Here is a 70,485-nt window from a genome sequence, read left to right on the forward strand (position 1 = left end):
GAAGGAGTGAGCATTTCCTCCTGCTCAGTTTCCTGGTGGGCCTCCAGAACGGTGAGGAGCAGGGAGGGAATGTGGGTTTTCAGGATAACAGGCATATGTGTGATTGCAAAACACTGACTGAACTTCTGAAACAGAAATAGGCTTCTCTGCAAGCATTTAGACAAAGCTCTGCATTTTAGTTTTCAAATGTAAAATCACAAGTTTCTTTTTACTAAATTTACAGGACGGAAATCTTAATTTAGCAAAAGGAGAAATCCCCACATGACTAGCCAGAGCACTGGAAGATGTGTAATGCTTCCTTTTTTACTTCTTTTTTTTTTAGCATTAAAACTAGTTCTTTTATCCGAGAGGTAAAGGTTAGGGTTCAGATGGTGACAGAAAGAGAATCAAAGATTAGAGAGAAGGCAAAAGATTAGACTAAACAAGCTTGAATGCATAGGTTTAAATGCAGGTTCCCAAAAATCCTGACTCTGTCTGCACAATTCCAAGTGCACAAAAAAGCCCTCTCTTCACACTTTCAAATGGCTTTGACTTTGATTTTAGGTCTAAGACACGAACACTCATGTTAAACAAAATTGAAAACCTCAGAAAATTTAATATTTCACTCAAAGCACCCAATATGCAGTTCCATATACTGTGATGTATTCAATAAATCATTGTGCTTCTTTCCTTGCTTCCTTGTTCTCTCGGCAGTCCTTAGCAGAGTCGATTTAGCAGCATTTTCCATATATCATGTGGCTGTGCAACTTGAAAAATTACAGTATACTTTGCAAGGCCTGCTGTTTAAAGACAGCAGCTTCTGTCTCCACATCAAATCAGAGTCACGTCTATTTTCTCTCCTAATTATGAGTATTGGGATCGTGCTGTAAGAACATTTTTCTCCACTTGGATTTGTTTTTACAAAGTTTTTACGACGCAGGTGGTTTACTGACTGTGTGACACCAAAGATAAAGAGCATGACAATGCAGAGAAGAAAACTCATTAAAAAGTAAAGCTGTGATACCCCATTCGAGGTCGCATCTCTGAGCTTTGCTGAGAAATGAGCTGCTTGTGCAGCTGTATGCTAATATGAAGCACCTGAAAGCAATGTAAGAAAACTAAGTGAGCAGAGCATTTTTCCTTCAAAACACATAGGCATTCTGAAGAAAAATGTTCATGAGTTTGGTAGATCTATTGAGACAAATACTCATATTGGGAACAGTAGGGAAATTATTTGCCAGGAAGCACTGAGAGTGGCTTGGGAGCTGAAGACTTGTTTTGTAACAACGTGGCATGGGTACAATGCTTATACACTGCTTTTAATGGTCATCATATCGAACTGAAAAGGCTAATTATAGACTCAAGACTTTTTATCATTGTGAACAGTATAACATCAAGAATACAGAACTGGCTGTGCTAATAAAACCTTATGGCAACAACAGACAGCAAATAATTACTGATCTAGTGGTGGCTATCAAAAAAAAATTCCCCTTTTGTCTTTTTCAGTGTGATACAAACCCTAAAGGTTTGCCTATGAGCGTTGTATGACTTCAGGAAGGACAGGCAACTGCTGGGGAGGGGACAGCAGAGGGCTACAAAGATGATGAGGGGCCTGGAGCATCTCTCTGATGAGGAGAGGCTGAGGGACTTGGGTCTTTTTAGTCTGGAGAAGAGAAGGCTGAGGGGGGATCTGATCAACGCCTATAAATACTTAAAGGGAGGGTGTCAAGAGGACGGGGCCGGTCTTTTTTCAGTGGTGCCCAGGGACAGGACAAGAGGAAATGGGCACAAACTTGAACATAAGAAGTTTCACCTAACCATGAGGAGGAACTTCTTCACTTTGAGGGTGGCAGAGCCCTGGAAGAGGCTGCCCAGGGAGGTGGTGGAGTCTCCTTCTCTGTAGACATTCAAACCCCCCTGGACACGTTCTTGTGGGACCTGCTCTGGGTGGACCTGCTCTGGCAGGGGGTTGGACTAGATGATCTCTGAAGGTCCCTTCCAACCCCATGTGATTCTGTGATTCTGTGAAATGACTCAGTTCATTCAATTAAAATGTGACTCCATGCTGCCTTTTGAACTTTGTCAGTTTTACAGGCTTTCTGCAGCCAAATTACAGCAGAGATCACATCACTCTTAAGACAAATTAACATTGAAGTTGCAGTAATTTCGAAGGACCAGGCTTCACAGGTAGCTGTGCAAAAATGTAATGGTTAGCACGACTTGCAAAGCTAAGTGGTAAAACTGTTTCTCTAACTCGTGGCTTACTGAGAACACTCCCTTTATTCAGCACACAGAGCAGATTCAAGTGAACCAACTAGTTTAATGGACCCTTGGCAATCTGAGAAAAGTTTCTGAAGAGGACATTTCAAAGGGAGTTAAGAAGAATTGCAGGAAGAATGCACAGAGGCCCACACATGGACACACATGGTCCAATGTGTGTAGGCAGCGATGGGAAGGGGGAAAGTGCAGAAGATATGTGCATGAAGTTGTTTTTAAAGTTCTGAATTGCTTTAAAGTTCTGAACATTTTAAACTCATATAACAAAAAATGACATCTGTTAAAATCATCATTGTACTGTGACTTAGTGATCATCTTATGCATAAGGGTAAATGTTTCTCCCCTGGTTTAAGCCAAAATTCAAGAACTGACTTATGCTACACACCAAAGGAATTCAGGGTTTGGTATTAAACAAACAGAGCAACAGGTTGAACACTGCACACCTCAGGGCAATTACTGGATGCCGTCCTCTTCTATTCTGTGCAACTTGGCTCATCATGTAGCGGTTCAATTTATGAGTCTCTAAGGCACGAAGATGTGGTATAAAATTAAAAAATCCAGACAGCAATAAGGACCAGGAACTTACCCCTTGTTTTGTATGTTCCTGAGCTCGTGAATGTTCAGCAGCCAGGCGCAATGCTTCATGCCCCAGATGGGGACAAGACAGGTTAATGGATTTTCCTCCCAAACACAATACAGAAGAGCAGAGTTTCATTCATCGTTTCCTTCCTTCACTTTCTGCAGCATTTCACTCCCAGCAATAGTCCATAATACCGGTGCTTTCCCCATGTAACACTTTTCCCTCAGCCAGGCCCCTACAATCAAGCAATGCTCCCCTCACTGGTCCGCTGAGCCCATGCCCATCCCACCAGTTCCCTTCACATCAACTTCACCCACAGCTTCAGCTCTTCACTAGCTCCTCCTCATGCCATGCCCCTCAGCAAGGGCTCTCCTGCTTCCTCGTGGTGTGATCTTTAAGACCCTCTTGCATTATTAAGGGTTGTAAGATGGGGCCTCCCACCATGTGGGGCTGCATGTGTTAGAACAACAGCCGTGTGTGGGTTACCCCTCCCACCATTCATATTGTACCTATATCTCCTGCAGAACAGTCAGTGCTGGGATCCCAGGTAGTATCTCCACAGCTGCTAAGACCCTGGGCTTACACTTAGAATAGGCAGCATTTCCAGACTATAAGATAGCTGTGTGGTAAGACACTCTGTTGTCCCTGCTCCTCTAAATTACTTCTTCATATCCATAATTAAGATAATTGCCATATTGCTAAACACTCATTTAGTGATGGATGCAGCACACTTGGCTGTTGCTACTGCAGAGTTCCTATGCACAGCTTTATGTCTGGAATAAACATCATTTGAAGTTTGGCTAAATGCCTCCACACCTTCCCCGACTTATGGTTCAATTTTCATTGAATGCCTCAAATCAGTACAAAATACACACAGGAACAGAAGTCCCAACCACAAACTTGACTGGTTTTGAAGAGATTTCAAGGATCTCTATTGTTTGCTAGTGCCATAGGAGAGAGATGCTCTCTCTGACGCAGTCTTCTTTTTGAACAGCCTCCTAAACAGCAGCGAAGCAGCAAGAGGCTTGGCGTTGTCAAGGGCCCTCTATTTGATGGTTGTTGAGGCTATTGTGCACAGTGACTTACTAAAAAGACACACTACAGAAAAGGTCAGTAGCCACAATATTTATTCCACTTGTGAAATTGTGCAACAGAAGGGAAAATGGATTTGAGAAATCAAAGAACTGGATCCAGTGTGTCATGGATAATTATCAAGACAGATGTCTTGGAGGAATGCCTTCCCCACTAATGCCCATTGCAGCAGAACAATCCACTAGCAGCTATACTGGCACTCCTGGGCTTTAAATATTGCTGACTTTCCTCAATAAAGATGTGTTGTGTATTTACCTGCTGTTTTTTGAGCCCATAGGCATCCAATCCCATTTGAAAGCTTTTCTCTCTAACCAGGAGAACTAGACATATTTTTATTTTTCTTTTAGTTCAGACTCTGATTCTGTTGCATTGTCTAGTTATTGGCAGATGGGGAGTGAAATTAAACCAAATACCTAGAAATTTATTGTAAATTGGCAGCTCTCATCCTCTGAGTACCCAATTTTGAAAACATGATGTGTTGCTCTTACAAACTGTCATTGATTTCTGTTTCTGGGAGATAGGCATGAAGTTTTAAAACAGAGTTCTGGAATCATAAACCTAATTTTTTTTCATTTAGACAGGAATTGATGAGAAATGGATAGAAACGATCACACAAGAATGCAAGGGCTGAAAGAACGAAGAGGGAATGTACTTGTTGAAGAAAAAGCTAAAGAAGGAATCTTGCTGATGTGCATCACCAGAGGGCCAGTTAAGCTTAGATGTTACATTACCCTGAGCTCAGACACGTTTTCCCTATCACAAACCCCTATCACAAATCTCCCTGGGGCAGAACTTGCCCTGACAACTGCGCATCCCAGGATAGGGCCCTGCACACTAGTGCCTGTCCAAGTAGCTCACTTGCTCCACCACCGCAGGATCCACCACTTTCTCACAAATGCAAAATTTGTACTCGCCACAGCGTGCAGCGTCTATGTTTGCACCTTGAAGCCACACACAGTCTAGGAAGGGACTTGAGCTGGCTCGTTGGAGCTGAAACCTGTGAAAAAATAGCAGAGATGTTCATCATCCCACGGAAAAGTCACAGGCTGACAGAATAACTCCCAACCGCTGCTGCCCATTTGACCCCCACAGCATTCAAGCTCTCTGATGGGGGCTTGCCTAGGCTGATAAGCAAGTGAGTGATGGGTAACCCATCTGCTGACAAACAGGCAGGGGGACAGGAAGATTACTGAGTGGTGGTTAAAGGTTGCGGCTTCTGGCTCATAACAAATACACGTGGACATGGTCGGCTCCTACCTGTGCAGCGACTTACAGATCAGGGGAGAAAGCTGATCCATCCTCCCACAGCCAGAGCCCCTCAGTTCCATTGCGAGACAGCCCAATCCAGAAAGAGTAAGAGCTGTAAGACTGTGCTGATCGCAGTATGAAGTCCTGTACGGAAATAAGTGCACAGCCTGTGAATCACATCCTTGCTTCACTCACAACAGCCTATGATTTAGAAAAGAAGTCTGTGCATAAGAGACTTTATTTCACAAATGAGTTTGGGCAGTGCCTCCTACTCCTGGCAGTCAGTGCCGTTTGGAGATATGGAAAAGGAACCTGCTGAGAGCATTCAGTAGTTCTCAGTAGTATTGAGATAACCACAGAATCACAGAATCTTCATGGTTGGAAGGGGCCTTTGAGATCATCGAGTCCAACCATACACAAAAAATCACAACAAAAACCCAACCCAACAATCTCGGGTGCTAGAGCATGCCCTGAAGTGCCACATCTAACCAAAGTTATCTAGGTAATGGGTATAGGACAATGACTTCTTTCCAACACCCTGGTTGCGTAGGTCAGGTAGGAAAAGGCCTTTGCATCATTTGCTATCATTGTACACAAGAAATTCAAAACACAGACAATAAACCCACAGAGTGCAAGACATAATCCCCTTGCCATTAAGGGTCTGAGTAGAAATACCTTCACAGTGAAGAGCTCTTGTGGCTGTGCTTTATCTGCTGCTTCATCTACAACATAGGAGTCAGAAAAAGATATGGATCTTCTTCTCGTCGTGTGGGAGAAGAGGCCGGGGGCAGGCCAGGCTGGCAAGCTTTCTAGTTGTGGACAGCAAGAAGCTGACCGCCAGGCTTCTGATGATTGCTAAATAGTTTGCTCCAGCAAGACAACAAAAGAGTTGCCAACTAGTACTAGCACAGTTACATTTTCCCTGATGTGGGACGAGGGTCTAGATGTAGACCCAAGCTGGTGTGTCTCAGATAACTCCCCTGAAGTCAGCAGAAATGCAGCAGGGAAGGTGCAGCAGAGAGGTACCAGCAGAGAGGCTCCGAAGGGGCATGGACAGTTTTTGCCACTTGGTCCAGCCCACGCATGCCATAGCATGCCACAGCACCAGTGGAAGAGTGGCTGCTCAGGCCACAGCAAAATGCAGAGAGAGAGAGAGAGAAAAAAAAATAATCTTTACCAGCTCTTCCTTACTCTCTATCTTGAGAAATCTGGACTCCAGAGCAGAGCATTGAGCCTTGCTTTCTTTCCAAGTTTTCCATTCCTTCGAAAAGTAATAGCAGTCCTCCCCATACTGCAGCCAGTTCTCAGGACAAGGAATACATTTATGTCCTAGAACACAAAAGAGCACCTGATCAGGTCTGTCAGTGATGGCAGTCTCTAGTGGTCCATCGAAACCCTTCAGAATCACTAGAGCAGTGCACATGCTCTCCATCACAGAGGAGCAACAATTCTTCCTTCGTTCTGCACCTGAATTCATGTCCTCATTGGAGACTTAATAAACCCAGTTGTCAGAAGACCAGAAAAACACTTCTAAATGAGAATGAGAAAACCAAATAATAAAGATCTTTTGAATCTGACCAGCAAACCTGGAGGGTGCTAGTAAAACACAAACTGAGAAAATTTTGGAAGGTTGAGCTATGTTCAGAGAGCCACAGATCTAGGTGGACGTAAAAGGAAGCCTAGACTTTCAGTCATATGGGTACGTGTCTATTCATGTGAACTTATTTCTCGCTTCTTGTTCGCTTTAGGGCCAGCTCTTCCCTGCTATATGCTTTAAGACACAATTTATACTTCTCTGATAGCGTTTCATACTTGCAGTGCGCAGACATCAGTCAGTGGTGGCCAGCCACAGTGAAAAATAATGAGCCCATTGCTGTTAAAGAAAAACACCTTTCTGAGAGCTGCACTTTGTCTCTTTTCCGCCACGTTATTCTGTTAGCTACCTGTTGGGACCCTGAGTAATATTGAATCAAAGAAGAACTCAAAATGTTGGATTTTTCTTTCACTCTTGCACTATTGGGGAACTCAAGTTCAAGTTGGAAACGGAAATAATTGCAAGCAGATAAAATATTTTGAAATTTCTGGGAACCGGGTCCCAACTATAGGGTAAACCATGTTTGTTGCTCTACAGTTTGCAGGACCATTATATACTGAAACAAACCAGTGCCAGCTGGGAATGCTAGGACTTGATCCTGGGTGGCAATAGATAGCACAGCACAGTGCACTTGACTCTTACAAGAAGCTTCTGGTTTGTGCTAAATTCAAATGCAGAAAATTTACATAGATAATAACCTTGCCACTCTCTCACAAGATGTTAATTTATTATAATTCTCTTTGCTATATGATAATCTAACGTACTCAGCTCACCCATCATTAAAGTTTCACAACATAATTTTGCATAAGAAAAAGAAAATACCCTCAGCATATAGTCTATAAACTGTTGAAACCAGTGATTACAATCCCATTTGGTAGAGTGCAGTATTTACACTGCTGCATCCACTACTGCATAACAGAATGAAGCTGTATTGAGGAGTCAAAGCATTCCAGACAATTAAAGCCATTAGGAATTTTCCATCAAAATTTTTTTACAATTCACTGAAATTGACTGTGAAAGATGGAATGGTAGCATCAGTGAATTTACCTATTAGAAACATATATTTTTTTTAAAAAAGTGTCATCATCATGGTATTTTCTGAATTAAATTGTTTAGTTTAGGGTACAAACCAGCTCCATTACAAAAATCCAATAAACATACTTCAGAAAGACTATTACTTAAAAAATGATCAAAATGGAAATGCAGCCTTTTGATTGACTTGGTTTAAATTTGTTTTTAAATGAAATAATTCAGGGCAATTTTAGAGATTTTGATTTTTCCTTCCAATATTCTTGACAGAAAAAAAATCAATCTGTGATTGATCCATCTACCATAACGTGATGGAACCACCATCTTCCCACCACTATGTACCTCTGGAGGTGGCAAGTTGCTTTACGGTCTCTGTCAAGTTCAAATTCTGAGCCTGGAGGAGTTCCAGCTGCTGGTTGAGGCTTTCCATAATTTCCTTTTGCAGGGTGAAGTTTTCGTCCCTTTCACGCACAAGATGGCAGACCAGGACGACTTGAATCACAGGGAAAGAAGAATGAAATTTTTCCATTAATATTAAAGCTAAACTGCTCGATGCAACCTGAATAAACTTGCCAAAGACACACATACCTCCCCATGACTGAATGTGCTTGACCCACATACAGTTTGTGCACACCTGTGAGCAAGATGTAATACATCCCAATTTCAAAGACTGGAGATCTCTTGAGTAGATAAACTCTTCCAGAAAGGGACACTGTTTTGCATCATTAATCCCCTAGGCTAATCCTTTCCTTTAACTAATTTCCTAGACTTTTAGTTGTTCATACTGAACTCTGAGCACCCCTTCTGTGACCATACTTACACCTGGCAGCCAAGACTCCTGCAGCTACCACTGAACTTAGGCAGAAGACCCCAAGTGCCACCGTTGCCAGTCGCCACCAGGAAGACGGACTAGGGGAATCTGAGACAGACAAAAAGAAGGAAAAGCAGCAAGAAGAGGAACCTCTCATCTTTGTATCTGCAGCTCCTGCCTTGCATAAGACAACACGACTAATAGTCTGCTCAGTGAATTGCTGAGTTTCAGACCAGTGTGTGGTATTAGATGATGAAAATTGTCCCATCAGTTGGCTGTGGCCAGTCGTCCTTAGGAGTTGGGGGCTGGGAAGTGAGCAAGCTGTGAAGACTAGCTTAGGCAGGAGCTTTTAAGAGAAAACGGATTGGACAAATAAAGCTAAACAGCACAGAATTTCACAAGTGGGGAAAGAATATCAAAGAAGTATTTGTGCTTACAACATTGCTGAAATTTTCCTGTGAAGCCAGGTATTTTTACTTTGGGGTATTTTTACTTTTGAGCACCTAACCTGCCAAATTGGGAATAAAGTCACCTTTTCAGAAAATAACCTCAGGAACAGTCACCAATGAAAGCCAGGTCCCTGTAAAATAATCTGAAAATTAGGGCATACAGATGTGAGCAAGACCACCTACCTGCAGTTGCAGGCAGAAAGAGAGTCTCACACCTGGAAATGCACACACCCGTTCCTGCAATGTGGGCAGACGCAAAGACCCGCGTGAACTCACGCAGAGCCCCAAAACACAGAGGAAAGGATTGATTTCAACTTAAGACTTTTGTGTTCTTTTATTAGATCCCAGTATGAAATTTCCATGGGAATACTTAAGTTGAAGTCACCAACAGAAGTAACTGGCAAACCAACCTGTGGTATTTCTGCCTTTTACCCTCTGTGGTCCCTAACTCTAACCAAACAGTTGAGAAGAACTCTACGACATTACTGGTAAGTTCAGCTTCAGGCTCCAAGTATAAAACTCAAGGACCCCTCAAAAAGTGAGAATGAGGTAATCACTGGCTAGCCAATAAGGGAAAAATTCCTTCAGAAATAGCTCTTTAATCTATTAGGTTATTATCAAATTTACCAAATTAACCTCCAGCATTTAGTCAGGCTGGAAAAAAAACAACCTCTTTTTGCTTTGCTACAACCTTTCATAGAGAGCAATTCTAAAGCACTAATGCATAGCATAAAGAATATAGATTTGGGATCAGCCACATTCTTCCCTTCCTCTGTGAAGCTATGTAGCATAATTATTATGATTTTAAGTACAAAAAGGTATTTGTCCATCTATTCCTTCCCTTAAGAGAAAACATACTTTTCCCCTAGCTTCCCTTTACTTCATTCTGTTAGTCAGATTTAAATGAGTAAAGCTGAAAGACTTTTGCAAGGTCCCTTAGGCAGATTGCTTCACTAACTTCCAGGAGCTGACACTTAATGTCTAACTGGAATGTGTTTATTTTTACTTAGCTGCATCCCACAACCTTAATTATCTCTCTCCTCTCAAATCTAAACAGTTTTTCCGCATTCACTACCCTTCCATTCTTCTTAATCTCCTGCCTTTTTTCTTTTCTCCCTCCAATTTCTTAAAAGATTTGAGTCCAAAGGGCTCCCAGAAGCCAAGAAGCTTCTTGGTAGGTGAAATCCTCCTCGGAGTGTGACATAAAAAATGTTCCCCAAGGAGAGAGTTTGCCTTGGAGAAAACTGTCCCCCAACACCAGCACTACCTTTCGCTCTGGCAGTTTGGAGTTCCTGGTCCCGGGATTTTTCCAGTGTCGTGAACCTCAGGTCTGCGTATGTCACTTCTTCACCTGTCATTTCTGGCAAGGTTACAGGAGAATTCAACAATTTGGTTGCTCCCACAGGAGAAACAGGGATAAGGTTCTGGCTGGGATCAGATGGTCAGTGTCACTGGGAGCTAGCAGAGTGATTCATGCGAAAATCAAAAGGGATTTTTGGCTCATACTAAAGGATTTCATGACACAGCGATGCTTGGGTTTGTTTACATGCAGCAAAGTCCCAGAACAGTATTTAAATCTCCCGTGTATGCAAAAATGCAATGGGACATGGATATCTCACAGTTCTCAGTTCCTGGAACAGATGCATAGAGTTACCCAACCTGGTGGTACATCATTTCTGTATAAAGAAAAAGAAGGAAGGGGAGAGGCGAAGAGGAAATTACATTTCTTTTGGATTAAGTCTAAACAATTCCTTGAAGTTTTGCAGCAGCAGGGGAGGTTTTTTCCTGGCTTTATTATATAGTGGTTAACATTCAATAAATTCAGCCAGAAGGGCTCCTTGATCTCTCAAGGAGCACAGGAGGATTGGAGGTAAAATAAAGTGAGAAACATACTGTTCCCCTTTGCTTATTGCTTGTAAGCCCATCACACTTGTTCTGACAGGGTAGCACAGGGACTTGTCACAGGCATTGCCCATTCCTAGGACACAAAGTTCCCCGTTGACATTCCAGGTATGTTTGCACTGTAAAAGGGAATTAGGTGAAGAAATCTGCTGAACTAGTGGGGAGTCTGGGTAGAAAATTCATGTACCCAAATATGACAAGCAGCTGAATATGAGCCGGCAGTGTGCCCAGGTGGCCAAGAAAGCCAACGGCATCCTGGCTTGCATTAGAAATAGCGTGACCAGCAGAAGTAGGGAGGTGATAGTGCCCCTGTACTCAGCACTGGTGAGGCCACACCTGGAGTATTGTGTCCAGTTTCGGGCACCTCAATACAAGAGAGATATCGAGGTGCTGGAGCGAGTGCAGAGGAGGGCAACGAAGCTGATGAAGGGCCTGGAAAACAAATCATATGAAGAGCGGTTGAAGGAGCTGGGACTGTTTAGTATGAGGAAGAGGAGGCTGAGGGGAGACCTCGTCACTCTCTACAACTACTTGAAAGGACATTGTAGAGAGGTTGGTGCTGGGCTCTTCTCACAAGCAAATAGCGATAGAACAAGAGGGAATGGATTCAAGCTGCAACAGGGTAGGTTTAGACGGGACATTAGGAAGAAATTCTTCACAGAAAGAGTGGTCAGACACTGGAAAAGGCTGCCCAGGGAGGTGGTTGGGTCACCATCCTTGGATGAGTTTAAGAGTCGCTTAGACGTGGTGTTGGGGGATATGGTGTAGGGGAGAACTTTGTAGAGTAGGGTAGATGGTTGGACTCGATGATCCCAAGGGTCTTTTCCAACCTGAATGATTCTATGATTCTATGATGCTGTGCTCCCAGACTAGCTCTGGCCTGGAAGCAGTCTAGGCAAAGTCACACGTGATAATCCCTGCCTTTTATTAAGAGTGATTAACAGAGCACAGCAGCACGCCATCGCACTAGGGCTGCATCCAAGGAGGGGTCACCTGTCAGCTGGAACACCTGCACCACGCTCTCTTGAACTTTGAGCACTAGGAATAAGATGGAGAAACTTAACTGGTCCTACATTTCCTGATATTTCTAGGCAGATGGTATTTGCATACTTTTATCTTAACAGTGAAAAAATGGAGCGCAATGACAGACTCCAGTATCTGGGTAGACTCGTATAGACCAATACATCTTAATTTACATGAGTGTTTTACCCTGTCTCCTATGAGCTGCTGCTTTTGACCCTCTGTCACATTTCTGTCAAGGGGAAGTAGCAACTCTTCTGTCCTCAGCGGAAAGAGGATGAAATGTGGGAGAGAAGTGTTCTGCTTCTTTATGCACAGTTTATTTAATAATGATCTGGTTTTGTTTTACAAGCAGTGGAGCCCTTTTGGATAACCATCATGCAGTAAAAAATACATGAAAGCTTTGATAATGTTATACTACACCTGCAAAAGTATCAGGGATCCTTGTGAGCCCCAAGCGTGTTCCCATAGTTTACACTTCTAGGTGCCAATGGGGAAGCATTAGGTATGATATAATCAAGTTGGCTCTAGTGGAATACTCCTTTGAAGAGTCTGATCACCTTTTGAAAGGTGGCAAGGGGGAAATATGAAAGAGAAAAGTCACTTCAGTATATCATAAAACAAAGAAAAATAAAATACTGAGATAATTGAGGCAAAATACCAGGGGAATGTGGAAAAATTTAAACCGTTGTTGGGTGATAGGCTAGCAGAGCCATTACTGGATTACTGGAAGCACAGTATTAATGGCAGTGCCATAGAAATAGAAAAAGAATGATCAATACGTTTCAGCAAAAATTGCTTATGATATGCTTTTGGAGGGGTCACAGCTTTGTGTCACGCTGCTGCTTTTTCTTTAAAGAAATTTTTGATTATTTTATCTGATATTTCTCAGCTTTGATCTTTCCAGAATTTGAAATTATCATGAGATTGAATTTAGTTAAAAATCAAGTGATAATCTATTGAATTATCACACTGATAATAAAAAGGCCCTGAAAAACATCGGTAATTTGTACTTCTTTTCTACATTGAATCCCACTGGTTTTAAAAGTCATACATATGAGAAAGGCTATTTTACAGTTCTGCTGGGTCTTTTCTTCTAAAACTCCTATAATACACAAAAGAATTTAAGGAGAAAGAGACAGAAAGAATATTGGGCAATTCCCATGTAAATACAAAACCCATAGCTCATGTTTCTATGTTTCTTATTTGTCCACCAGGACTCAGAAAGCTTCTTCCAGTAGCAGACTAGGTTAGACAGGTCGGCAAATGGGTAGATAGATAGATAGATAGATAGATAAAAAAGTGCATGCTTATACTCCATGTTTATACTGCACCACTACTTTTATAATTAGAGAATGGAAAACGGTTTTCAGCCTGCCTTGGGAGAATACATTATGTTCATGAATCCATTGGTTCTGCTCTGCAACTCTAATATGCATCACCAAAGCTAATGATTCACCAGTTTAATGTGAATGCGTTGCGATTGCAACATGGGGCAGCAAGTTCCTCTCGTTGCTATCTTGCCCTTAACATATATTTATGCACCAGTCCCAGGTGGTTCCCAAACACAAATAGTAACACGTTGCTGCATAGCATTTTTTTCTCTCTCAGCTATTCAAAAGAGAAAGAGAAGGTGAACACAGTCATATGCGTGTAATAACACTCTGAATAGCCACAAGCAGTAGCAGAAATCTAAAGTAGTTCTACAACAGAGAGAAAATTAATGGGTCGTTGAATGGAACCTACTGGTATAACCAGCTACAGGACAAAGAGTATCCAGGATGGAGAATCAACTCGTATCCCCTGTGATGCAAAGTATTTAGGGGGACTCGACTGGCCATGCAGGAAGCTCTGGGGTAGGACCTGTGAGTGGGCAGACTGTCAGATGCAGGACTGGCAGAGCAGGAGACTACCAGGTAAGAGGAATGGTAGTAGAGCCTTAAAATGGGAGATACAAGAGGTGTTGCATAAGTATATGCACACATATATGCATATGCATACATATTTACGCGTATATGTGTATATATGTGTTGCATTCATAAATATACACATATACATATAACTATATATATATAAATGCTGTATGTAATTATTCTGTTGCAACCTCTTTCACTTCAGCAGGAACATCTCACTTGTAACATACACTCTGGATGTCGATCATATGGCTAAAGTAAATAGATTGGATCCACAGAGGTAGGACAATGTGAGTGCAGGGACGGAAAAGGTGCTGTAGGAGGGACAGAACATCTGAACTCCATTTAAACAGGTCAGTAACATGACCTTCAATGCATCCCCCTCAGGGTAGGGGCGGGGAGAGGAATAACTTGGAATCAAGAGACCCTTTCTGCTCACAGAAGGGAACAGTTAGGTCTACAGAGATCTCATGATGCCCTTCACTGAACTAGTTCAACATCTAAAGTAAGAACTCGTAGCCACCGCTTTTCTCCTGATCTGACTGGAAGACTTTAGAGAACCCTTCAAAAGAGGGAGAGAAGCAAGCCAAGAGAATAACAAAAGGAGACAGGCAGAAACAAACAGGAATTCCCAGTGACAAAGAGGGAATGAGAGAAAGCAAGAATCTAACAGGCAGAGAAGAAAGATAGACCCAGAGGAGGACAGAAAGAGGCAGAGCAGGAAGAAGAGATTGGATTCAACACACAACAAGGAATCTGCTCCTTTTCCTGGTCAGTGGACTTAGTGAGGATGAACCGAAACTAGAAAGGACAAGAAGACATTGAGCTGCTTGAGACACCAAGAGGTCACAGAACCACCCTGCAGGGATGCATAGCCCAGTCACGATCTGCTTTGCTTTAGGGTGTTTCTTATGGGTAAGTCACATCTCAGGTTCCTTTTTATGGGGTCTCCCCTCACTCATGGAGTTACCTTGGAAAGATGGAGGGGCATTAGCAGTTGACAGTCACAATAATTTCCCTGATATTAGAAAGAACTGGATATATAGAAGGCAGACGTGCAGAAGAGAATAATAGTTGCTGCTATTCCACAGATGGTAACACAGAGGTCAGGGTACCCAAGGAAAAGGAGTGAGAAGGGTAGGAGTGCTGGAAGAACTGAGCAGAATTCAAATCAGTTTGGGTATAATACGAAGCAGGACATTTAAAGGTTCTTAATATTTTAGCATGGAGAAGGGTCTACATCTGTAGCATGACACAGCTTGCGGTGGGGAAAGGGAAACCTGTGGTGAGGGTGAAGGTAAGTCAGGGTCTGTGCTGGGAAAGCTGCTAAGTAGGATTTTAATGACTACAAGAATTTAAGATATGAAACAATTACAGTAACTTCAAATCTACAGCAGAATATATGATGGAAACAATGGAAAATAGGTAACAGTAAGTGCTTACCGTAGGAGATTGAGACTGGTAGTAGTCCAGGTAACCAGAGATAAAAGTTGCAGATGACAAAGACTTAATTCACGCTAGCTGTGTCTTGTTTGGTTTTCTCCTTCTAGTTCTCCCAAGTGAGAGGTGAGGAAGGCTGTCTCAACACTGAACTGTAAGTATTTGTCGGTCTTGCACTTTTTTAAGACGACAATGAAGGACAAAGGCAGTAGTAGACATCAGTGTTCTGACATGGTGGCTGACGTCTTCCAGAAAAGCTTACTTTAATTGCGACTATTGAAAACTCACATAAAATTTCTGTTGCTTTGAATGTGAAGTGTATTATTTACTAGCTATTCAATATACTGATCATGTGGTACTGTTCCTGCTACCTATTTGGATAACTGTAAGGGTTACGAGCTTCCTGGTGTAATTTTGAGTGACTGAGATTATAAATTTGGAATTGACTTTCCTTGAAAAATTACTTGAAATATAGTGTTTTGGTAAATATTCCTCTTTTTGATGTCATTTGTAAGAATAACAGAAATCAAGACAAAGCAAATATGAAAAATTGCCTAGGAGGATTCTTTTTTTGACTAAAAAAAGCACCTTTAAAAATGCACAGACATTTTTAAGACAAATCCAGCACAGACAGGTCTACTAAGTAAAACTAAAGGAACAAACAACACAGCATCCAAAATGTATCCACAGTGCCAGAAAGGGATCAAAGAGAAAGTCAGAAAAAACAAAGCAAAAGATAACAGGATTGGGCAGACTAAATTGTGAAAAAAATATATCAAAGAAGGGAAATTCAGAAATTATAACATGATGCAGATCCCTGAGGTTTGCAAACAGAATTGGGCAGGTACAAATATCAGGGGAGCAATAAAGAGATAAAGCCAAAGACAAGGCAAACTCACCTAACAGGGAGATTGGTGAGGTTGGACAAGTGTCTCTTCCATAAAGCACAGCGAGTTTCTCATCATTGTGCCGTTTAGAAGCTGGTGTGTAATTGAGGAGCATGAGGGGAGCTGGAAGAGGATACAGTAGGGATCTTCCCATTTAATTGGCATTCTGTGGCTAACTGTATGTTGTTCCCTCTTCCCCTCAGCTGTTCGGGTACGGAGTGGAACCGTTTGTGGTATATATGGTAAGATGGTATATGTTTACTTTAAATATCTGCATCACTGGACAAATCCAGTAGCAAAAAGGGGGATTAAATGTGACCTGCTCAGGTGTGATGCCACCCCCCATTTTTCCTTGGGACACTAATGCTCTACAGTAGCAAGGCAACCACTTAGCTATCGCATCGTCTTTAACAAATGTTGACTTGCCAGCCTCCTTTTTTGTTCCACATACTAATTTAGTCAGGTGAACAATATTAATAAAGCATTCATGGCACAATATGCCTTTTAAAAGGCCCATTTTTTAAGTAATTTCAGTCTGATTCCTTAGTAATTCTCAACAGGATGAGATTAAAAAGGATGGTAGTTGTTTGACATCTACAAGGCTGCATTAGTAAGAGTATAGCCAGTGGATTGAGAGAGATGATTTTTCCTCTCTGCTTGTCACTCCTGAGGACACATCTGGAATATGTAGTCCAGTTGTGGTCCCTCAGTACAAGAGAGATGTTGACAAACTGGAGCAAGTCCACTGGAGAGCCAATAAAATGATCAGGGGTCCAGAGGACTTGATGTATAAGGAGGGGCTGAAAGGACCAGGTTTGTTCAGCCTGAAGAGGGCAATCTGATTGCAGTTTTCCACTACCTAAAGTGGATCTACGGAGAAGATAGAGCCAGAGTCTTCTCAGAGGTGCCCAGCAGAAGGACCTGAGGCAACTGCCTAAGCTGCATCCAGGGAATCCCGATTAGACAGAAGGAAAAAATGCTTCCCCCAAGGGCGGTGCAGCGTTGGAATGGGTGCCTGGAGGGGACACGGGATCTCCATCCCTGGAGACTGTCCAAACTCTGCTGGACAAAGCTCCAAATGACCATGTCTGGCTTTGAGGTTAGGCCTGCTTCAAGCAAGGAGAGAACTTAAAAGGTCCCCTGCAAATAAAAGTCTCTCTGTCCTAATTCTGTGTCCTCTCCCTTTCCAGGCTGGTGGTGGTGATTGGTGGGCTGTTGCTCCTGTGTGGCCTAGTTTCTGTCTGTGTGAGATGCTGTTTTCATTGCCGTCAGACAGGGGAGGAATCAGGTCCTCAGCCCTACGAGGTCACCGTCATTGCTTTTGATCATGACAGCACCCTCCAGAGCACCATCACCTGTGAGTAATTGGCTTCGGCAGAGGCTGGGGACCTCAGCACAGCCCGACGTGAGGGGCTGTGCCGTAAAACACCCAGATTGTGGCACCCCGGGGCATGGCAGAGGGATGTTCACGGCAGGATGCGAGGAAACCGGGATCTGTACATAGCACAAATTAAGGCGCTCACCAGGTTTCATGTAGCAGATGCAGCCAGATGGTAAATCAGCTTTGAGACGTGTTTGGGTGGAATTGGGGCAGCTACAGGCCTCGGTGGCATTTGAGGAAGGAGTAATTGCGGGATGTCGCTGATGGGCTTTAACATACCTCCCTTTTAGGGAAGGATGAAGGGGCAGGAAAAGAAAAACATTCAGGCTGTGGGTAGAGAAAAACCTGGGCGCTGCGGGTATACTTGTCTTCCTCTAATCGCAGGGTGCTTTCCAGGATGAGGCAAATGGCTTTTGTCTTCTCCCTTTCAGCTCTCCATTCTGTGTTTGGACCCGCTGCCAGGAGGATATTAGCGGTGGCACACTCCCATAACGCTGCGCAGGGAACGCCACCCCTCTCGGCATCAGACACCCCTCCAGTCTACGAAGAAGCCCTGCACATGAGTAGATTCACAGTTGCCAAGACAGGACAGAAAGTGCCAGACCTGGATCCAGTGCCGGAGGAAAAACTGCAGGCATCTGCTGAGGGCAAGGATGCCCAGCCAACCCTCCCAGGACACTAGTGGCTGTTTTCACTGGAAGGCAAATAATACAGAATAGTTACGTGCAGAGACTAATGCTTCTGAACAGGGTTAGGAGTATCAGATTAACCTCCTCAGTCTAATGAGAAAGGGAAGAAAAAGAGACTGAAATAGTTTTTAGATCCAGCATATTTTCATGGCTTCTTTCGACACCTCCTTGAGATAATCAACAATTGGCCTTCCCCATGTCCTTTTATTACACGCATCACCCTTTGCACAAACAAGCAGGCAGCAGCATCAGGGTGCTGAGTCACTTCGCAGGCTAGTGACCTGCAGGGAGATTGCAGATGCTATCTCATGCTGCTTGCTTCCAGCCTAAGTTCCCTGAGCATGGCAGAGAGATTTTCACAACAGGAAAAAGAATGACATGGGAGAAGGTCTTAATACCTAATAAGAACAACAAACTTCTGGAAAGTGCCAACCATTTGTAGTAAATTGAAAAGAAAAAACAAAAGGAGCTGTGTAGGAACACAAGCTGCATGTAAACAAAAGATAGCATCCATTTGGTAGTATGTGCAGTATAGTGCCCTACGGGACATATAGAATGAATACAGACTGGTTATGAATATGATATATAGCAATTCTGAAATAGTAGTCACAAGCTCTTATATTTGAATTTAAAAAATATATGCGCGATAACAGATCAAACAAGGGGAGGAGCAGGAACAGTACTCCCGAAGCAAAGTTCAATCGTGTCTTAGTTGCATTCATATTGTGTAATTTATTAATTATTATTCCTAATGTTGCTGTGAAAAGCAGATCAGATTAAATAAGACCACTTAAAATATTTAAGCCATTTCTCAAATAGAAATAATTTGTGGGTCTTACCTGATCGATACAAATATGTTGAATCATGCGGAAATATTAATCAAGCTGTTTGGATGAATACATCTATGGACCACCTGTTAAATGTTTTCTTGGACTGGGTACTGATGAGATGGTAGCTGTTGAATAACATCCATATTGTCTCTACCCCAGGTTCAGCAACTGAAAACATTAAAGCAGAAGGACATCCAGTATCAGATCATAAGCAGCCATGAATGAATTGCACGCATATGTTAATGTTGATATGAATGCACAGGTCACAGATATCACATCTTTCTGAAATGGCTGCGTGGCCCTTCCTGTTAAGCACCCAAATCCTCACTGTCCTGAATACATCAATCTTCACAACACTCCTGTGAAAATACAGAAAATGTTGTTATTTTGTGGATAAGGAGAACAAGGACCAGGTCCCTGAATATACTGAGGAACGTAACTGCTGTTGACATTATAGCCACGGAGAATTTTAGAGAAGGTTGATGAGACAGCTTTAGGGATAGCGTAAAGCAGAACTGAACGACCAAAATATCTTTGATAGTGTCAAAGGTATTTTGGCAGATCTTGTCCAGTCACAGGAATTTTGTATCCAAGGGAATGTAATGAGAGTCTTGATTTCCTAGGTCACAAACTTCTTCCTGAATTGCCTAGTCATTACCTAACTGCACTATTAATGAGTGATAAATTGGAATGGAATAAATAAGTAAATGATGTATAAGATTATGTCTCTTCTGCTATACAGCATGCTTGAAATAATAATAACAACTGTTTGTGGAACATCTACTGGAGACCTATTTCATCAGCTGCTCTCTGAAGTCCATTTCAAGCCCGACTTCACCAAGCTGCAGAACATTTCCTGGAAGGCTCTTGTTTACTCCACAGTAAAAGCCTGAAGCAAGCAGAGACATTTGGATCTGCTGAACATGCGTCAAGCGCTATCAAGCCCAGAAACTTCCTGGAAGCCTTCCCAATCGTTTCCAGGGGGAACATACCATTCCTCCGCTGCCTCCACCCCTTTCCTTCTGCCTACGAGCCCCGAGCTGTGCGGGCATTTAACAGGAGATGGCAGCCCTGCTCCACAGGGCAGCAATCCTGCCTAGCAAAGCAGGAATGCGCAAATTTTAATAATTTGCAATAATAATTTCACTGTAAATTCTTGATAAGATGCGCCATAAAAAGGGAAGTTTTAAAATTCTGAATTTTCCCCTCCTCTGCATGAAATCACCTCTACTATCTCCTTTCTTGGTTTCAAGGGGAAAAGTTACAGGTCACTTGTACCCAAACCTGGGTATTACCTGCTGATTTCAGTGTGATTTCCCTTGACCAGGGCCAATATTGTCTAACTGTCCTCTTCCTTCCCCTCTGCTCGCATCCTTCTTTGCTTGTCTGACTCTTATTTTTTAGGTGCTAGAGCAGGTACCCTCAAGTTGTTTTTACTGGCAAGACATCCAAAACATTTCAAGTGACGATAACGATAGATCTAACTTCACTTGCTCAGGGATTGTTTCCTACTAAACTGACTTTGGATGAGCAATTTCAGAGAAAATATTTATAACTCTTGCAAAGGATCAGCCACTCGGAGCCCATAAGACATCATGAAACACCAGATTAAAACAGACAAAAAGCAGAAGCAGATGGACAGAGGCTCTGTCTAACCATACAAGGTTGTGTAGGAAAGCAAAGACCAGGTGCCAGTGGCTGGAGGCACTTCACTCTCACCCCCAGATCTATTATGATTCAGACGTTCTCTCCTCACAAACAACCCAAAAATGAGGCCAGTCAATAAAGACCACATGTACTTAGTGAAAAAGCAGGACCACACCCCATAAAATATTGCAAGTTTACTTATTTACAGAGGTACGCTGCTACTCGGTACTGCAATTTGCTGTTAATCAGCTGTTTTTTTAACTCCATTAGTGGTGGTTCCATCTCACTGTTGAGTCTGGACTTGGAATATACTTTGTGTGTTGTATTATATCGACCAATAAGCACTTTGAAATCTTTTATGCTTTCAGATTGAAAATTAAGTAAAAATATTAACTATTATTAAACATAAAGAACTAATACTTCCATGCAACTTCTAAACAAATATCCAAGTAGCAACTGTTTTCCCAACACTTAAGAGCAATAGGGACATGAACTACTCACAAATACAGCACAACATACATTGGAAAATAAATAAAACGTTTCTGTTAATCATTAAATATTTTTAGAGTTTGTTCAGCTGCAGTGTACAGCCCCCAGTGTCAAGTTGGCTTCACTGGAGTACCCATTTTCTGCAGAGCACTCCAATACCTGCACAACATAGGAAAGAACACCATCAAAAGCAATTCTCTTTAGTTATGAATAATTAAGTATCTGCAGTCAAAGATCCTCGTGCACTTTACAGACTTTAACCACATTGTCAAGCTGCCTACGCATCAGACAAGCCCCAGTATTCCATTTGTAGATGGGGAAAATGATGCACAAAGTACTGAAGATAACTATATCATAACCAAGTCACTGACCCTTGGCTCGGCTTTGGCTCGCTTGTTCACTCAACCCTTGACCAAACACCGGGAAAAGGGTGGGACCTGACCAAGCATAGGACAAGTGATATCAAAGGAGAAAGAGCAACCATTCTGCACTGACTACCTTTAGCCTGCACATGGGGTAATTTGGGCTGGAACCAGGAGAGGAAAACGACACCAGGTGCTGCAAAGGAATTGTCTACACCATCCTTAGGTTCCCCTACAACATGGGGTACTTGAGAAAGCCCAGTCTTCAGAAATACCCCACTGGCCCCACTGTTGTGTTGCTCCTTTGTTTTCAGAGGACCGTAAGTAACAATGATACCCGTCCCCAACAGGCCACTTCAAATCATTGGTTGGAACAAAGGGATCTCACACTTGGCATTATTCAGGTCTGGGGTTTTGTCCTTTACTGCTGCTTTTCACCACGCAACAAGGTATGTTCGTTCCTTAATCTCCTCGTGACATCATTTGTATGCATTTGAGCAACTCGAGCTGAGGCTGGGCCATACAATTGGTTTGGGAGGAATGAGCAGCTTTTTTGTAAAAAATAAGAAGCTGTAGAAAATAATAGCAGTGAGAGGGCAGTTCAACATAGACAATACAGAGGCATTTCCTAGAGGAAAGGAAAACATCTACACAATTAGCCATTGTTTGTTGGGAGTGACTAACCCTGTGCCCTCACCCAGGGCCAATGTGCCCATACTGGCTCCGAGGCTGCTATAGATCCAGTGTCGAGTGAAACTGGTGACCAGTCTCCAGTGGTGCAGGAGAGACACCAGGCAAGGACTGACCCACGGATGGACATCAAACAGAGCGGAATTGCAAGGGACTTCAGGTACGCCCTCTGTGGTTCAATCACCATTTAGACTACAAAGTAGTTTTCTGGCAAGAGAGGCTTTGACATGCTGAATCCACACTAAAGATTAAAAAAAAAAAAAAAATAATCAGCCTACGGAGGCACAAATGGAATAATTACTCAAGAGGAGGTACTAATGCAAAATATATCCAAGGGACTCCAGAGTTATAGGCAGCTGAACAGTAGCTCCAGGGGGTTGCCAAGACATCCACCTAGATGACATCTCCAAGAAACACGGGGTAAATAATGGATATTCTTATCCTTAATTCACAGAATTTTAGTCAGTTAGCTCCCTAAGCTAGCTTCACTTCTCAGCAGCGCACTGCAGAGCTCCTAGCAGCGACCCTGGAGTGCCGTGTGGTACGGCACGGGCTGCGCACCCCGTCCCCAGATTCTGTGCAAGTATTTTCTTCATCTCCTGCTTCTACGGCGACAGCATCGGCGATGCCTGGGGGATCCCTTTTAGAGTGAACCTCTGCCTGCGTGAGCTGCAGACACAGCAATACACGACGCGCTCACAGCCGTTCCGACGCACTGGCTTAAGAAAGGGTATATTGTTTTGACACTCTGTAGAGGACCACTTTGTGCTGGCAGCAGGAAAGGTAGGAAAAATAGCCGACCCCATTTCCAGTTCCTCCCTCTAGCACACGGACCCAGAACGTGGGGTTTGTCACATGCCCATGGGTTGACATTTTAATAAGAACTCTTAAGTCAGATGATTAGCTGTTTGTCACCGCTTCTGCATGTATCATCTTCCTGCCTGCTGTTGTGCCAGTGACATTATTGTTATTACCGAGCTGGAGGAGAGGGCTGGGACTTCTGTGCCTGATGGGGAGGAAGCAGGGATGTGGGAGGAGCGAGGGTTGTGGCTGCAGGCCCAGGGCTGCATCATCAGGGCAGGAAGAGTTCAGTGAGGAGATTTGTGATCCTCACGTGGGATTTGTTGGGGGAGGAGAAAGAAGTCGCCTAGCAATGCACTCCTCGCAGGCCGTGTCTTTGCATCAGAGCAGGGAAGAACCCTGAAACCCCTCTCTCATTTGTCCACAGAAATTCAAGCTAGATGCTAGCTCAGCTGCCTTGTGTATGGTCCTGGAGATGGAAACAGCGACTTACAGGGAAAACAGGAGATCAGTCTGTTAAAATTGCCAGAATGTGTCCGTGGCCTGGGTGAAACAAGCTAGAACGTTTCCTCTCTTTTGTCCTTGAGGAAGAGGCATCTACATCACTCCAGACCTTCAATGCGCTTTAGCAACTGCTGTGCTGCAGGCAGTTAGGAAGCAAGGAGGCCAAACGCAGGTATTATAGAAAGGCACAATCCCATGAAACCAGAATTTTCCCCAGGTCTAAGCCCTCAGATTCCTTCAGTCTGGGCTGTTCGCTATGGCACTCCACAAAAATAATGCCTTCCTTCTGACTCACCCTTCTGAGATCCTCTGACACTACCTGCAGCCATAGGGAAATGTTCACGTGTCCTAGAACAGACAGAAACAAGTTGACGATGCTTCCTGCACATCCATTATGCACGTGAAGTAGTGAAGGCTGGAACGCACCAGTCTACGCCGTTCTCAGTGTGGGCTGCTCCATCCTTGAGAGATTCAGGCTGTGCAGGAGGCCACACTGCACCATACTGAGTAATATGGCGCTGCTGCTGAGGCACTAAAGCACCTGCCAGAGTTCTTGGGGGCACACTTTGGCCATCCAAAAGTAGATGTCCTGGTTCAGGAGAGAAAAATCCCAGTGCCTATTTGTTGCCACTGTCCACAAAGGCAGTTTAAAGTGACAGGCTCAGTTGTATATGCCTACATTATAATGTACACGCCTACATTATATGTGTAGCGAGATTTCTATCCTGTGCCCATCTCTAGTCCTGTGCCAGGCAAGATCATCTGGGAGCTGCCACCACCTGAGCACATCTCCAACTACATAAAAGTATTTCCTCCATATCTCTCCTGCTTGTGTTCAAGATGAGAGATGACAGTGGACCAGGGCGTGGAGAAGGAGCATTACCCAAAGACCCCTGAGTTCAAAAAGCAGTGTGCCATTGAGTGCAAAGGCGGGTGGTGGGCAGTACGTGAAAGAAAGGGCACAAGCTAACACCCTGGACCTGCTGTGAGGGTTTGTAACAGGCCCTTCCTACCCTCAGTGTCGGCGTGAGTCCCACCCTGCCGGCAACTCAAGTGTGCATATCATTATACAGGGATAAAGCCACCAGTCCTATGAGTTTCTTGGGGCAGCCTAAAGGATTTATAGGAGTACTTCTAGAAAAAGACCAGGGCTTTATTTTCCCCTGATTCCGTTTTTATCATTATGGATCATCCGGCTTGCTCTTCAGTTTCTGCAGGATTCAAGTTGACTCTGCTATAGCCTGGATTTTTTTTCCCGTTCTAACCACACTGTAGAAGCAGAGTGCCAGCAAAACAGCCACTACGGCTTTTCCTACCCTCGTGCAGTCGGAGTCAACACGCTGGCACAGGGCTGGGTCACAGAATCACAGAATCACCTAGGTTGGAAGGGACCTTTTAAGATCATCTAGTCCAACCGATAAAAAAAAAAAAAAAAAAAAACCAAAAAAAAAACCACCACAAAAAACCAAAAAACACACAACACCCACAAACAAACCACACACACCACCACACCACCCAACACTAATCCATATTCCCAAGCACCATGTCAACTCCTCTCTTGAATACCTCCAGGGATGGTGCCTCAACCACCTCCCTGGGCAGCCCATTCCAATGCCTGATAACCCTTTCAGTAAAGAAATATTTCCTAATATCTAACCTGAACTTCCCCTGGCGTAACTTGAGGCCATTGCCCCTTGTCCTATCATCTGTAACTTGGGAGAAGAGACCGACCCCCGCCTCTCTACAGCCTCCTTTCAGGTACTTGTAGAGAGCGAGAAGGTCTCCCCTCAGTCTCCTCTTCCCCAGACTGAACAACCCCAGCTCCCTCAGCCTCTCCTCGTAAGACTTGTGCTCCAGACCCCTCACCAGCTTCGTTGCCCTTCTCTGGACCTGCTCCAGCACCTCAATGTCTTTCCTGTGGTAGGGGGCCCAAAGCTGGACGCAGTACTCGAGGTGGGGTCTCACCAGTGCCGAGTACAGGGGGACGATCACCTCTTGGGTCCTATTCACCACACTGTTCTTGATACAGGCCAGGATGCTGTTGGCCTTTTTGGCCACCTGGGCACACTGCTGGCTCATGTTCAGCCCACAGTCGACCAACACCCCCAGGTCCTTTTCTGCCAGGCAGCTCCAGCTGCTCTGCCCCCAGCCTGTAGCGCTGCCTGGGGTTGGTGTGACCCAAGTGCAGGACCCGGCACTTGGCCTTATTGAACCTCATTCCGGTGGGGCCTTGGAGAGTCACCTCAGGCACCCGAGGCAGCCTGCGGTCCCACTTGGCCCCTACTAGTACAACTAAAACCACTACACAAAGAAAAGATCATCCTTGGAAAAGTTCTGCTTCCTCGGGATGAGGCGTGCAAAAGAAAGAATTATTTGATACACTCCCATTCACCGTCCCCAGGGTAGCAGCAATTAATTTCTGTGCTGATTTGAGCACGCCGATACAGTCATTAACATCTTCCCTTCTGCTGGTCAGTAACTAATTGGGAGCCCAACTGCCAGAAAAACCCAGAGATTTTTCCAAGTCTGTATCAGCTGGGTAACCGGGCTAAAACTGGCCCAAAACTGGCCCATTTGACTATTTTGGCTCGTTTGCAGATGGTTGCCTTTAAATGTCTGCTGTTGGTAGTGTGCCTCTGGTCTGTCGTGTGGTGTGACACGCTTTCTGCCCCTTGTTATTTAACTGAGATGTTCCAAACGGGAAAATCCAGATGGGACGGCGAGAGGGATGGGTCACGGAAATTAACATTTTTTTGGGGGCCACTTTTAAGAATAGGTCAGGCTCGTTACTCCCGTTTTAGACACGCAGAGGCAGTCAGGTCTCACACCGGGGGGGACACCAACCCGCCGACCCCCGCTCCCGAGCGCGGAGCATCCGCCCCCCCCAGCGCGGGGAGCGAGGGGGGAGCGGGGCGGCCATCCCCGCACGCCCCCCCCCCCGAGTGGATGATGAGACTCCTCGTGCTGTATTTATTATAACCCCTGAATCACCCCGGGGGGAGGGTGGGGGGGGTAATTGCTCAATCGTTTGTTTATTTTGCTGCCTCTAAATAAATAAATAAATGCACGTTATTTTTAATTTATTCTTCATTGCCGCGCAATGGATCAACGTACAAGCAAAAACACGCCACCCTGTGCGGCGGACGGGGGGGGGGGGGGGGGCGACAAGCGTAGCCCCCCTCGCTTGTCGCCACCCCCCGTGAGTGGGGGGCTTCACCCCTCCTTGCCCCCTCCCCGACAGGTGAAGGGTCTGCGCCTTCCACCCCCCACGGGCGGCGTGGACCGCGGCTCCGCCTCGACGGCACCCTGACGGCGGGGGGGGGGGGGCGGTGGGGGGGGGGGGTGGGGATGGGGGTGGGATGGGTGCCTCCCCGTGACGTCACAGAGCCCGATTTGCCGTCGGCGAGGGGGGTGCGCTCCCGCCGCGCGTCTCGGGGTTGCGCTGCGCTGCGCTGCGCTGCTGCGCTCCTTTGCGGGGGCGTGCGGGGGGGGGAGCGTGGCAGAGCAGCCGGCGGGTAGGGGAAGGACGGTGACAGCCCCGGCAGCATGAAGTTCCAGTACAAGGAAGACCACCCGTTCGAGTACAGGAAAAAAGAAGGGGAGAAAATCCGGAAGAAATACCCCGACAGAGTCCCTGTGAGTGGGGGGGTAGAGGGGGGTGAGGGCAACGGCGGTGGCTACTGGCCCGGCTGGCCTGGTAGCCCTCCGCGCTCGGCCGCCTTTGTTTGCCGTGTCGGCTGCCGTCTGCTTCTTTCCGTCTTTTTTTTTTTTTTTTTTTTTAAGGCAAAAGAAAGGCGAATTTGTAAAGATCTGGGTGGTCTGATTCCCATTCCGGGCTGCTTTTCTCTCTCGGTGGCTGTGTATTTCATGTCCGCAGGGCTGTAGGGCTGTGTTCGGGGGGTGGGTGCGGGGTGCAATGCTTTTTTTTTTTTTTATTTTTTTTTTCCTGGGATCCGCAGTAACTCGGCAGCGGGAACGCTGCTAATCTTTTTTTTTTTTTTTCCTTTTCTTTTTTTTTTTTTCCTTTTCTTTTTTTTTTTTCCTTTTCTTTTTTTTTCCTTTTCTTTTTTTTGTTTCCTTTTCTTTTTTTTTTTTTTTCCTTTTCTTTTTTATTTTTTCCTTTTTTTTTTTTTTCCTGGCAGCCTGCGTGCGTGGGGGTGGGGGGTGGGGAAGGAGCTTACCATCGGCTCTGCAGAAATGGAGGAGAACAATGAGTGAGTTAACCGGGTACTCTTCGGAGAAAACAGCATCGCTACCCATGTCACCTTTTATTTTTATTTTACTTTGGGGTTTGGGTTTTTTTTGTTGTTGGTTTTTTTTTTTTTTTTTGGCCTGCCTTTTCGGTACAGTCTTGCTATGTGCTTTTTGCTTTGCCCGAGACAAAAATGATACTCCTCAGTGTTTCTGCCCTCCTGTTTAATCATCCCGTGGAAAAAAAAACACAAAAAAACAAACCATCGCTTGGAAAACAAGGTCATCTAGCTCAACTTTGCTTCCTCCTCCTTAGGTCCCTTTGGAGTGCCTATAGAAAGCTTCTGGCTTTAGAATTCCTAATAATAAATGGGAAAAAGAAATGACAAATCGAATTCATTGTGATAATTTTTTTTTTTTTTTTTGGTTCCTTTTAATAAACCGTTTTGCAAATGTTCTTTCTTTCCGTCCCCACTGGAGAGATCTGTCCTAGATTCGCTGCCCAGAGGTACTGCGTGCAAGATAACTTAAGACTCCTCCACGAACCTAAGGGCGAGGGGGGGAACAGTTTTCCCTGCAGGCTAACACCGTTCTTCCTCTTGGGAGTGGCCCTCGATTGGATTTACGAAAAGTTCTCGGAATTGAGTACGTGGGTACGTTTGTCCCGGCTGGTTTTGGGAGCCCCTGGCGTAGCACGCAGCGAGTCAGCGGTGAGGTGTATGCGGGTCTGTGTTTTAAGATGAGGACCCCGGAGGGCTCTGTAGGTCGGGGGCGAGACAAGCTGTGAAGTGAGGGTTAGCACGGCAGATTGTACGGCGAGTCGTGATAGATGCGTCTGGAAGAGCCGTTCTTGGGAGACCGGGACCAGACCTGGGGCAAGAAGTAAAAGAGGTCAAGTAGATGGACATCATCAGATCTTTATGGAGAAAGCCGGGACCAAAATAACAAGGTGTGCTGTAATTAAGGATAAGTGACAACGACACATGGCAAGGCCCAGATGTGAATTGTTGGGGGTAGCCTGTTGTCGGAGATGCATACGGAGCAAATGAGTGCAGCAGACAACTGTTCTTTACATCACTTGTGTCTCTGCCCTTCCTGACGGCAGGATCCTTGAAGATGACGTCCGTTTGGCTGCCTGCGCTGCAGTGCCCTGATACATCTCAGCGTTTCACTGAGATTATACTGTTGGCACGGTCCCACGTTACTACAGTCACCACCCAGCAACAACAGGCATACAGATATGCTGCGTCTGCCCTTTGGGTTTTCTTTGTAGGTCGGTTGGTTTGTGTGTGTAAAGGGTTTGGTGCCTCAGAAGAGATACCTGTGTTATCAGGCGAACAGACTACAGTGGGTAGTCAGATTAGCAGAGCACCTCCATTCCTTCCTGGCCTCTTTGCAGTCAGATCTCTCTTAAGCTCAGTGGTGATCTGATTTTAATCCTTCCTAGGGGTTTAGAAGCTCAAACACTCTCACCTCTTCATCATAGGCCTGAATTCTTTTTCTTTATTATCTAATGACCGAGCTACAAGCCACCCTTTTGAGTCAGGGTGGCTGCATCAGCACTGCTAGGTAGCAGTTCTGCTTGTCAGTAGGTTTTCTTAATTGGAGGCGAGAACTAAAGATTTCTCTCCGCTGCAGTTTATTGTGTTAGATGTTGCCTTGTTGGATGTGTGGGTAAGAAAACGTGCAAAGTGCTGTTGCCGTTCAGCCTGCGCCTGTTCGGTGAGATTGTGGAACTGACCTTCCTTCACAGCACGTACCAACCGCATCTCGTATAGAAATGCACGTCCTACCGCTGACTGTCTTAAAGAGCTTGAGTGCCTTGTACTAACTGAGGTGCTTGAAGTTCTCGAAGTAGCAGAGGTGACCAGGTTTCTATTTCGAAGACAAACTTAGAATTTTCAGCGGTTTTGGCTGTGTTGCCAGCATCCAGATGGAGCACAGTGCAGAGTTGTCCACGCTAGCATCTCTGTGGCGTGACATGCTTTGCAGATACTCACTTGTTCTAGAAGGAGCTGAGTTAGCATAGCACTTTGTCCAGGCTAAATACACCAGGCTTATCATTGTAATCTTTTTTCTCTGGCATATTGTCTCACTGATGTGACAATATCATTTTGCTTCCGAAGAAGGCTTAGTCCACAGCAGTTCAGCCTTTTCTGTTGCACAACAGAGAGAGCTGCTGGTTTGGGTTGCCAAAGAGCTATGAGCCAAAGAGCATGGAGCCCTCAGAAATTAGTCCCACAATGTTTCAGATGGAGTATTTACAATTAGAGGGTGTGATGGAATTAAAAAGTTGAGAAGGTTCAGAAAATCCAGCTTCTTGTTTAGGTGATCAAAATGGCGTCTGCAGAACAACAGGCCACGTGAATTGAATCACGTAATATATCTCTTAACCAGTTAAAAAACACGTGTGTCCCCCAAAAAAAACCCTCCAAAACTGCCTGCATTTTTTTTCTGCCCAAACTCAATAGTTCCATGGAAACATACCTCCAACCTTTGGAAAGGTTTCCACGGCTTTTCGTGGGAGGAGCTCAGGTCACTTTGAAGTGCTTTCTGCTTCTGAGGTAAACATTTTGCCTAGCTCTAGTAACCAAAATTTTCCTGTAGCAGAAGATGTTTTTGTCTGTTTGAACTTTGAGCTGCTGAGCTTCATGTTTTTCTATGTCGTAATGACATTAGAATATAAGGAGGATTAGTATGTTGTGTCAAAGGTCTGTGTGGGTCCATTTGCCCAGATGGTAGCCTGGTTTTTAATTATTAGATACTTATATGAATAAGGAAATGTCAATAACTTTATGGAGTAGGGAAAATAACGTTAAGGGTTATGAATTTCAGAGTAGATGATAACAGCCGAAGAACAGGGGATTAAAAATACTTACCCCAACGAGCTGCAGTTTCTTTTTAATTCTTTGCTTCATTCTGGAGCACTTGGTGTCAGTGAATGTAGAAATTAGGATGTGGGACTACTGGGACTAGGGCTGATTTTGTCCCAGGCAGTTTGGAACTGTAACCTGGAAACAGTTCAACCTGTGATACTTGTGTTCATGCATTAGCCTCCTGGCAGCTCCTTCGTATAAAATTAACCTGCATTGGGACTATCAAGGTGACCTGATTTTATTTTTTTTTACTCGGCTATTAGGGTTTATTTTTATGTCTGTTGCAGTCTCCATTTTTCCACTCACTGTGCTTACTGCTGTGGTCTTGGGCTCCAGCACAGCTATTGCCACTGATTGCAAGTCATCTTCTCACCTATCTGTTCTTTAATGTTGTGGGTTTGCTATATAGATTAAATAGATTTCTAAAGGCTTGTAGCACCATCTCTCTCAAAAGGAGATACCCTGATGCTTTTTGGTCCATTTCATTTTATGATACTCATGGGTTGTTTCTTGCTTTCTCTCACTCTCTCTCTCCAGGTAATTGTGGAAAAAGCACCAAAAGCCAGAGTACCCGACCTAGACAAAAGGAAGTATCTCGTGCCTTCTGACCTCACAGGTAACAAAGTCTAATTCCTTTCTTCCCGATTTTCAATGAGAAGATCTCAGAAGTGCTTTTTACTCTATGATCAGCACCAACAAAATATTGAGGCAGGCTCATTATCATTATCATTACCCCAGTTTACGTGACTGTCCTTGTTATGTTTATGTACCTTACAGCCTGGATTACAAAATACAGAATTCTCTGAGATCTTCTGAGACATCTCACTGAGTTAGCCAACGTGCGTGTGTCACTGCTGACTGCTAACCATGATGAAAATGACTGAATTGTGTATCATAGGCAGTAGCATCATCATCAGTCAATGATGACCTAGCTGCAGAGCTGCCAGAGGCTTTATCCTTGTTGCAGGAAGAGACAAGTTCTTGAAATAGTCCCATTGTTTTCCACCCCTGTGGTTGGAGTCATGGCTGCAAAGTTCCTTTTCTGAATGGTCATGGCCATTTTGTGTGTGATTACATTTGTTTTCATTTGAGAGCATGAATGAGTTAAAGAAATGGCATTTCTTTCTCTTGCTGTGTATAATGGATTGTGGGATACTTGCTTGTGCAATGTAGCTCAAGCAAATAGTAAGGACTTTATTTTCAGGAGTTTGTTTTCAGGAATGGTATGACCATTTACACTGAGGCTAAACTCTCTAAGGTGGCTTTAATCTATAGGACTTAAAGGTTAAGATAGAGGTCTTCTCACCAATCCCAGCAGTAGAGCATTTCATACCATAGTAGGTAGAGTGTGGATTTAGAGGATACACAGCCTGAGAAACTGCCATCTCCAAGTGGATTGGCTGGTTATATGGTAACAGTCTTGATGTTACTGCTTTCTTTCCCACGTTGTTCATTTTTCCCTACTTTTTACGTACAGCATGTGACGTCCACCACCAAAAGAAAACAACCATGGTTAGGGTTAAAAAAAAAAAAAAAACAAAAAACAAAATCAGTTCTTTCTACATCTAAGGCATTCTCCTCTGTTCCTCTTCAGTTGGCCAATTCTACTTCTTAATCCGAAAGCGGATCCACCTGAGGCCAGAGGATGCCCTGTTCTTCTTTGTCAATAATACCATCCCTCCCACCAGTGCTACCATGGGGCAGCTGTATGAGGTAAGGATGGCCCATCTCTTTCTCCTTTTGTTGGAGTGTCCAGAAGAATGCATGTCCTCACTGAAGGAGAGCTGAGAGCTGAGCGCTACTCAGGTGGCAGTGGGTGCAGCTTCGTCACAGATGCCTGAACACAGACCCCCTTGACCTGGGCTGTATCTTATCGTCTATTTAGAGAAGCTCCATCCTGCAGTTATAAAGAGGAACCCAGGGAGCCTCATCATTTTAATTGATTGTGGGCTAGTTGAAAGGGTTGTCATACCCCATGGTGAATTGTTGCCCCAGCAGTGATATGTTGATCCTGCTACTTTAGCAAAGTATTGAAATAAACCACTTTCTCGTTTATATTTCAGAGGAAAGATTGTGTCTGGGGTGGGGTAGGGAGGTGGAACATACACACTAGCTTTCCTGTTTATACAAAAGAGATTTCCTTCTAGCCCGTAAAAGAACACAGTATCACTGGGCGACCAACTGTCTATAAATACATTGTCAAGGAAGATGTATTCTTTGTTCAGAATTACTTTTTCATAGCTTGTGCTGTATATGTGAGGACCTTGTAGGACACTGTGAACATTGCCAGCCCACATTTCTGCTGAGCAGTGTTAATTGATCGACCTTAAAGGCATATTCTGCGCCCATCAGAGGAATGCTCCTCAATTATGTAGCCATTATATCACGGCTGGTTTGCAGTGCAGCCTGGATTGATTTCTCCTTGATTTCTCCTTCTGCTGTGTAAGTGTGTTTTAATAGGAGAGCTCCAGTATGGTGCTGTGAGCCTTATTTGACTTTTTGACAATAACTGGACAATATGTAGGTGGACTGATGAAAATAATAAGAGATTAACTCACACAGGGAGTTTTCCAAATCTGGACATGTAGGAGGAAGCTATGTCTAACTGTCCAAAGCTGAGATCAGGACTCTCTTCCTGCAGACTTTTTGTGTCAGTGTAATCACTTAACGTCTCCGCTTTACTGCCCATGCGTAAAACGGGACTAGAAATACAACTACTTGTCAAAGTGTTCTGAAAAATGACAAATATAACCACTTTTATCAAATACTGAAGTACCTAGAGGTGATTTTTGACTTGTTAAAGCCTTCCAAGTCTCCTCTCCATGTTAAGGCCATACCACCACTGAGATTCTGCTGCACAGCCTGCAAGAGTCAGAGCTGTTTCTGTTGCACGTCTGCAGCACACTCTGGCTGTGGCTCTTTAAGTAAGTTCACTGTGTCCCAAAATGTGACAAGCCTGAATTTGGAGGTGGAGCTGTGGCCAGAGAGAAGGAGTTGCCATATGCTCTCTTTGGTATGAGGAAGTGGAGCCTTCAGTGCAAAGGGGTTGTTACCCTCTGGTCGTTACAGTGGTCTCTTGGTTGGGCTTTTTCACATGGAGTGAGTTATGGGGCTTTGGTTTGTTACTTTCTGCCTTTCTCCCCTTGCAGGATAACCACGAGGAGGACTATTTTCTCTATGTGGCCTACAGCGATGAAAGCGTCTATGGCAAGTGAGCACCAACCCCCCAGGCATGCAGGCGAGATGGACTGATGGAATGGATTTTGGGGGGGTGGGGGGGATGTTGGAGAGGAGGAAGGAGGATGCCTGAGAAGAGGGGAAGAGAACTGGAAGTGAACCACATGCACAATGCCATCACCTTCCATGCATTAATTATAACCGTTATTTTTTAAATTAAGGGGAGGGAGGGTAAGGGGACGGTGTATGAAAAGGTGAACTGGAGGCTAATGAGGAGTTCTGTGCTGAGGGATGGGGGGACTTCACTGTTTGTAGTTCTTCTCTTGCCACAGCTGGAAGTAGTTAGCCAGTACTGGAGGCTGCTGGACAAGCCAGTGTGGTTGAGCTCCGGGAGAGCGACTGGGCAGGACGGCCATTTTTGTGTAACCCTTCCATTGGATGAAGAAGGCATGCCATGTATTGTACACTGACCTTGTCACGCCTTGCCCGTGGCACGGGCTGCACTCCTGTGAGCATTCAGTGAGCTGTGAAATACATCACCCTGCCCACACGAGGCTGTCCTGCACTGACAGCCCTCACTCCGGCTGCTACTTGTGAAGTGTTCCAAGAGTATTGCGTTTCCCGTCACTTCCATCGGTATTAGAAGGGCTAACTCTGAGGGCTGGGAACTCCTCAGCTGTGAGACGTGAAGGTTGGGGGAAGAGAAGGAAGGAATTTTTTTTTTTTCCTTGGATGCTTTAGTTGCAAGTGCTGGACAGAAAAATTTGAGACGACCCTTTTGTTCTTTTCAGTGAAGCCAACTGATAAACTCATAAGCATAGGGCTAGAAAGGACCTCAAGAGAATGATTAGCCCACTCCAGCTCAGAGACAGGACTGAGTATACCAAACATGTCCACCATGGCTGCTCGTGTAAATTGTCCGTAGTGAACTTAACTGAGGTTGATCCTGGAGACTGCTAAAATAGTCTATTCCAGTTCCTAGCTAGCCTACAAGTGAGAGAGCTTTTCTTTCTACCTAACTTGTCTCCCTTGCTGTGCATTAAAGCAACTAATTACTAAAGCAACAATGCTGTGCATTAAAGCAACTAATTACTGGCTAACTCCAGTACTGGCTAACAATGGTCTTGTTATTGGTGAACACAGAAAATTATCTATCGGTGTTGTCCTTGTACCAGTCTTCTGCAGATTCGAAGATGGCAGAAGACCTGTGGGTTTAGCCTTCCCTTCCATGTCTCATCCCTGTACAGCTCTTGCACCACATGCACAAGCGGAAGAAATGGGTTGCTCTTGTGTGTTTTGCTGGCTTTTTGTGATTGGACAACAGTGCCACTCTTTGCCGCAAGAGAGGTGCTTTTAGACTTCAAGGGGAAGGGGAATAGATTCTCTGTAGATTTTTTTTTTAAATTATTTTATTTTAAGCCAGTGTTGTTCTTAGAAAGGTGCCAGATAGATGCTGTCCCGTGCAAGCCTTATGCTGTCATGCCAAAGCAGTTTCTTCCCAGTGGCACAAACAGCAGATTTTCCCATAGCTGCCATAACTCTGATGAAGGGACGGGGTTTGGGGAGTGAGCTGACTTACAGGAAAATTCTGGGGTTTTATCTTAAAATCAGAGAGCTGGACCTGAATTACTATAAACATTCCTACATTTAAGGGAGGGGCCAAGAGGGAGAAAGAGACAAAAAGGATGAAGAAGACGGGCAGATTCCAAAATAAGTTGAAGGTGTTTGCGCTATTTACATGAAGTTAGATCCCAGTTCTCAGCGTTCCTCAGGAATGAGCAATCAAGATGAGTGCTCCTCTGATTGTGGGAGACAGGAAATCAGCTTTCAGCCTTCTCTCACTGTTGTTCCGCAGAGGTACATGAGGCAGAAGTGCAGGCTGGGAGTGTTAAGTGGAGTCACTGGCAGAACTGTGTGAAGATCAAGGAGGCAGTGTAGTGGGGCAGGAGGTCACTGCCCGTGTGGTATGGGAAGTAGCAGATGAATGGGAGAGAAGTGAAGCTATGCAAGAGATGTAGACAGAGGAGTCATAACGGGCAGACAGAAAGCAGGGGAACAAAGGATGAAATGAGTGGGTTAGTATTCCCGTTTTTCATCCTGAACTTCAGGTTTGCTGTTCCATCATGTGCTCATCTGGAATAAATGCGTTTGGATCATTTGTACCTACGGCCAACTTAGATAACTGCATTTTCTGCCTGCAGTGCTCAGCCCTCTCTTTTTGGCCCACTCCTCCAACTACCAGGCTCTTCTCACATCCTTTGGGTGCAAATCCGCATCAGTCTCTTGTTTTAGGAAGCTCTGGATGTTCTGAAGTAGAGAACAGACCCAGGAGGCTTTCTAGGGTAAAAGACGAGATGGGGGAAGATGGTGTGCATCTCTCTGCTGCTGCCCCACTTGCTCATGCGCGTGCTGCCAAGCACCTGGTTGTGTGTCTCCAGTGAGCCCACGCTTGGGCACACTCAGGGGAGAAGGTGGTGGCATCTGGGGTGCTTGGTTTTGCGTTCAGACCTCCCCTCCCCTCCCGCTGCTGGGTTTATAAGTGACATGTGTGGGACTAATCTCAGCCGTTTGTTACATGTAGAGTTTACAGTTTAATTTAGTTATTTTATGGTTCTTTTAACTGGATTTGTGGCATTTACTTCTGTTTTTGCGCTAGTCCGGTATTGTACGAGGTAACGATGGTAATTCTTCTTTGTGTTGGTTAGCTGCAGGTTCTTGTAAAATAAAGTTCATACTTGAGCTAAATCAACCGATCAATAAAGATGCATTTGAAAATCACAGGCTTGGTCCAAAATGGGTGACTAGCATTTCTTCCCAGTGTGGGTTTGTAAATAAAGGGACAGCTTTGCCAGAGCTCCTCTCTGCTACTTTTTCCCAGAACCCCACATTTCCTCTGTCCTGTCTACCAGGACAAGTCCGTTTTCTTCTTTTTTTGGTTATGTTGTCACACTCACACACCTGACTGTGCCTTGCCATACCACCAATGTGAACTTTAGTTAGACTTGGGGGACATGAGAATGTCTTAAGAAGCGTATTGGGTGCACTGAGATATTCTCTGCCATTTTAAGGCCCTGAACAGCCCTAGCCAGCTGACGGAGCCCTGAGGCCACCACCAGCCCTGACTGTCCCTGCCACCCTGCCTGTGGCCCAGGACCCCACATCAGTCCCCCCTGGGCTGTCAGCCCCTGCCACAATGATGCTGCACCAGGGCTGATCTCCACCTGCCCCAGCCATGAGCCCCACGGAGCCAGGCCCATCCACACAACCCTGCCGTCACTGGGCCTGGCCTGCAGATGGGATTCCCATCTTGACCTGCCTCATCACCATGGTGAGCTTTATGGTCAGGGCTCGTGCCTGGGCCTGGCCATTATTCATAGATTGGTCCAGGCCGGAAGGGACCTCCAAAGGTCATCTAGTCTGACCTCCCCGCAGTCAGCAGGGACACCCCCAACTAGACCAGGTTGCCCAGGGCCTCGTCGAGCTTCACCTTGAATATCTCAAGGGAAGGGGCCTCAACCACCTCCCTGGGCAACCTGTTCCAGTGTTCCACCACCCTCAGAGTAAAGAACTTTTTCCTAATATCCAATCTAAATCTCCCCTTCTCCAACTTAAAACCATTGCCCCTCGTCCTGTCACTGCAGGCCTTTGTAAACAGACCCTCCCCAGCCTTCCTGTAGGCCCCCCTCAGGTACTGGAAGGCCGCTATGAGGTCTCCCCGGAGCCTCCTTTTCTCCAAGCTAAACAACCCCAGCTCCCTCAGTCTGTCCTCATAGGAGAGGTGCTCCAGCCCCCTGATCAATTTAGTGGCCCTCCTCTGGACCCGCTCCATCAGGTCCATGTCCTTTCTATACTGAGGGCTCCAGACCTGCACACAGTACTCCAGGTGAGGTCTCACCAGAGCAGAGTAAAGTGGCAGAATCCCCTCTCTGGATCTGCTGGCAACACTTCTTTTGATGCAGCCCAGGATGGGATTGGCCTTCTGGGCTGCGAGAGCACATTGCCTGCTCACGTCCAGCTTCTCATCCATCAGCACCCCCAAGTCCCTTTCCTCAGGGCTGCTTTCTAATACCTCATCCCCCAGTCTGTATTTATACTGAGGATTGTTTCTTCCCAGGTGCAGAATCCTGCACTTGCTTTTGTTGAACCTCATGAGGTTCACCTGGGCCCACCTCTCCAGCCTGTCCAGGTCCCTCTGAATGACATCCCGTCCCTCTGGTGTATCGACAACACCACACAGCTTGGTGTCATCTGCAAACTTGCTGATGGTGCTCTCAATCCCTCTGTCTATGTCTTTGATAAAAATGTTAAACAGTACTGGTCCCAGCACGGACCCTTGAGGGACACCGCTTGTCACTGCTCTCCATCTGGACTTCAAGCCATTGAGTACCACTCCCTGGGCCTACCCCACTCCCCCTGTTGGGTGCAGTGAGGTGGGACCCATGGTGGCTTCCCGGCCGTATCTCTCAGGCTGCCACTAGCCCTCACTGTCTCAGGCTGAGGTGGGACCCCCTGCCGTGGGCAGAAGATGTGGGGGTGGCCCTGGGGGGGGCCCCTCTGTGCCTCAGGGCCCTCTAAAGATAGGAAAAGCAGATATAAGGAAATCTGGGACTCCTTCAAAAGTAAGCCTGCAGTAGTGGCAGATCTAGGCTGCGTTTCCTGGCGGGTATTTGTGCGCTGAGAGGGAAGGAGTCCTGCAGGGAGCTGGCGAGATCAGCGTGCGCCATTTGCTCAGCGCCATAACTCCCCGTCAGGCACCAGCAGCGCATGAGGAGGAAAGGGATGCCTGCTGTCATCTGGGGAAGCAGTAAGAGACATGCCGCTTCTTCCACCTCCTCCCTACTCCTCCTCACCTGCAGTTTGTGCAGGTGCCGCTGGCCGGAGCGGCAGAAATGGGCCATGCCAGTGCTGCGGAGAGGCGACCATCAGCTCTCACCCCGCTGTGCACTGAGGGAGGGAGTTGCTTGGAGCACTGAAGTCAAGAATTACGACACTGAAACTCGCAGGAATCAAACTTGCTAGGCCTAGTAGGGTCTTCTCCTCCCTGCTGCATGCAGGGTGCAGCCACAGCGTGAGCTTTTGTTGCTGGTGCTGGGGGGGAGACAGTAATTCATCCTGCACCATGTAAACTCGGAGCCTGCCCATAGCAGCAGATTCTGTGCTCCTGTCTACCATCGTGACTAACACAAGCTCCCCCTGTATGGCAGAAGGGTGCTGTGACTCCAGGCAGACGGGCAGAGGCCAGCTGAAAGCTTACACTGTCATCTGAAATAATTTGAATTTCAGCTTCGAACTTGTTTTGCTGGCTAGGTTGTGGTATTGCCTGCTGGCTCGAGTAGAAAACCACTCCGGCATATGCCTGGAGCAGGCCTCTCCTGCTCCACCTTCCACCCTTTTCCTAGGAAAACGGCGCACCGGTGATGCTTGTGCCCGCCATGCTGCGTTGCGTGTTTGTGTCAGTGCCATCGCTGAGGGGAACAGCAGGCGGGTGCATTTGCTGAATGTGATTTGCCGAATGTGATTTGCCTGGTCCCCGTGTGACACGTTAGCCTCTGCCCGAAGGCTGTCACCTTTATTCTGAGGGTTATGGGAACGGGATTGGAGCAAGGCCTGGGGCAAATTAGGAGCTCAGCTGGTTAAGAGAGGTTAAGTAATTAATACTCTGCCTTGGTCACTATCACTGCACCTGGGATCCTCTCTTCAGTCATCCTGATGTTTGCTTTGGAAGAAAGTATCCTCTTGGAGCAGAGAAAAAAGATGGCCTGGGGTATTAGGGCCTCCCAACATCACTGTGAAGGATATCTGGGCTAACATAACAGGTCCCAAGTTATGCTAAAAGCTGATGTTTTCACTTCCATAAAACAATCACGTCCGAGATGAAAGAAACACTAATTAAAACAGAAATAAGGCTACCGCAGGGAGAAACTCCAGCTCATTCCTGTCACTCAGTCTCAGATAAATGCTCCCCCAGGATGAGCCACAGAGCGTGACTAGAGAGCTCATGGCTGGCAGGGCACTCGCAGGACTAGCCCAGGCAGAGCACGGCTGACCAGGAGGAACAGCAGCTGGCCCAGCTTGCACTGCCAATCCTCAGGAGGATGCTTCAAGTCCCATGGTACTTCTGTTCCTGGAAGCTCGTATGACTCCCAAAGCACAGCTCATACCTGGATATACATACGTTACAGGAATTAGTTAATATTTTCCTGAAATAGCTGTATCTTGCAGAACCTTTCTGTATGGTAAGGGTCTGATTCTCCCTTGTTTCTCTGGCCAATATCATGTGGATGTTGCATTGTTCTTTGGCAATTAAAAGATCGTTAATAAATGCTGTAAATAGTGATACGTGGAAGCAGCAGAAGAACAAAACGATCCTCATTTTCAAGTGAGGGCATTGCTAGAGCTGCATTAAGGTTGAATGTACTAGATTATTAGCTGAGGAAAAAACTGATCTGATCCATCTCTTCTCTACTTCCCCTTCTACCCTCCCCCCCAGCTTAGAGGAATCTTTGTCAGGACCCTGTGTTGTTTTGCCACAATCCTCTGTCATCTGAGCAGTCTCCTGCAGTATCCCCACATAACTCGGAACCTAGGGAGCTTTCAGGAGGTAGCAGTCCTTTAGTGGGACATTCTCCCGGCCTTCAGTGTACCATACCACCCTTGAGCCACTTCATATAAGCTTTTCAGTCAGCATTCCTCCTCGTCTTTGCTAGCTTGCTACTTGACCCCTTTAGAATAGTCTTCCATGTAGCAGTATGCCTTTAGGTGAGTGACTGTAAATCCCTAGTGTTTGCAGAGGCTGTAACTTTTTGCTGTGTATTCAGCGAAAAGCACCCCCGTTCAGTGCACGTGCAACCTGTCCATGGCCACTCTCACAACTTTCACCAGATCTGCAGCCTGTTTCCTTCCTGCTGGAAATAGGGTTTTGCTCTCCCAGATACATCTTCTGCCAGCGTTCAGCACTATGGATGCTGTTCCCAAAGGACTGATGGAGCTGTCTAGAAGGACAGGGGGTCTGCAAGAGGATGGCAACTGCTTGGAGAAGCCCAGCACTGGAATAACACAGTGGCTCCAAGGCAGGAGTGAAAAGATACATACAACTTAAACTAATGCCAAAGGTATTGCAGAAAAAGCTCCTCCTACACTAGGTGGATGGCGGCTGCAACAGGTACCTGTGCATTCAGACTGGTGTCACTACCATTAGAACTGCAGCTGCAAAACTGTTTCTGGTGAAGCCATGGTTATTTATCCACCCATCTCTCTATCTAGTCCTTTTGTGCATAGTCATTACAGTAGCCATCCAAGCTCCCTGTGACCATTGTGCTACCTCAGTGCTAACAGTTAGCCCCTTTGACCCTGGGTGGACAGTGGTACGGGACATCCTAAATGCCTTTGCCTGACATCACACAGGAAATTTGGGGCAGGGCGAGGGAGTGAACAGTTATCATCCTTCTTAAGAGGTATTCTGAGCCCAAGAGCAAAGTAAGCGTATAATTAAAGGAGTGGTGTCACCATGCAGATACGAAGGGCAATAGAGGCAAATATTTAGGAGAGAACAGCTGGAAGACAACGGGCAAAACAAGCCTTTTAGAGTGAGACCCAAGAAAGGCAGGAGTCAAGCTGCAGTGCACTACGTAAGAATGAATGTAAAAATGATGGAGAGGATGCTAATACAGATTAGAATCTGAAATAAGTATTTTTCCATTTTACTGTGGTTGTTCAGATGTAACGTCAGAGTATTTCAGGTCTCACTCACAGTTCGTTTGTCCCAAGGGGCGTACGACAGAAAACGAGCAGTGACAGGTCTGATCGTATTTCATTAGCTTGCATTTTATTACTTCACGCTTACATAACAAGTTCTATATTACAGTTTCAATCCTCTCAAAAATACTGATCTATTTGGCCTCACAGTAGCCTAGTGGGGTAGCTCTTATTGTCTCCATCCCGCTGTTGGGGAAGTTGAGGTGCAGAGATGTGGAGTGGCTTGCCTCAAGGCCATACAACAAATTAGAAGCAGAGTCAGAAAAAAAAAAACCTTGTCCCTCTGATCTCTAGGACTTCTAATAACAGGATTATACTCATTACACAGTAAAATTTGAAATGTGGATTCTGTATATTCGCATTATCTTTCATTAATGAAAGAAACGGCTCATCCTCTTTGGGAACATAGCATTGTAACATTTTGATGTTCTGCCATTCGTGGACTGGAAAAGCTCTGATTTCTTTGCCAGAACCAGCAACAAGAAGGTAGCTCCTATTTTTGACATACGGCCAAGAAAACACTGCCGAATTGTCTTTGAGCAGCAGCTCTCTTCAAAGCTCATTGATACATTTATCAGTGCCTTCTTTCTCTGGAACAAAAAAAACATATCACAGTGCAAGCCTGGAAAAAAATGTGCATTCTTCTTGTGATTTGCATTTTGTTGGATTTTCTGGCAATTTACAAGCATTTAGTATCTACTCTTCTATTTTACTATGAACATGTTTCATAAAATTTGCGAAAGGATTTAAATGATTTAGAAGCCTAAGTGTAATTTTGAAAGAATTTAGACATTTATCTCTAGATCTCCAGGGCTGAAGTCCCGCTCCTCTTGAAAATGCAGAAACAATTGCAACACTGTAGCCACAGACTGTCAATAATATTTTGTTTTGTATTATTTTTAAAGACATAGTCGCACGACAAAGCAGAAAGAAATCATGATGGTTTTGAGACTATATAGCTATATGCATCTGTGGTTGCCTGAATAAAAATCAGACATAAGATACTTTTGGAAATGTTATCCCTTTGGGACAGCATTTCCTGGGTGCAAAAAAAAAGAAAGCATTTTGCAATCTATAAATTTGCTGCAGATGTCATGGAGATGAGTGTTTCACTGTTAAGAGAAAAATGTCATCTACTGTCTTAGCCTCAGAAGTTGAGAAAGTGCTTACCCAGTGGTAGAGACTAAAGACCCTACAGCTGCCTAATAAAACGGAGAAGCGACATTAAGTTTACATCACTGCAATGACTGAGATACTTTGCTTCTTATGAAAGGTTTCAGCTTATTTTGCCTCAAGGATGTCCTGTAAGAAAACTGCATTTCCCCAACTCAGCCATAGGGGAAAACACCTTTTATTAAAACTTTGACTATTCCAGAAGGCAGAATCAAGTGCATATTTGGACAAACTTCTGCACTCCGGAAAAATCACAAAGCTGCTAAAGCAGATTGATATTTTAGCATATTCTTATAGCCTATTTTAACATATTCTTTTACTGTAATATTCTCATGGTTTTGCAGAAAGCAGAAAACACCTCGAAGTAGTACACCCCAGGTAGCATGAGACGCAGTTTGCTGTGGCGCACTGACACTTCCACTGGACTTATGCAAAGCGTTTGACACTGTCCCGCATGACATCCTGGTCTCAAAATTGGAAAGTCATGGATTCAATGGATGGACCACTCGGTGGATAAGGAACTGGCTGAATGGCCGCACTCAAAGGGTTGTGGTCAATAGTTCAATGTCCACTTGGCGGCCAGTGACGAGTGGAGTTCCTCAGGGGTCGGTACTGGGACCAGTGCTGTTCAACATCTTTGTCGGAGACATGGACAGTGGGATAGAGTGCACCCTCAGCAAGTTTGCCGACGACACCAAGCTCGGTGGTGCGGTCGACACACTGGAGGGAAGGGATGCCATCCAGAGGGACCTGGACAGGCTTGAGAGGTGGGCCCGTGTGAACCTCATGAAGTTCAACCAGGCCAAGTGCAGGGTCCTGCACCTGGGAGGTGGCAATCCCAGGCACAAATACAGGTTGGGCGGAGAATGGCTGGAGAGCAGCCCTGAGGAGAAGGACTTGGGGGTGTTGGTGGATGAGAACCTCAACATGAGCCGGCAGTGCGCACTGGCAGCCCAGAAAGCCAACCCCATCCTGGGCTGCATCAAGAGAAGTGTGGCCAGCAGGGCAAGGGAGGTGATTCTACCCCTCTACTCTGCTCTGGTGAGACCCCACCTGGAGCACTGTGTCCAGCTCTGGAGTCCTCAACACAGGAAGGACATGGACCTGTTGGAATGGGTCCAGTGGAGGGCCACAAAGATGATCCGAGGGCTGGAGCACCTCCCCTATGAAGACAGGCTGAGAGAGCTGGGGTTGTTCAGCCTGGAGAAGAGAAGGCTCCGGGGAGACCTCATAGCAGCCTTCCAATATCTGAAGGGAGCCTCCAGGAGAGCCGGAGAGGGACTCTTTGTCAGGAAGTGTAGTGACAGGACAAGGGGTAATGGTTTTAAACTGAAAGAGGGGAGATTTAGATTAGATATTAGGAGGAAATTCTTTCCTGTGAGGGTGGTGAGGCACTGGAACAGGTTGCCCAGGGAAGCTGTGGATGCTCCATCCCTGGAGGTGTCCAAGGCCAGGCTGGATGGGGCTTTGAGCAACCTGCTCTAGTGGAGGTGTCCCTGCCCATGGCAGGGGGGGTTGGAACTCGATGATCTTTAAGGTCCCTTCCAACTCTAACCATTCTATGATTCTATGTATTCTATGACTCGGGCACTGGAAGTTTGTCGCTCCAACAGCATGGACATTTTCTCCTCTTCCTGCAGTTGGTTTTGGGTTGTCCAGACTACAAAAATCTCCTTGGAGATACCTCCCTGCAAAAGGTTCCTGGTCAGAGCCTGGATTCAGAAAGGGTCTGAACATGCTGCCTGGTCTAGCTACATATTATTAAACAAGACAATAAAGAAACAATTTTAAATGGAAAGTAAGCTATGCTGGGCAATTTAGGGTGAGGTAGCCACAGCAAAAGACCACCACTCAGTTACTTAAGATCTATTTACTAAGGGAGATTAGCGGGTGGCTGGCAATTTGTAGCTATGAAACATACACCCACACGCTCTCTGCAGAACACACACACCTCCAGCTGAAAACTCCAGTGTGAGTGTGTGTGGCACCATGGACTCAGGGCAACAACACTGTACTCAGCACAACTGGCAGGGTTTCTGTAGCAGGGGGCTGCAGGGCTGCTGTGTGTGGGAGGAATAAGTGAGCTGGCCCATGCCAGTCACAGCTACTTCCAGCTAACTCTGAAATGGATGTGAACAGCCATTTGGTGCTCCAGAAACCTCAGTCTGTCAGAAACAGTCAGAAGATCCATGGCAAAGCAGGTGGCATGCCTGCTCAGAGTTAAGAAAGAGCAGCACCCACAAAGGGGAGAAGATACGTGAGGAGACACATGGAAGAAGGCATTGCTGGGTACATGGCTGGAGATGCACCCTTGGAAGGAGAAGCTCTATGCTAAAGCAGGGACATGCCTGAGGGACTGTGACTTGTGGAGAACCCATACCACAGCAGGGACACCCCCAGGACTGAAATCTGTGTGTGACCCACGCCAGAGCAAAGGAAAATGAGTAAAATGCATAACCTGTCAGATAGAAACCATTATGGTCCAACCTCAGCTTCCTGCACTGCCCATCACACCCCTGAAAGAACTGAGACTGAGTGTAAGGAGAGGCAAAAACAAGGGAAGCTGGGACCTGGACGGGGTGGGAGCAGCATTTGACTAAAGATGAGCTGGGGAAGCAGCAGGAAAGGTGTTTTCCTAAATGTTTGTTTAATTGTTTGCTTTTTCCTTTTTTCTCAATATCCAAATTAGCAATCAAAAGTTTGTGCTGGCTGGCAACAAATTAAAATAAATAAAGTTTCCCAAATCGGGGGATTTGATTGGCCATGACAAGTACGCTTACTCCAGCTGGTAAAAGTGTCCAAGATCTGCTTGGTGGCCCAGCTTGTACACATAGCAGTTCCAGCTCAAGCTCAGCCTTCTGGATGATACTGTACATCTGGGGATGTGGTTCCTTCCCTCTGCAACAACTGTTTTCACTATTTATTGCTGCCTGACTGAGATGGCCGGGAAGTCACCAATTACCTCATTTTCAGGTCAGCCCAGGCTGCTTTAGTTTTCTCCATGTTAAGCGAACTAACGGTCTTTTCTGGGGTCACTAATATGTTACAATGATGTAAAGTTGTTAAGAGTTCCTCTGTGCTTCTTGTTTCTTTCTGTTGCACACCTGAATCCTTTGGAACAGGGCAGATGTAATTCAGAGTTTTGAGCGACCTTTCCCCCGAACACCTATTTGTGCTTTCCTTGTTTTTCCCAGTACATACCAGAATCATCTGAAGCGTTACAACTGGCAAAGCAGTTCAGGTCTCATTTTTTTCTGAGTGATAGTTTTGGGCAAGTTTCACCACATGACAAGTCTAGCCTCCATTTCCAAAGGATCTCAAAGCAATCCACAGGGATTGATACTAAAATGGCCATTCTACTTATGGCAAGACAGCCGTTCTTTGAGCTGCCGAAAACAATCATAGATCAGCTAGGTACCGGGTAGAAAAAGCAGAATAACACCAGGTCTCTGAAGCAGGAGGTGGGCGGATTCTGTCTGCTAGAACTGGGTCAACGCTTTCATGAACTCCTCCAACTTTCAGAAATCCTGGAGATAATTTACTATTATTCATAAGCTTAGTTTGAAAATTTTTTTCTGTCTCCAAATAGCAGGCTTTCGGATTGGCGATGTGAAAGATATAAGCCGTGTGTCGTGTGGGAGTTTTAAAAGGAGAAAAATGGAAGGCTAAATTATATAATGAAATAGCAGAGTAAAATTATATATGCTGGCTACAAACTGGGGAGAGTGCATTTTCTGGGGAGTTTTGTACTGCCTCTGAAAAATAGTACAGAAAAAGAGGCAGGGTGAACTAGTCTAACCCAGTGTAGGTGAGACAGAAACCTCCCAGCTATTCCAGTTTTCCACTTTCAGACAATTGTTACCATAAGCATTTTCTATTAAAAAATCATGTTTCAGTCAAAGAACTCAAATATCCACTGTTTATGTAAGATATTTATTTGTCTGCCTGATGGGGCGTAGGAGTTGCAAACCTCCGAAGTGTAGAACAAAGATTAGAAAGGCATCAAATAGGACAGATTCAGTAATGTTAGTGCAGGACCCAAGGCCACATAATTAAGTAGGATTCACTGCTATGAAGTTTAGAGGCTGTAACCAAAACTTGACCCTTCTGGGAGCACAGTGTGAAGGAGAATAGACTTATCCTCCCAGCTAGGTGATAGTAACAGTAACCAAACTCCTCTGGACCAAGAAGTGGCAATGAATCTCTAAAGGATAGGAATGAGCGTCAAAGGAGACATAAAGGATTTACACTGGAAGAAAAGTATTAGATGCTTGATCCTGCTTTCACTGGCACTACTGAAGAGCTGTGGTTTGGTTTCTGTGAGAGTAGACTCTGCATCCAGAAGCAGAGACAAGATTCTGCTCTAGGCTACATCCATGGCACTGAGATTGGTAGAGTTGCGTAGAGGCAACTGACTGTAACATCTTGCCTTGTCTGTAAGCACCAGCATAAAATCTCTCTCCTTCTCCAGCATAAGAACAAGTAATTTGACAAAAATCAGGTTTCCTTTTTGTTAAAGGTTGTTCTAAGTAACTCTTTTTTTTTTTTTTTTTTTTTTTCCTGGAGTCTGTAACACTTTTAACATAAAATACACTTGCATCAAAATACTTGGGAATCTCTTCTCCCAAACCTGTGCAATATTTTGCAATTTACTTTTTGTCCAAGGAGATATTAATAGATTTAGTAATGATCTCGTTTTATTATAATTTGCAAACAAAATCAGAACAGCAGAATTAATTAGCAGATCCGGTTCACCTATATACGTTATTTGAAGACAACTGACAAGGCTCCGGTCAAGAAGTAATAAAAGAAAATTAAAAGGGAATTATTTTAGCCTTCTGCTGAACCAGATGAAGAAAAATGAAAAGAAATTAATTAAAAATACCAAAATACAAGTCTGCAGAAATATAATGTTTAATTGGAACTTCAATTTGAATAAATTACTTAGTTTTAGTTAATTACTGTTGCCAAGCATATTTTATAGGTTCAAAGTGCTGAGAACTGCCGGGTCTGGCAGAATGGCGCTCATTCACATCTGCTCCTGTAGGAGGTTGATAAGCCAGGGCTATTTTACGCACATGATATTTTCTTCATCTTTCCAAAATAGCCTGATAAAATAACACCTACTCCCTGAAGTTCTCAGCTGAAAAATCAAGTTGAAAGTTCCACCCCAAACCAGAACCATGAGCAGTGGAATAAATAGATATTTCACCCTTCCGATATCCAAAAGGCTGGCAAAACTGAAGTTCTTTGTTTCCAAGCAGAAAATCTGTTCCTCTTCAAAGTTCGGTGAAAGCATTCCTTCTTTCCTTGGTGGGAGACAAATGAACCCAAGAAAGCATTGTGGTGGTTGTCTGCAGGTCTCGATTCCAAATGCTTCAGCCTATTGATGGTGCCCCACTCCTTCAGTTCCCATTTCCGTCATCATCATATATGCCAGGCTAGAACACCCTGTTGAGAGGTGATTAATGCTGGATTTTAGATTGCGCTGACAGCCGTCTCGAAGGAATATAAAGCAAGGTTGCTACTTCTTTGCTTTCATGGTCTTGGTGGACCCAGCTGGGAAATGATGCAAGATAGAGAGAGGAAGCTGGGAACTAGAGGGAAAAAACACGTTCTGATTGAACTGATACTTCCTGAGAGGTCTTATCGGCCAGCGGATATGAGGCACCTGGCTGGGTCTGACATATGTCACCATGCCAGGGTGTTCGCAGCCCTCAAAACCTCGTCCATGGAAAACCACTGAAAAATATAGCAGATTATTAACATGTGGCTGGTAACAGCTCCTGAGACCATCCTCCCCTACATTTCCATGTGACTGCCTCTTCAGTGGACAGTGGACGGCATTAACTACCACAGGTGGTCCAAAGAAGTCAGATCACAGTGAAAAAATCTGTTTTGCCTTTGTGATTAATATTATTAAACAAAATAGGCTACAGATTTAAAGTCTTTAAAAAGAACTGGATTATCTAAACTTCCCCCCCTCCCAGGGTTTTTTTTCCTGACACTACGTGCACAGCAGGGCTGCTTCAGATTGTATCAAATACCGCAAGAAAAATTCAGCCCCTTTTAGGCATTTAACACAACGCCGGCAGCACAGAACAGAAAGCTAACAAGGTTTCCACCCAGTCAGCCATTAGGAGAGACTGTCAGATGCCATAATGCTTGAATGGGTGTTGTCAAAAAATATCAGGGTTTACATGTCAGTCTTACAAAACTAGAAATAACAAGCAAGTAGGTGATAGACCAATTTCCCATCTCCTAGATGTCCACGGCAGCACAACTCTTGTATCAATAACACCCAGGTAACTGCTTTAGAACAGAGATGAACTAAACTTAAGTAAATCCTCTTTTTTGGCCTATCCTCCCCTGGATTAGGAGCTCCTTTTCTCAATATAGCACCATCTTTCCCGCACCACTACTTTCTTAAAATGCGTTCTGATCTCTATGCTCCCTTGAAGCACAGGGGACTGAGGGTCATATACTATTTCTCAGCGTGGCCAGGCTTTTTCCCTGTTTCCATCCCTCTGACAACCAGTGGAACATTTCAGCAATGCACAGTGCCTTTGAGAGAAGGCTGTGCTGAAATATTTATTTTTGTCTTAGGATGTGTAAACACTGGTTTTCATTCCAGAGCCCAAATAATTTCCCACCCTTCCAGCGCTGTCAGTGTAGTTTATGGATCTAATAGCTAATGATGGAAAATTCGCAAGTGAAACAATCTGCAGAAGTAACCCAAAACCCATTCCTTTCATTCCTCAGATTCTACAGGGAGAGCAGGGCACGAATTTTGTGTGCTGAGAAAAGACTGGTATATTCATGAGGCGCTATCATACATATTAAACAGGAGAGTGCTCCTCAGAGGCTGAAACAACACCCAGATGAGAAGAATTCACGTACCAGGAATCCTGCCTGGTTTGCTTTACATTCTGCTAGGAAGAAATAAAGAAAACAACAGTATTTATCAAAAGGTATTTGAAGCACCTCTGCTGTTTTTCTCACACGCTGTGTTAGTTTTTATAAATCAAAGTGATTAGCTAACAAAGCAAACTAATGAACACAAAGGAATAACATTTGCAAAGTGTTTATTAATTGCTTCTGAACTGATTACACTTTTAAAATAAACTCCTCTTGCATCCATACAAAAATCACAGTCATGGAAGAGATCTCTGGTTGAGAGCGACTTGCAGCATGACATGCGGGACTGAAACTACTATTTATTCTTTAGGATAAGGCACAAAAAGATCCCAGAAGATTGCTGTGATGGCTGCTCAAAATTTTTAAATCCTTCCAAGGCAATCAAGATCAGTATTTTGCAAAGCAGAGGGGCTACAACTACTATAGGATTTTTTTTCTCCAGTATGCCATATTCCTCAGTATTATTAGTAGTAGCATGATTTTCTCCACCTCGTTAATGAGGGTGTTGCCTTAGAAAAGCTCTTCGTTCATGAGCTAGTCCTTATATATAGCCAAAGGAATAAAGCTCTTCTGTTCTGAAAGCAGCCTGGTGTCTTACGCCATCCTGTTTTATTTGAAATCTGAAATCGGAAGACATCTTTTATTTTTAACTTTTCTAATCTTACTATAAAAGGCACATAAAGAAATGCTCCCTTGTTTGCTTCTCTCTGAGTTGTCTTGGAGTTTAAAGGGATTCAGCGTGGAAGGGGCAGATGGGTGAGCCATACCAGGCTCTGCTCCATCACAGAAGTCTGCATACGGTGGACAAAAAGTAAGGCAGATACATTTAATATTCTCCTAAGAGAAAGCCCATGAGCTGCAGTTGCTGCTGCAGTTTGCACTGTCCAACAAGAATGCATCCCAGGATTCCTTCACAGCCTGGAAATGGGGGCTAGTAGACAAAGAGCACAAGGCTTAGCACAAGGAAGAACTCATGGCAGCTATACTGGGAGCTTGGGGCAGCAGAGGGGAGACAAGGGACAGAGATAAGGACAAGGGCCATATCAGTAACCCTGTCCTAACTACTCAAAATGCTGTTATAAAAACCTTTGTCTGCCTAAGCCTTGAGACAGAACACTGCTCCTTCCTTCTGGAAGAGAATATGCCCAAAGGCGTCCACTTCCCAAAGCAAGCTTTGTAAAAGCTCAAAATAACAAACAAGGATAATATAACCTCAAAAACAAAAGAAACTCAGATTTTATTTGCTGAGGGTGCTAAAATCTCCTCTGAATGCTCTACCCTGTCAGGTTGGTCCATCCCAGGTCCAGTTCTGTAGTTTTTTTCAGTGATTCCGTGCGTTAAATAAGCAATAAGCACTCTCAGCCCCCAGAAGGCATGAAGCTGTGCTAGAGGTCTGCACCCAGAGCAGATCGCCTTTCTCTGCTATGGTTTCAGGGCTCCCCCTTGCTGTGTGACCCCTGCCTGCCCCATCCCACCTTCTGGAAGCCAAGCACGTCCAGCGAGCTGCAGGGAAAGTGCCACCTTCCTCTCCTCAGTGGTGTCCCCTTGACTGAGCATGCTGCAGCACGGATGGGGTGAATGAGCAGACTTTCTTGTTCTCCCATCTCTGCCATCTGGCTATAATGTCTTATCTTTCTCTGCTGTAATCTATGGCCCCTCAGGACACCACCAGTGGAGATGGCACATCCTACAGCATCAGTGTATGTAGGTCTGGGACAGAGAAAGACATTGGAGAGATTTCTAGACTCCCTGTCACTCAAAGGTAATACAAAATCTATCTAAGAAGAGCTCCGGGAATCCTGAAACAATAATTTCTTTTTCAAATAAATACCCTTGACATACAGAAATCTAGTTATGGTTCCTCTCATGTGTTCACTTAACCCTCTAGCAATGCCTAAGGTCCCAGGCCTACATGATGCGTTGCACCTTCCAATAGCCCGTGTGTCCTCACCTTCCACACAAACTCAGTGAACACCAGGATGGGTAATGTTGCACATGCCGTTCTCACCTCCTGAGGTTGCTGCTTTCAGTGGTGGGATAGCTGCTTAGTAACTGTCCCACCTATCATCATCTGTGATGCCAGGATCCCCATATTTGGCCTATGGCACTCTCGGCAGAGATTTCACCATTTCTCTCTGCTCACACCTCACGGACTGTACTCTGAATAAGAATGTGTTGCCATGCCTGAAACTTTCCTAATTTGCAGAGACACTGATTTCTTTACAGGGAAAAAAAAATGTTAGCAGCTTCCTGAAGTCCTGTGGGAAAACAAACTGCATCTCAAGGCTCTGTTTTGGTGACTAGACCACGAATAGTGAGTTCAGGCAGAGACCAGATTCTCTGATTTAATTAATAATCCTCAACTAAAAGCAGCCCTCAGTATATAAAATCTGCCTTAGAACTTTTCAGAAAAATCTCATCTCGAGCAACCCAGTAATTCCTATAAAGGTATCAGCCCTGCAACATTCTCATTTTGTAGCAGGGACGGGTAGAATGGGCAGAATATAAAGAAACTGTCCAAGTGGCCAGGAACCAGATCAGGCAAATGAAAGCCCAGGCAGAACGAAATCTAGCCAGGGACATCAAAAACTAAGAAAAACTTCTACAGATATGTCAGGGACAAAGGCAAGGCTAGGGAAGTTGTGGGCCCTCTCTGGAAGGAAACGGGAGACCTGGCCTCCCAGGATATGGATAAGGCTGAGCTACTGAAAAACTTTTTTGCCTCAGTCTTCACCAGCAAGGGCTCTAACCACACTGCCCAAGTCACGGAAGGCAAAAACAAGGGCTCTGCGAATGAAGAACTGCCCACAGTAGGAGAAGATCAGGTTCGAGACCTATTAAGGAACCTGAAGGTGCGTAAGTCCATGGCACCTGATGAAATCCACCCACTGATGGAGTGGAGCTGGTGGACGAAGTTGCTAAGCCGCTTTCCATCATATTTGAGAAATCGTGGCAATCTGGCGAAGTTCCCGCTGACTGGAAAAAGGGGAACATATGCAATATGCAATATGCAAAAAAAGAAAAAAGGAAGACCCAGGGAACTATAGGCCAGTCAGCCTCACCTCTGTGCCTGGCAAGATCATGGAGCAGATCCTCCTGGAATCTCTGCTAAGGCACATGGAAAATAAGGAGGTGATTGGAGACAGCCAGCATGGCTTCACCAAGGGCAAATCATGCCTGACAAATTTGGTGATCTTTTACAATACTGCCACAGGCTTGGTGGACAAGGGAAGAGCAACAGACGTCATCTACCTGGACTTATGCAAAGCGTTTGACACTGTCCCGCATGACATCCTGGTCTCAAAATTGGAAAGTCATGGGTTCAATGGATGGACCACTCGGTGGATAAGGAACTGGCTGAATGGCCGCACTCAAAGGGTTGTGGTCAATAGTTCAATGTCCACTTGGTGGCCAGTGACGAGTGGAGTTCCTCAGGGGTCGGTACTGGGACCAGTGCTGTTCAACATCTTTGTCGGAGACATGGACAGTGGGATAGAGTGCACCCTCAGCAAGTTTGCCGACGACCAAGCTCGGTGGCGCGGTCGACACACTGGAGGGAAGGGACGCCATCCAGAGGGACCTGGACAGGCTTGAGAGGTGGGCTCATGCAAATTGCATGAAGTTCAACCAGGCCAAGTGCAGGGTCCTGCACCTGGGAGGTGGCAATCCCAGGCACAAATACAGGTTGGGCAGAGAATGGCTGGAGAGCAGCCCTGAGGAGAAGGACTTGGGGGTGTTGGTGGATGAGAACCTCAACATGAGCCGGCAGTGCGCACTGGCAGCCCAGAAAGACAACCCCATCCTGGGCTGCATCAAGAGAAGTGTGGCCAGCAGGTCACAGGAGGTGATTCTACCCCTCTACTCTGTGCTCGTGAGACCCCACCTGGAATACTGTGTCCAGTTTGGAGTCCTCAACACAGGAAGGACATGGACCTGTTGGAACAGGTCCAGTGGAGGGCCACGAAGATGATCAGAGGGATGGAGCGCCTCCTCTATGAAGACAGGCTGAGAGAGCTGGGGTTGTTCAGCCTGGAGAAGAGAAGGCTCCGGGGAGACCTCATAGCAGCCTTCCAATATCTGAAGGGAGCCTCCAGGAGAGCCGGAGAGGGACTCTTTGTCAGGAAGTGTAGTGACAGGACAAGGGGTAATGGTTTTAAACTGAAAGAGGGAAGATTTAGATTAGATATTAGGAGGAAATTCTTTCCTGTGAGGGTGGTGAGGCACTGGAACAGGTTGCCCAGGGAAGCTGTGGATGCTCCATCCCTGGAAGTGTTCAAGGCCAGGCTGGATGGGGCTTTGAGCAACCTGCTCTAGTGGAGGTGTCCCTGCCCATGGCAGGGGGGTTGGAACTCGATGATCTTTAAGGTCCCTTCCAACTCTAACCATTCTATGATTCTATGATTCTATGACTCTGAACAGAGAGAAGGACTCATTCTCCTTATGCATCTACTAAACGCTGATCTGGACCCAGCTCCATAGCAGAACCACACAGAGCACCGTACTTCAAAACCTGAAGCCGGGTCTACTGCTGGTCTTACCAGCACCAGCACCTGAAGTCTGTCAAGGCTTCCTAGAGAGTAAAATTTTTGGAAAAGAGGTTCTGGGGGGAAATATGGCCTCATTGAAATCAATGGAAAAACTCCTTTATAAACAACCCATCCTTATAAAGCCAATTTTATAAAAGTCTTACAAGGGTCTTATCACAGCCTGGAGGTGTGGAAAAAGAAACATTAGTTATATTTATGAAATAATTGATATGGTAATAATACTAATGATGCACTGTACCAGTGTAAGGGCCTTATGATCTTTGAAAGTGCCTAGAAATGTCTGAACCCTTGAAAAAAATAACTGAATATTTACCTAAATGGATTTTGCCAGAATTTCTTGGAAAATTATTTGCTTTCTTATTAGACTGAATGGCAGCTGACTGCAGAAAAATACCTTAGAGTAAATTATGCAAATTATCTTAGAGTAAATGTTGCAGTCCTACGGTAACCCTGCATTAAGATTATCAGAAGATGAAACAGTGTTCAAATAAAGTCGAAGGGGGTTCAAGGGAGAGAAAAGCCGGGGTTTTGGTTAGGGGGAGTCACCTGGGCTGCAATGGTGGCTCAGCTCCAGCGGGAGGCAGCTGAGGACAGGCTTTCGGGTGGGGGCCAGCCTCTCCTTCTCCCTGGGTTTAACAGGGGAGAGCTGAGAGAGCATCGCCACCCCCAGGGTGTCCGGGGAGAAGACATCTCTCCAGCACCTACCTCTCCTCTGCACAGCCTCTGAGGGACTTCTAGTTATTATTTCATGACCACTGTAATGTAAATATAGGGATTGTGTTCTCTTCACATGGGGGCATCTGATGTTGCCGTATTAATTTTGAATAGCAGAGGGCACCCTTCAGACTTTCAAAGTAGTAGAGAAAAGGCTCATATGTACAAGTTACACATTGTAAACTTTCACAGGATTTTCCTTGGCCTGCTGCCATGCTGGAGCTACTTTTTTTTTTTTTAATATTTACGGAATAAGATTCCCCAAACCGGCACTCACCATTCTACTACCCAGCCAGTGAACGTAGCAGGAGAAGGCTGGTTACACAAATTCCTGCAGGCAAAGCATTCCAAAGGCTTTGATGCCATTCGTAAATACTTTCAGAGGTATGAAGCTTTCTTTAAAAGCTTCACAGAACAATGCTTGAAAGCCTGCTCTGATTTCTAATCCTGGCTTTGTATAAACAAAGTACAGCAGAATGGATAACTGATTCTGGATACGGATAACTGAGAAAATGATTCTTTATTAGTCATTAAAAACTATGTAATCAAAACACTATTTTTGCTAATCCAGTAGATGATTCTAAGGAAATTGTTTGTTTGGGCTGAGGTTTATTTGCTGTTATGTTCTTTAATATGAACATAGATGAAAGAGTATAATAGAAAATTGACTTTAATTATAGAGTATCTGGCTATTCATCCAGTCATCAGTGTTCAGAAGCTAGAGCTCTGTCCTAGCAAGCTTTAAAGATATCTTTAATTGGCATGGACTGTTTGACAAGTTTGTGTCTGAAGAACTTGAAAAAGAGGCATATTTCTCCAGCTTGTAATAGGATGCTTGGGTATGTGTTGTCAAAAAACCTACAGCAAGCTCATATTTGATTTGTCTTGTCATGCTAGGTTTCATTCTGTGCTATTCACTACCCAGGATCTCCCTGGTGATAAGTATTTACTGAACCTGAATTTAATGTATAGTCTACATATTGTTTCTGCACTAAGCATTTACAGTATACCAAATGCTAATTAGTCACTATGTCTAAGTAAGATTACAATATTTTCATCCTTTACATCAAAATAATTGGTTGAAATCTCTTGTTATGGGAGACACCTCATAAACCTCTATTAGGTCACTGGGTTTCTGACTCCCGTAGAGAAGTGCTGGAGCTGGTGTCTTCTCATAATTTGTTCAGAATATACTAGCCGCCATGGACTCCATATTGGGTTAAAGTGCTTGTATTATAACCATTTCTGCTGATGTAATTGCAAGGACACTCCTGGTTATTTTTGAAAGGTAATGGCAATCAGGATATGTTACTGAAGACTGGATGAAAGCAATTGTCACTTCCGTCTTCAGGCTGATGGGGACTCTTGAGATCATCCAGTCCCTCTGCTCCCTGATGAAGAGGAGTCAGATCCAGCAGGTTGTCCCACCATCCCTGGAGGTATTCAAAAGATGGGTTGACATAGCGCTTAGCGATATGGTTTAGTGATGTTGGTTTTTGTTGTGGGTTTGTTTTTTTTTTAATCAGAGTTAGGTTGATGGCTGGACTAGATGATCTTAAAGGTCCCTTCCAACTTAGACAATTCTATGATTCTATTTCATAGGGCCTGGCAACTTCCTAGGAGTCAGGGACAGCATCTTCTTTTGAGACTTGAATGGACTCTGGCACAGACAAAATGACTCAGCCAAAGTAACCCAGAAAATCTGAGATGACAACTCAAATCTTTTAGCTCTTGAAGAGGGAAACACATTCTTGGTTGATCCATTAATAACACACAATTAACTGTATTCCTTTGACTCCAGAGGTCCAGCCTCCCAATTCGTTTGGTTGAAGTTGGGCTGTAAAACATGGTGTGCAGCTGGTTCCTTCCAAGAGAGAGAAGTAATGACATGGGTACGCACTTTTGGTCCAGTGCAGTACTGGAGGTTTATTTTCACTGAGAGATTTAGAGAAGTTGTGGTCTCATTTCAACCTCTTTTCTCCCACTCCTAGCACTGGGATGCAAAAAAAAAAAAAAGAGGCTGCCACTGGGAGAAGTCTGGCAGTGAACATCTTACTTCATTTTCCTGGTCCTGCTGGCACCAGACAATGGAGATGCAGGAAATGGAAATGACATCTGATGCTCAGGAATGGAGGAAAATGAGATCTGAAGACCCAGTATCTGTTGTGACAAACATTTTGTTGGCCCTTACAGGACAAAAAAGGCAAAGGCTAGGTCAGGGAATATGTCCCAGGTCTCATCTGGTCACAAACAGCAGTAATCCAACATGTGTGGCCTGGGAATGGAACCACCACTGAGGATAACTCACCCTTACGGGCAACAAGACTGTCCCTGCAAAGCACCTTTGTGAGGGTGTGGGAAGGGCAAGTCCTCGGTCTCGTGCAGAGCTTTGGTTTGTAGGATAATGATCCACTTGCACCGCTAATGAGATGGTTATGAGATGAAAATGCACACGGGATTTATCCAAGAGATTTCTCACAGATCCATGGAGCAGGAAATTCACAGCTTGAGGCCTGGAAGTAACCTTTCATCAGGACAGCACAGTGTTGCACACGGCTGTTAGAGAGGACGCTGCAAGAGACACAGAACAAAAGAGAGACTCAGAGGAAATGCCGAGATTGTCTCCTGGAGGCAAGAAAGAAAAAACATCTGATTTTGAAGGGTGGAGCCCAAAGGAAGTGAAAGAACCCAACCTCCAAAGGGCAGCTGTTAGAAAACAAAATGTACACCGAAAAGCTGTCTACCTGGGAGATTAAACTTCTCAGTAATTTTGCCATTGCGGAACCCAAATCAGAACCAACCATAGACACAACGCCCTGCAGTGACCATGACACCCACCAGCATGGGAACGACAGTGCTCAGAGTTTCATGGAAAGATGACTGCCTCCAGGGACTTTGTAAGAACAGCTGGATTTAAGAAGGTACCTAAGCCAAGTGCTTAGGTGCTGACCCAGGACAGTGAGATCTTGGGCAAGTTTCCTTGCTGTTAGAGACAGACACATTGTGTTAATTGCCATAAAAAGGGCCAGGCAAAGTCACTGGACCAAATCATAATGCTTTCCCTCACGCAGAACGCTGCGTTTCATCCAAGTAAAGAGTCAAAATTAAGGTTCTGACTTGGGTTGGCACCATCAAAGCAGCAAAGGACTAGGTCCTCACACCCAGTGACACCAGCACGTGGCAGAATGTGTGCAAGGTGGCTAAACCCAGTAAAGCCAAGATGGACCATATGCTTTTCTGACTGAGCAACTCTGTGGGCAGTGCAGGCAAATAATCCTTGGTCTGAGCAGCTGGAGGGCAACAGAGAGTGAGATCCTAGCATCAGCCCTGCTTTTCACAGGTAGGTGCCTTTCTGAGGTGCAGCGCAGCAGAAAGTTGGCTCTTTCAAGTTCAGTGCCGTACAGGTGATGGTAAGAAGAAAATCTGCCCGGGAAGAAAGCTCCGGAGATCTGGTGCAGGAACTCTGGGTGTTGTGGAACACCAGGCAATCTGAATTAGCACTGTTGTTTTTAAAACAGAATTAAACTCACTTGGTGCCATTGAGTATAGAGCCATCTTCCCAAATCCAGCCAGAGCCTGTGCTGTTCCTCAGGCCAATCCAGAAACATTCTGTTTGAATGCTCTTGAACAGGTCCTAGAAATGGTGATAAATTGCAAAGTGACTTATGAAAGCCAGCCTGAAAATGGAGGTAAGTAAAGAGAACAGAGAGCCAGATACATCCCCTCTCCTGACTGTTCCTTAAGTGGCTGACAATACTGCTTCTCCACACCTTCTAATCAGGAAGACGAGCCCCACAGATCATGCCTGGAATAAAGACTATGTATGTGTATGCTCACAAGGAAGTAAGCGTGCTTTCAGGGGTCCCGGGCAGATTCTGCAAAGGACATTTCTCAGGGCAATACATGTGAACCAACCGCACCCCAGCCTCCTGGAGTTTCCTACGCAGAGCTTTATGTAGGAAGGTATGCTATTGCTATTGCTATTGCTATTGCTATTGCTATTGCTATTACTATTGCTATTACTATTGCTATTGCTATTACTATTGCTATTGCTATTGCTATTACTACCACTATCGCTATCAGTATTAGTATTACTACTACTGTTGCTCTACCATGCAGCTAGCTCGCAAGCTAATACAAAGTGTTAACAATTAAAGGTAAAATCAGGTCAGGGCAGAAAGTGCAGGCACCCACAGATCTGTGTAAAGAGCCCAGGACCAAAGCTCATTAAATTTTATACAATCTTTCCTCCTACGTGTTTTTAGTGCTCATTTCCTTCTGCCTAACCTTTAACTCCTGTTTACTGTTAGAAGGTGAAGCCTGCAGCAGAAACTCAGCCCTGAAGTAAATCCCCCCCAAAAAAGACAAAGACAAAGAGAGAGGAGTTTGTCTTGTCCACATTTTCCCATGAAACCCAACAAAAGCAACCTGTCAGTGTTATGGCTGGGCCCCATCCTTATCTCCTGCTGCCATAAACAAAGCTTCAGAGCAGTGTCCTCGGGCAGAAGCATGACCAAAGCTGGCTTGGTAAAGTGGTGGGAATAGGAGTAGCTTGAGGAACGCTTGAGTGTTGCGGGTGGTTCGGAGGTGACTGTGCTTCCCTGGCAGGTGAAGGAGGCTGAACAGTCACAGCCTTTGCAGCGTGGGGCATGCATAACTGGATGGCTGGGAAAGTCTTGCTCATGTGGGGAAGTCTGAGCAGGGATAATGGGTATCACTCTAGTAGCAGAGACAGTAGTAGGAAAGCAGCCAGACCAGGGAGACCTTCCTCATGCAAAGAAATGGGTAATCTGGGGAAGATGACCATTTCCAAGGAATCAGGATTTGCCTAACAAAGCGTGACAGCATGGTAGGTACTCCCAGTCGAGCAGAGACCTGGCTTTGTAAGCCCCCACAGAACATCACACAATGCAACTTCTGTCCAGAGACTGGAAGCTGGCCACGGTCACTGGACCTCAGCTAATAAGCCTTGGCTTGCACAAAACCAGATAAGTACTTCTGCTTTAATTAGGCAGACGTGCCTCACCTCCCCAGTGATCAGCTTTACCCATTCCTTTAGTGGTCACGCACGCCCCTGCCCCCAGTGAGCACCTGCTGGAAAATGAGCAGTGAAACAGAGGGTTCCTGATTTCACCAGCACAGATGAGGGGGGTTTTGGCAGAGAGAGGAAGTAAGCAGTGAAAACAGACTGAGAAAGAAGTATCTGTGCATGAACATGGGGAGTGGCAAGGTCAGTGAGCAGGAGGAGCTGGAGCACTCGCAGGGAGGAGAGACATGGCTTTTGCAAAGGAAGCATTTCCAAAGAGTGGGGACACATTGGTTTGTAGGCAATGGGCACAGAGAATGCACGGTGCCGCAGGCTTTTCCTGTGATTGTTCCTATCAGCTTTGCTGGGGCGAGGAGGGGAGGTGGCGAGGGGCAGTGGGGAAGGCTGTCTCCTAGCGTCCTTCATAGGATGGTTCTCAGTAGCTGACAGGGACCCTCACCTCTCCCTTCTCCCCTTTGTTTCTTTGCCCGCTGGGAACTTCCAAGGTGTACACTGAAACTGGAAGTGCACTATAATGTCACAGTCCTAACTCCTTCCTCTCCTTTAAAGTCAATGCCAGAGTGACAGCGCTGCTTGGATGTCAATCACTGAGGTATCCGCAAGGAAACGGAAGATCTTCAAAGAATAAGAAAATCATTACCATTTCGCTGGTATCGCTGATCACCAGGAGATGAGCTCCCTGCTCCCGGCAGGATTGCTGGCTGGAATGCCAGTCCTTCTTCTCCTTGGAGAAGGAGTAGCAGCTCCCTCTGTAAGCCACCCACTGCTCAGGGCAGCGTGGACAGCCTGCAAAACAGTCATACATGTCTCTTCCCATTCATAGCCATAGCCTAGTTCATCACAAACACATTTCACAAATACACCCTCTCCAGAAAATTATTCTCCACAGTTACAGTAATGCCATCCCTGGAGCTCTTCTGAGACTGTCAAAGACAATGTAATTACCTGCATCAGAGCCTCTGAAGGGCTATGGGAAAGGCAGCCGTTTCCCAGATGGGAATAGGTGGTGGTGGTGGTGGGGGGTCTCTTGGAACCTTCCTTTTTCTTCCCACCACAAGCACTGTGTTTTTGCCTTTTTGTTTTTCCCTCCCCTTTTTGTTCTGTCTTCTCCATATAAATTTTGTCTTTGCCCTATGATTCCTTCTATTTAATGGGACAGGCAAAGCCCTGGCAACCTTTGTTTGTGGCAGGTCACCCACTTCCGTACAGCCTCCACCACTAGCGCTGGCCACTGCTAGGGCACATCCTGTAGCCATTTCTGAGGTAGGGCTGCTTCATAGCATTTCATGACAAGCTGGTCAAAAGGCTTAAACTTCCTAGAAACGGGAATTATTTTATAACAGCTGCTGGTCATGGAGGTCTTGCAGTTTGAAGAACACTCCTTTTCCTTCCTAACAGGAGACCAGCTGATGCTATTAGCCCATGGATGGCCCCTGAACACCTCGGGGTTCATTGTCTCACAGCACTGATGTCCAAATCCACAGAAAAGAAATGGGACTTCAGGTTATGACCTCCAGCCTAGAGCTGTACTCATCAGGATGTAAATATTCTCGAGTGGCTGAGCTCCCAACACAGCGTGTTTGCTGTACGCTGAAGTCTGCTCAGTTGCCCTTTCAAAGGCATCTTTGATGCACTCTACCCCTTACTTTCTGCTTCACTCTGAGGGCGGGTCTAACTAGACCAAGCTTAACAATTAAAAATCTCAGAAAAAAAAGAAGCAAACCTTTTTAACAGATAAAAGGTACTTTCACGATTTTCTTGGACACCTGAGCAGATTTCAAGGGCTCTGTTTTGCTCCCTGACAAAGTTCTAAATTCAAATAAAATGTTTTCAATGGAGGAGATTTATTTACCCTTGACAATAAAACCCACTACTGTTCCCAGCAGTGCCAAGAAGAGGATCCCTAGGGTGACTGCAATAATCCAGCAGGTAGTACATGACACAGGAGAATCTAACAAGAAGAAAAAGAACATAAATGTGAGAAAGGTGAGGCTTTCTCAATGGGATCAGCTCTAAAAATACAACTTACATTGAACTGTAGTGCCTATTTACCTCAGACTGTACTTGTGTCAGGGCCCAGTGCTCTGACCAGGTTCTTTTTGATATTCCACACACGGATAATGTAACGTTTAATACCCAATGTACTTATTTGAAGATATGTGATGTTACACGGGTTCTGATTTAGCAGAATGATACAGTTATGTGTTGAAAGCACAAGTGCAAATTACACTTAGCAGAATATAGGAATTTCAATACACACCTAAATCGTAATACAAATGTGATTCTCATTGCCAGTCTCTATGATGTGCTAACCGCCACAGCCCTGGGTGGCACCGGGAAGGAATATGTGGGGTTTAAGCAGCTCAAGCCCGTTGCTCTCTTCAAAACTCTCTTTGTCAGTTGTTCAATGACTGTCTTAGGCTGAGCCATGTATACCCCCCCCCTCCCCAATGCTGGTCTGGCTAACTCAGGAAAACATTCACACTCTTGCTTAACTCATGGAGAAAAATTTACACACCCAACTGATCCACACAACTGGTACAGCCAGTTGATCAACCCAACTGATGCAACTGTTAATCTAAAAAAAGGTACCTCTCTGGTCCCCTTAACGTTAAGTTCAACCTTCTCTCTGACAGCAATGTTCAATCACTGTATCCTTCATGAGCACATCGCACTTGCCCATCTCCTTTGGGCCTTCTCCCATTGTAGGGGTTTATTGTTCAGTCACAACTCAGGATTACATCTGAAGAGTCCCAAATCCAAATATAATGACTGTTTTGATATGGCATCAGCGGGAATTATTAGACCACACGTTACTTTGTTGGAGCTGCTAGTCTCCAACTTAAACCTGCCTTGAACTGCCCACTCTTCCCAGCTTCAAACAGCAGGATAGAAAAGAAAAATTTTTAGCATACAAATGCAAATTTATAATTCAGGCATAAAATCTGTTAGACTGTTTATTCAGTAATGCATACATTTTCCCATTATTAAGAGCTTTTACCTTTGCTTTCGGTGTTCTTATTCTCCTCTGTTGTTTGTCTTCTCATCATCTGTTTCTTGGAAGAAGGGCTGTGTTTCACATTCAGATAGATGTGCTCGTTTTTATTCCCATCGCATGCTTTTAAGTGTTGCTTTTTTTCACTTTTCTTAACTTGTAATTTAAAAGTGCAATTAGTTACAAAGTCCAGGTCTGGATCTGAATTTCCCTGGCGGTCAATAGAAATATCCTCCCTGTGGCTTGGAATCATTTCTAACAACAGAGCATATTATTAGCCAAAGAATAATACATAGAAGGCATGATGTCCAAATCAGCTTTCTGGAATACAAAATCGTTTAAACAATGACAATAGCGCATGAAGAGCTCTATCTTTAGTGATTAAACTGCTGCTATGACAGATGCTAGGTAAGGCATCTTGCCTTCACAGGTAAATGGAGTTATCTAGCATTCTCCACAACAACTAATATAAGTAAGCAACTTAGGCCTGACCGAGATGACAAAGGTGAGGTAAGGAATTTCCTTACGTAGCAAATGGATGCGCAGGGGTAATTCTAGCAGGACAATTTGCAGAACGCATCTCTCTCTTTCACTGCAAGCACCATCAATAAAAAAAAAAATACAGATGCATTTGGTCTATATCAATGACATAGTGATTTAAAAACAAGAGCTCTTTGAGCATTCAGACAAGAAAATCGGTGGGAGGTTACCTTAATTCCATAGGAGGAAGCTGAAGTATAATAGCAGAACAGGTGATGCGTCTGTTCTGGTATCCATATGTGACTCTGCACGGTTACAAAGTGATCATTAACATCAGACTGAAACAGAGCAACTGAGAGATGAGAAAAAAGTAATGTGGTCACCCACACAGGAAACTTGCATTCTTTTACCCCAAGCACAAATCTTTACCCTTTCAGACTTAACAGTGACAAAACCTGTGCCTGCCATGGTCACACCAAACTCTGTTTGAGCTCATTGTAATGCCACATTTGCTGAGCAACAGAACGCATGGAAGAAGTTGAATCGGTAGAATCCATTACTGAAGTCATAGGCTTGTGCTGCCAGTTCTTTTCCTACAGGAACAATTTCTCTGATTTGCCCAACAATATCAGTCTTTTCACACCAGTCTTTGGTCTGTGTAGAAAAGAGTTCTTCATGCCTGCTTTACAGATAGGTTGGGACTTCACTTCAGATGGACAAGAGAAATTATAGTACATTCAGAACAGGACAGGACTTGACAAATTGCTCATGTTGTTAAATCTGAGAATTAATCAAAATCAGGAAACATAATTTTATGAACATATGCATAACTATTTTCACTTTATAAGTTACCAGGAACAGATATCTTCAGTATCAAAAGATAAAAATAATTTCTATCCTTTTTCTTCATTTCTTTTCCCTTTTTTTTCTCCTTACTCCATTTATCTTTAAGAACATGGACAAGAACTGGTCAAAGAGGTAAACCTTGGGGTTAGGCTTGACTGCAGTAACCAAGAGATGGTAGAGTTCAGGATTGTGAAAAGAAGGGACAAAAAATGAAAAGCAGACTCACAACCCTGGACGTAAGGAGATGAGACTTTGGCCTGCTCAGGAATCTGCTTCCAAGAATCCCCGAGCCGACAGTCCTGGAGAGAAGAGGGGTTCAGAATAGCTGGTTGGTTTTCAGCTCCTCTGAAGTCAAGAATGGTCCATCCCAATGAGTAGAATACAAAGCAAAGGTGGCAGTGGGCCTGCATGGATGAGCAAGCAGCTCCTGACTAAACTCGGACATCAAAAGGAAGTGTACAAGAGGTTGCAGCAGGGTCAGGTCACCCAGGAGGAAACCCCTAACCTGCAGGGATGGAGTCAGGAAAGCCAAAGCCCACCCGGATTTGAAACTGATAACGGATGTGAAGGGCAACAAGAAAGGTTTCTACAAGTACATCAGCAAGACAAAGACCAGGAAAAAATGTGAGCCCGCTGCTGAATATGCAGTGGAGCTGGTCGCAAAGACATAGAAAAGGGTGATATACTCCATGACTCAGTGCCGCCTTCATCTCCATCTTTGCTGGTGTGATGATTTGCCTCCTGCAATCTCTGGTCTATGGAAACTGTGAGAAAGTCCAGCGCAAGGTAGACTTCTCCTTAGTAGAGGAGGATCACATTAGGGAGCATTTAAATGAAATGTACATACACAAGTCCATGGGCCCTGATGAGACACGCAGCAGAAATCACATAAAGGGTGAGCACTGACTGGGTGAAGAACTTCAGCACTGTTCTACAAATCTGTGGCTCCTTGTGGGCAGGTTTTTGACATAAATATCAGACTTATCACACTCCCCAGCAAACTGGATCTAAATTCTGCCCCCGTGCCTCTGAGTTCTTCATTATGCTTCTGCAGCTGACCACATATTCTAGGGCAGGATGTTCTTCATTTAAAACACAGATGCATCAAAAAATGTAAATGCAGAATGCAGCATTAAATTTAATAAAAGGCTTCCTTTTTATAATTCAGTATAAAAATTTAAATAATTAAACTTATTAAAACATATAACTAATCAAACTAAATGCAGTCCTCCAGCTCAGAGCTGGCATGTACCTGTGCAGGAAGTGCATGGTCAAAAAAACTTAGGTTACAGCTTGCATCTGGCTCGTCTTTCTTGTCACAAACAATAAACCACATCAAATCCACACTTTGACAAGATAACACCAGCTCATAGAAAATGCTTCTTCTGCAGACATTAGCTTCAACCAGACAGGAAGCATTAGCTTCATAAAAAGCTTTATTGCTTTTTGCTCATAGGAAGGAATGTTTAATAAGAAAGGCAACGAGGAAGATCTGGGTGCTTCTTTTTCTGTGATGCCATATGTATGCCATAATGCCACTTCTTTGTGTGTTTCAGCAGATAGGCTTGTATTGCAACACGTCGATGGGTTAAGAACTTCAAGTCAAACACCTCCATTTCTGGTTGGTTGGTTGGTTGGTTGGTTGGTTGGTTTGTTTGTGGGGGTTTTTTTGCTGCCCTGGTTTTTGGTTATCGCAGACTCAAGACTTCTCAGGAAAATACAGAAATACTATTAACAGAAAAATAAGCTCATCTAAAAAGAGCAGCATTTTTTTATAGTGTAAATTTCCACAGTGTACAGTACCACTCCTAGCTCTTCACCTCATTGAAGACAGGTTGTGGTGAAGAGCTGAGACCTGCAGCTCAGCTGTGTACATACGAGATCACATACAGGCTATTGGTACAATAAAGAAAGGAACAGCTGATCATGACCTGACTTGGGTACAAATATTTAATTCCTTTTATTTTTGTTACAGTGATTCAAGTGAAAAGTAATGAAAGATTTATCCAGTGGCGACAGCTCTGCTATAACCTTTCCGCATCAAAATATTCTCTTCTTACCTACCCAAGCCCCAAGCATCTCCTCCATGTAGTGAATGCTGTAGTAGTCATAGGAAACTGATCAAACCACTTCTGCTCATGCTGAGACTAAAATCCTTCTATACAGCTATGTGGAAGGCAAAAGCCTCCACTTCATTAAGGTTATCCAATCAAGGGCCCTTTCGATGCAAAAGAAGATAATAAGGAAGAAACGATTAAACAGAAATCTAGAGAGACACAAACTTGGTGCACAGGAAATAAGAGAGGCAATGCCAAAGACCAAAAGTCTTCAGCCACCAACTGACGGGCCATCAGGAAGCTCCATGCAGCTTCAGAGAGGGCCAGCCTGGGCTTTGAACCGATAAGAAGTGGGCAACAAGAGGAACAGGAGGATTTAGGGAATTCAGGGTGGGCCTGCAAGACTGCACAAAGATTGTTGAGGAACATTTAGGGGGAGGGAGGTGAACAGATGGGACGGGGTGAAACAGGGGATGGGTCGTGTGAGCAGCTGCTGATGGTGTGTAAGCACTTGGCTCCCCCAGCCCTGCCCATGACCCCCTCTCACTGGAGTGGGGGGGGTGAGTGATGCCAGGCTCTGGGGTGCGTGAGGGGCTCATCCCAGCCCCAGGGTTGGGACCGGTGTCTGTGTGCCCCGGGCACAGCTGCTGGGGGGACCGGGGTGAGTGAGGGGCTCAGCGTTGGCAGCTGGAGCAGCCCGTGTGCCGGCTGCTGGGGGGAGAGTGCTTGAGTCGTCCCCCAGCCTGGGCTGTGCCTGTGCAAAGCCCTTGCAAGCTCCAAGCTGCACCAGCCAGCGAGCAGGAGGCCCTGGTGTCGCAGAGACTTAACAGAAAATTAAGTTAGGCAGGTGATAAACTCCAAATAAACTTTATTCTAGCCAACTTTATGCTAACCAAACCGTTTAAGACTCCGACAACATTAATAAACCACAGGTTCAGGATGTGAAATGGAATTGATACTACACAGCCGACTTAAGAATTCTTAAGTTTTAGAGACAAGGATCCAAAATGCGCAATTACTCACCAAATAAAGCAAGGGCTTCACCAAATCAAGCGAGGGCTCTCAACCTGCAGGAGTTTACCTTAGGTGGTGTCCGGACCCACGGGCAGAGTCCCAGACTGCAGACCTGCTGCTCCGAGGAGGACTCACTCACTTTACCCTCTGGTGGGGCTTCATTTATACCCTGGTTGAATCTGATCTGTGATCATATATGGTCATGTTAGTCCTCATTGGCTGAGGGTCTTAAATTCCTTGTCTTTCGACCAAAGCGTGTACATGACAATAGTCATCATAACGGCTTCAAGAAGTTTTGGTCCTTAGCAGTTGGAGGGGGTGTGCATCTGCCACGTCTGGGTCCAGGCAGGGGCACCAGGTGGGCAGAGGGTCTTTGCTGGTACTTGGGGGTTCCTGTGAGCGTGGGGTGTCTGTGAGATGAGTGTGTGAATGTATGGGTCTGCTTTCTAGCGAGTACCAAGCTGGACCTGCTGGTGAGTAGGGCACCTTTGAGGTGGGTAAAAGATGCTGGGATCTGGGCAGAGGTGTCAGATGGAGAGGTGCTGTGCTGGTATTCATGGGTCCACGAAAGTGTACACGGGCTTGTGAACCTAGAGAGCAGTGTGTGTGCGCCTTCACGAGTGGACTTCAATCCTGAGCAGGCAGAGTGGAGGAAGGGGACTGTGCTGTCTGTAACTAACGTTTGTGTGAGTCCTGGAGTGTTACCCACGGGTGCTGTTGAAGGCATCGCCGTGCCTGTGGCCATCTGTGTATGTAGCAGTGTTAGTGTTGCGTATTTGTGTGTGTCTGGGAGATATGCTTAGCTTCAGTATTGGTTGAACATGCAAACGTGAAAGAAGCAGATGTGTCCATCGGCCTGGGATGTCTCAGGACCACAGATGCACCAGTCTAGGCTCCAGTGGCCAGCCAGGAGGAATCCCTGAGCACCAGAGCTCCTGGAGGTGGCGTCCACTTAAAGTATTCCTTATCAGCAAGACCATCATAATTGTGTGTATTAATTTCCTGATATATACCTGCTTATTTACTCCTTCAGAGGACTTCAGTTTATTTGCTGAGTTCCTTGCACAGAAGCAAAGTCATCTTCTTCCCCAGTCCATTGTACTCAATGCGTTGTCCAATCTATGTTTGTAGTGGTTTCTACCAGCACGTGTAATGTGACAGTCAAGCTTCTGGTCTGTAGTTTTAAGACCCTTAAAAAGTGGTGCCACATTTGCCCTTTGTTTCTTTTGTGTTGAGATACATTCAAGAAGTAAGTTACTGCGGTGGCTTGACCCTCATCAACAGCCAAACACCCGTCCACCCGCTCACCCACACCACAGGGCGAAAATAGAAGTAAGGTGAGAGGACTTCTGGGTTGAGATAATGACAGTTCATTTGAGAAAGTAAAAGCTACACATCCAAGCAAAGCAAGAAGTTTTTTCACTACTTCCCACCAGCTGGCAGATGTCCAGCCTATGGCAGGAAAGATGGGCTCAGCACACATAATGGTTGCTTGGGAAGACAAAACGCCGTAGCCACGGAGGTCCCTCCCTCCTCCTTGCCCTGCCGTTCGTGTTCTCTCCGTTGTTTCCTGCTTTTTGTATCCCTGTCCTTTCTTTTATACGTTTCTCCAGAGGTCCCACCACCCCGGCTGAGGGTCTCAGCTGCATCCTGCGGTGGGCCCCTCGCAGAGCCGGCATCCCCTGCTCTCTTCCCACAGAGACCAGCCCTGCAGACCTCCCCTGCCCACACGCTGCACAGCGACACGCCGTACCCACAGCATTCACAGGGCGTGGGGAAGGGGCTCGTGCTTCGGCAGGAAGGGCAGTGGCAGGCGCCAGCCTCCCATCAGGGCAGACGGAGCTGGGCTTGCACCACGGGCACTGCCCGCCTTGCCCTCTGCATGGTCACATCACAGCTTCCCACTCCTGGGAGCTCAGTTTGCAAAGGTGACGTTATTTGTGTTCTAGATGTGTTCCGCCCGAGGGGTTTTTCCTTTTATTTTTTTTTCTTTTTCTTTTTTTTTTTTTTTTTATCTGGTCCTGGTGCTATTTCACAAGGACTGCTACTTTCTAAGTCTCTCTTTCTACCTCTTGCCACTTCCTTTACTTGCCTATTTAAGACCTACGCTTTTTAAGGTGGCACACTTAAACTCTCAACACGATTTTAAAGATGGTGTCATCCGTAACCACACGATGCGGTTCACTTCTTCTACAGACCTATGGCACTGGCTGGCTGGTTTCCTGTTGTGGTGTCCCCTCCCCATTGAGGACTGCATCTGTGTCACTCCTGAGCCTGTGCACCCGCGCGCGTTGGGGCACAGGACAGAAGGAGTCATGGAGAAACAGTGAGAAATACCATTGTGAGGACTGTAATAAAGAGAAAATAAAAAAAAATATATATACTCTGTCTGGTAGTGAAGTTTTAATCTAAACCGCTACAGATAGGAACAGAGACTTTTATGAATGTGAAATGCTGTGGGTTTCTGAAACTACCAACCAGAAAAGGCTGTGTAACACCCACCCACCCACCCACGCTCCCTGCAAACACTCCCCCCTTCTTTTGTTAAAAACCCTTCTCTCAAAGGTACCTAAGAAGCGTAATGACTTTGAACTGTGTGTGCCAATGTGTGAGTTGCTGGCATTCCCTCTACCAAGCAAGGTGTGACTATTTTGACAGCATTGAGCTAATTTTTGTTCTTCTTACTTGTTAAAATAACACTTGTTAAAACAAAGGTCATAAGGCAACATTTATCTCAGTAAAATAATGGGACTGCCCTACCTTTTTTTTTTCCCTGTTTTCTTGCTTAAAAAGTAAAGGCCTTTTTGTTTTGTTTTGGGTTTTTTTCCCCAGAAATAACATATTTTCATGCTATTTCTGCACACAGAAAGGATTCGCTCAGGTGGATCAAAGCAAAATCGGGGTCCAAGAATGTCACAAACCTGAAGGGTTACCCAGCCTGTGGGCGTCTAGAGACTGCAAACGTGGGTTCGCAGGGTGCTGTAACACAGAGGCTGTATCCTCTTAATTTCTCTACTTTACTACAGATTGCCTCAAATCACCACTAGCAAGTATACTTATGATTAATAAAGTGGATATATA

General features: G+C 45.1%; 4 protein-coding genes across 4 annotated transcripts; 2 read left to right on the forward strand and 2 right to left on the reverse strand.

Moving 5' to 3' along the window:
* Positions 1–4,762: 4,762 nt before the first annotated feature.
* Positions 4,763–8,878, reverse strand: LOC141468027 (C-type lectin domain family 7 member A-like). Its single transcript, XM_074152904.1, has 5 exons — positions 8,620–8,878; positions 8,142–8,291; positions 6,354–6,505; positions 5,202–5,320; positions 4,763–4,925 (listed from the first exon to the last, which is right to left on the reverse strand). The coding sequence occupies exons 1-5, from the start codon at positions 8,876–8,878 to the stop codon at positions 4,763–4,765; spliced, it is 843 nt and encodes a 280-aa protein (XP_074009005.1).
* A 5,883-nt stretch (positions 8,879–14,761) lies between these two features.
* On the forward strand, positions 14,762–18,284 carry TMEM52B (transmembrane protein 52B). The gene is made up of 5 exons (XM_074157906.1): positions 14,762–14,809; positions 15,445–15,488; positions 16,425–16,463; positions 17,412–17,578; positions 18,034–18,284. Exons 1-5 carry the CDS (start codon positions 14,762–14,764, stop codon positions 18,282–18,284), a joined length of 549 nt encoding a protein of 182 aa, XP_074014007.1.
* Positions 18,285–27,009: 8,725 nt separating this feature from the next.
* GABARAPL1 (GABA type A receptor associated protein like 1) lies at positions 27,010–36,629 on the forward strand. Its single transcript, XM_074152542.1, has 4 exons — positions 27,010–27,250; positions 31,219–31,297; positions 32,276–32,394; positions 33,831–36,629. The coding sequence occupies exons 1-4, from the start codon at positions 27,161–27,163 to the stop codon at positions 33,894–33,896; spliced, it is 354 nt and encodes a 117-aa protein (XP_074008643.1). The 5' UTR covers positions 27,010–27,160; the 3' UTR covers positions 33,897–36,629.
* Positions 36,630–57,424: 20,795 nt separating this feature from the next.
* On the reverse strand, positions 57,425–63,260 carry LOC141468118 (killer cell lectin-like receptor subfamily G member 1). Its single transcript, XM_074153003.1, has 5 exons — positions 63,014–63,260; positions 61,865–61,963; positions 60,653–60,798; positions 58,496–58,599; positions 57,425–57,536 (listed from the first exon to the last, which is right to left on the reverse strand). Exons 1-5 carry the CDS (start codon positions 63,258–63,260, stop codon positions 57,425–57,427), a joined length of 708 nt encoding a protein of 235 aa, XP_074009104.1.
* Positions 63,261–70,485: the final 7,225 nt, after the last annotated feature.

The sequence above is a fragment of the Numenius arquata genome, chromosome 1, assembly GCF_964106895.1.
Source record: "Numenius arquata chromosome 1, bNumArq3.hap1.1, whole genome shotgun sequence".
NCBI lineage: Eukaryota > Metazoa > Chordata > Aves > Charadriiformes > Scolopacidae > Numenius > Numenius arquata.

Coding starts and splice junctions, on each gene's coding strand:
- LOC141468118 (XM_074153003.1), bottom strand. CDS start 63,260: ATGATTCCAAGCCACAGGGAGGATATTTCTATTGACCGCCAGGGAAAT. Junction 58,600..60,652: donor TCAGCGATACCAGCGAAATG/GTAATGATTTTC, acceptor CACCATTTCTAG/GACCTGTTCAAGAGCATTCA. Junction 57,537..58,495: donor TCTATACTCAATGGCACCAA/GTGAGTTTAATT, acceptor TGTCTCTTGCAG/CGTCCTCTCTAACAGCCGTG.
- LOC141468027 (XM_074152904.1), bottom strand. CDS start 8,878: ATGGGACAATTTTCATCATCTAATACCACACACTGGTCTGAAACTCAG. Junction 6,506..8,141: donor GCAACTTGCCACCTCCAGAG/GTACATAGTGGT, acceptor TTTGTGTTCTAG/GACATAAATGTATTCCTTGT. Junction 5,321..6,353: donor TAGAGAGTAAGGAAGAGCTG/GTAAAGATTATT, acceptor ATTTCCGTACAG/GACTTCATACTGCGATCAGC.
- GABARAPL1 (XM_074152542.1), top strand. CDS start 27,161: ATGAAGTTCCAGTACAAGGAAGACCACCCGTTCGAGTACAGGAAAAAA. Junction 31,298..32,275: donor CGTGCCTTCTGACCTCACAG/GTAACAAAGTCT, acceptor GTTCCTCTTCAG/TTGGCCAATTCTACTTCTTA. Junction 32,395..33,830: donor CCATGGGGCAGCTGTATGAG/GTAAGGATGGCC, acceptor CTCCCCTTGCAG/GATAACCACGAGGAGGACTA.
- TMEM52B (XM_074157906.1), top strand. CDS start 14,762: ATGCATAGCCCAGTCACGATCTGCTTTGCTTTAGGGTGTTTCTTATGG. Junction 15,489..16,424: donor GGCTGTCTCAACACTGAACT/GTAAGTATTTGT, acceptor TCTTCCCCTCAG/CTGTTCGGGTACGGAGTGGA. Junction 16,464..17,411: donor AACCGTTTGTGGTATATATG/GTAAGATGGTAT, acceptor CTCCCTTTCCAG/GCTGGTGGTGGTGATTGGTG.